This window comes from Macrotis lagotis, chromosome X (assembly GCF_037893015.1).
Source record: "Macrotis lagotis isolate mMagLag1 chromosome X, bilby.v1.9.chrom.fasta, whole genome shotgun sequence".
Lineage (NCBI taxonomy): Eukaryota > Metazoa > Chordata > Mammalia > Peramelemorphia > Peramelidae > Macrotis > Macrotis lagotis.
In genome coordinates this window covers 294084651-294156739 of record NC_133666.1, presented here as the reverse complement: position 1 = coordinate 294156739, position 72089 = coordinate 294084651, and the positions used below count along the sequence as shown (strand labels likewise).

At 36.7% G+C, this 72089-nt stretch overlaps 1 protein-coding gene across 1 annotated transcript; it reads left to right on the top strand.

Annotated features, from left to right (window-relative positions):
• Nucleotides 1–21156: 21156 nt before the first annotated feature.
• Nucleotides 21157–47696, top strand: SEC11C (SEC11 homolog C, signal peptidase complex subunit). Its single transcript, XM_074208023.1, has 6 exons — nucleotides 21157–21394; nucleotides 36964–37073; nucleotides 41267–41416; nucleotides 44537–44656; nucleotides 46993–47050; nucleotides 47503–47696. The coding sequence occupies exons 1-6, from the start codon at nucleotides 21353–21355 to the stop codon at nucleotides 47554–47556; spliced, it is 534 nt and encodes a 177-aa protein (XP_074064124.1). The 5' UTR covers nucleotides 21157–21352; the 3' UTR covers nucleotides 47557–47696.
• The last annotated feature ends 24393 nt before the right edge of the window (nucleotides 47697–72089 follow it).

The following is a 72089-nucleotide window of genomic DNA, read 5'->3' as shown; positions in this document are numbered from 1 at the left end:
CTAGAATTTATTTTACATGGAAATCTTTCTTGAATGTACGATGAAGGGAGTGTTGAAGAAATAACAAGTAATGAATCCATACAGAACTTTAACAAAACAATGACTTTCATGGGATTGATTAAAGGATTTCCTGTGTACTTGCAGAAACAAATGGGAGGAATCTGGTTGAGTACTGAATGGAATTACACTAAAAGTATTGTACCTGCTGATAGATGGTGTACTCAGATTGTGGATGGAAGGATATATTTGTGGGATATTGCTGTAAAAACAAATAAGAATTCTATACAAATTGACACCAGGAAATATCACTTATATACATGGAGATTAAATGGTACTGAGATACCCTTGAATGAAACTAAGCAATATCAAGGAAACAGGTTAAGTTCTTGTAATTCTATTCACTTATGTATCATTATCCTGGTTTCATGCCCTTTAAATATTGTCATACTCATCAGTGCATCAAAGTACCTTTAGACTTTATGAATTATACAGAATATTTAATATCTTGTCATAATACCACAAGAGACATGCAAGATAGAAGAGCAGTAAATGATCTTCAACTGCAATATACATACATATATATATATATATATATGTATATATATATATATATATATATATGTATGTATGGATCTGGAATAGAGGTTAAAGGGATAGAAACATTTATTGCATTGGTTGGGGGACATACTGTGCAAGGAATGCCTGAATTGGTTAATATTGATATAAGGAATAATATAACTAGTAATATTGCTATTAGTGCCAGGGTATGCTTGGGTAAGGAATATGCATTTTTAGTAGAAGGAAAATCTAATATTACATTAACTAAATATTCTGATGGGGTGTTCAATTTAACCTGTATGAATTGTTTAGTAAGAACCTGCATAGGCCCTAAATTTGCTGTAGGTAGAAAAGTTTCAAAGTAACATGACCACATTATGCATTTACTATTGTAAAAACAAAAAAATTGTTATAGAACATATAGTGATCATATTTTTGAGACAATTAATGAGAAAATATTATCCTTTCAACAGAGAAACAGAAGATATATTTTTTTGTGTTATTTTGGGCATTACATTACTGGTAGAAGCCATTGTGGCTTCTACAGCCTTTGCTATGTCAATATCTAATACTTAGAATCAAATAGTTGAAGCACAGGGATTACAAGAATTAATGCAGAATGTTTCAGTGGAAATTAAACGCCAGCTTCAGGTAGATGAGCAATTTTATAAAGCATTATATCAATTGTAGGAAGCCACTATGTTTTTGGGAGAAGAAGTACAATATTTGGAATTACTGAATAAAGGTTACAATGTGATTATAGATATAATCAATATTGTTTGACCAAAGCACAATATAATGAATCTCAAGTAGAATGGAATGTTATTAGAGCCCAGCTGTATGGATTGAGTATGGAAAATGTTACATTAGAATTGTCAAAATTAGCCCAAATAGCAGATTATATTGACCAGGCAGCAGATTCTGATGAGTTCTTTCATGCTCAATCTGGTGGTCTGTTGCATATATTTTTACCTTATATATTGTTTGGTATTGGACTTTTATTATTTTGCTTGTGTGTGCCCCTTGTGATGCAAGTCCTCATCTCATGAATAAGAAAGGTTCTGATTGATGTTTTTGTTGATCCTCCAAGACAACACTTTTCTGGGAATCTATAGGGCGCTTTGCACTTAAACAAGAAAGGGGAATTGTAAGGGGATAATAGATAGGGTATGTGGACATGAGGAGTTCATCCTGAGAGTCATTGAGACCTGGGACAACAGGAATGTCCATACCAGAGTGCACTGAACTCAGGAAGGAGCTCTGGCCCTCCTCTCTCTTTGTTCTCCTGACTTTCATCCTTATCTTGTTGAATATTCTCAGGAAGGACCTTTTGTCCTTATCCCTCTGCCTTTCATCCTCATATTGTTCAGCTGTCCCAGGAAGGAGTTCTGGTACTTATCTCTCTACCTTTCATCTTTATCTTGTTAAAGATTCCACATTTTTCCAGGATACAGACCTTTTGTGGCATGCCCCTTATACTTCCACAGGCCTGGAGATGAGGGATGCTGATACAAGGGGACTAGGCTTATATATACCCTTATTTCAACTATGTAAGTCAGAGATGTAGCATATACCTGCAATAAACTCCTTGCTTATCTCTCACTGGCTGACTGACTTTCATTATTGAACATGCGGGACATGTCCAGCGGAGCTCCCTGAAGAGTTGTGTGAAATAAACTGAGACCCGGCTGCCCAGAGTGGACCGCAACAAGTAATGTGTAAATAAATTAAAGAAAATACAAAAATACAAAAAAGATAATTCAAATCCCATATTTAAAAAAAAAACCCAAAAAACAGTACAGTACAAGTTAACTAAGTGATCATAGAAGTTGGGGGTTGGGAGAATTAGTTCTGGTGTCAGGTCTCTAGTACAATCTTTTCTACTTAATTTGTTCACCTATAAAATGAGTAGTTAAAGTAGATCATTTTCAAGTGGATGAGGTGTCAAGTACCAGCATTCTAAGATTTTATTATCTTTTCAACAGACAAACACACACACACACACACACACACACACACACACACACACAGACATTTCCCTATCCAATCTCTATAAAGGGTGTCCTAGTCATGATGATAGTAATAAAGGGTGATATCCTGGAATGGTTAACAAGAGGTTTTCTACTAGAGTAGGCAAATGGTGAATAGGGAAGACAAAGATGAATTGTTTTCTTCAAAGCAGGCCCTACTACCCAGTTGCTTGCCAAAGAGCAGATGTACAAGGGATTGTTTGTTACAAATTTATTCTTACAGCCATATGTAAAGATAACAGAATTTCAGAGTTGTTAGGAAATTTGTAGGTTCTCTAATCTAAATCTTTAACCTCACATATGAGGGAACAGAGGTCAAGAAAAGTTAAGTGACTATTTTACAGTTAGTAAACCAACCTTAAAATCTTAGGATGATCAAGGCAATGCTAAAACATAATACTACTACTACTAAACACCTTTCATTGCAGAGGTGGAGAGATAATAGGTGTTGAATATTGCAAAGATACAGTTGATGTCTGATTGGTTTTTTTAAAAGTTCAATTTCATTCTATTTTCACTTCCAAGTTCTCTCCTATACCACCCCTCCCTTCCTTTCTTGGGAAAACAAGAAAAACAAAATCCATGACAAACATGTATGTCTAAGCAAAACAAATTATTGCATTAGTCATGTCAAAAAAAAGTCTTAATTTGCACTCTGTCCATCACTTCTGTGTCTGGAAGTAGATAATGTCTGATTGATTTTGTTGAACTGCTTTTTCTCTCTTTTAAAATCTCTATTACAAGGGATGGCTCACTGGGTAGGGGAAGAGAGAAGGATATATCCAGAAATGAGAGTGCCATAAAAATAAAAGACAAAAACAAATAAAAAACACTAATAGCTGGCATTTTATAGCACTCTACAGTTTACAAAGTACTTTACTTCATCTCATCTTATCTTTACAACAACCCCTGTGAGGTAAGCAGGACAAGATTTAACTCCAGAGAAAGACTCTGAGACTTTCAGAGACTAAATGACCTGCCCAAAGTCACACAGCTAATAATAGTCAGAGCTGGGAACCAAACTCAGGTCTTTTCAAAGATGGCACTCTTTCTTCTATGTTACAGCTTCCTGGGAGATAGTGAGCATGCTATAGGCAATTCAGAATTAAAAAGGCATCACAGAGTGAAATCTTTCCATTTCATCACTATGGTCTGAGAAGAAGCATAAAGATCTATGAATAATGGAAACAAAATAGCTTTGGTGAAAAAGACGGGGAAGAAATCACAAATATTTAATGTGTCATGGAATAAGAACAGTCACAAATGAGAGCAGGATGATCAGATGATAGGATTACTGAAGAAATCAAGTGGGGGAAGGGATGAACAATGGAGACCCCTGTCCTCATTGCCTTGAGCCTGGACTGGATATTGATTTTTCCCAAGGTCATTTCATAAAGGTTTACTGACTATTCATTTGCCACTGTCTGAATAATCATGGATTTTAGTTCTTATTTCCCTGGTTTCATCCCTGGTTCTATATATCTTTCTGTAACTTATCTGGTTCTGCTTAGAGGTATTAGTCTTGGTCTCACTGGGGTCTGAATTGGAGTAAATGAGGGAAATCTTATTTTGGAAATGTCAACTACTGCTCCAGTTTGAGTCAGGAGAAAGGCTACTCTAATATCCTTCTCGGGTTGTCCCTACCTCCCCTTCTGTGCATGATACTGACCTTTAAATGTATCAAATCTAAGAGCCTGTAGTTTTCAGCATTGGCTGATAATTTTTGTTTTTTTACTTAAGGCAATGAGGTTAAGTGACTTGCTCAAGGTCACACAGCTAGGTAATTATTAAGTGTCTGAGGTCAAATTTGAACTTGGAACCTCCTGACTTCAGGGCCAGTGCTCTATCCACTGGACCATCTAGCTTCCCCATTAGCTGATAATTTTTTTGAACCCCTTTGCATCCCAGCAACAAAATACAATTCTGCAAAAACACCAATCCAATATTATTCCCCCTCATACTGGATCTCCAATTCCAATAGTCTAATTCTAAACAATTGGTGACTTTTAAATAAGTTTTTTTTTGGTAATTATTTGTATTATTTTCTTTTTTAAAAAAAACCTTTTATTTTACAAAAGTAAAAAAATATTGTCATGTGCACAGCAAAACATGAGAGGATTCATAATATAAAATAATAAATTTTGATTTCAAGAAAGTCTATGTAATAAATACTACACATTGTGTTTTCTTTGCTTCCTTGTAGGTTTTCTTCTCTGCTGTGCCCTGTTTATTTTATTTTTTTCCTCCCCCTTTCCCCCAGAACAGCTATAATTAAGCATGGATATATACATATATATATATATATATATATATATATATGTATATATATATATATATATAAAATATGTAGACTATATATATAATATGTAGACTATATATATATATACACACACTTATACACATATTCACATAAAGATATATATACCCATATAGAGATTTATATATATATATATTTATATATACATACCTATATACATATAAACCTAGATATATAGATGCATATATTCATAGATATATGTATATATTTGAGTTGTGTGTATATCATGTTTTTATAATATTTCCTGAAAGGAACAATCTCTCCTCACTCGACTTCTGCTTGATACCTTGCCTTCCTATTCCTTAATTCAACTCCTTCAAAGAATCCTTTACTTATATACTCTTCTATACCCCTTCCCCACTGCAATACCACCCCCATTAATCTAAGCATCCTTCTATATACATTCTTATCCTATTCCCTTACCTCTAACTCATTACCCTTCAAATCCCCTCCTCTTATTTCTTTCTGAATATAAGTTTGTATATATGTGTGTAAACATGTGCATGTGAGTGTGTGTGTATATATATATATATATATATATATGTATTTTACTTTTAAGAATCCCATTCTACTCAGCTCTACCATCCCCACTCCCACCCCATCTTTCCTTCTAACTACCCAAGTACTAATAACAATCTTTTTTTAAAATTTTTTTAATTTTATTTGGGATTTTTTACAATTTTTTCCCCTAATCTTGCTTCCTTCCCCCCACCCCCTAGAAGGTAGTCTGTTAATCTTTACATTGTTTCCATGGTATACATTGATCTAAGTTGAATGTTATGAGAGAGAAATCATATCCCTAAGGAAGAAAGATAAAGCATTGCACCTGATTGTTGCACTAACAGAATGAGCAAGTCCATCTAGGTTTGTCATCACCCCCATGTTGCTGCTAGGGTGCACAATATTCCTCTGGTTCTGCTCATTTCACTCAGCATTAGTCCATGCAAATCTTTCCAGGCTTCCCTGAATTCCCATCCCTCCTGGCTTCTAATAGAACAATAGTGTTCCGTGACATACATGTACCACAGTTTGCTAAGCCATTCCCTAATTAAAGGGCATTTATGTTAATTTCCAACTCTTTGCCACCACAAACAGAGCTGCTATAAATATTTTTGTACAAGTGTTTTTTTAATACATTGATAAAATGTTAACTTGTTTAATAGTAAACATAATACCCATCCCCCCAAAAATATAGACCCTCATGAGAAATAAAGAGAAAAAAATGTGTTTCAGTCTGTATTCTGATACCATCTGCTGTATTGGGTGGATCACATTTTTTATGATAAGTCCATCACAAAAGTTACTTCTGTATTTTTGCACTGTTGCTGTTGCTGATTGTAAATCCCTCCATCCATTCCTCCCCACTACCATATATTATATTTTCTCTCTCCTTTCACTCTGTCCCTCTTCTAAAATGTGCTGTAGGGTAGATGAGTGGCATAGCAGACTGATCACCAGCCCTGGGGCCAAGAAGCCCTGAACCCACATACCACCCTGAGACCCAGCAACCACCTGGCCTTGTGGTCCTGGACAGGCTACCCAATCCCAGCCCCTTGCAAGAAGTAAAAAAGAAAATGTGTTATATCTGACTATTCTCTCCTATGATCTACCCTATTCCTTATCACCCACATCCCACCTTCCCCCTTTCCCCCTTCTCTTCTTTTATCTCTAGATGTCTATACCTTATTGAGTGTGTATACTGTTTCCTCTCTGAGCCATTTCTGATGAGAGTGAAGGTTCTCTCATTCCCCCTCACCTTCTCCTTTCCCATATCATTGCAAAAGCTCATTGTAAAAAGAAGAAAAAAAATATATTATATGAAATATCTTAGCCTATTCCATCTCTCTTTTCTGTTACTCCCAATACATTTCCCTGTTAGCCATTAATTCCATTTTTACAATATATTATATCTTCAGATTCAGCTCACTCCCTGTGCTTCATCTATAAAAGCTCCTTCTACCTGCTCTATTAAATGAGAGGTTTCATATGAGTATTATCAGTATCATTTTTCTATGCAGGAATACATGTAGTTCATCATTATTAAGTCCCTCATAATTTACCATTCTTCTCTACTCTCTATGCTACACCTGAGTCCTGTATTTGAAGGTCAAACTTTCTGTTCAGCTCTGGTCATTACAACAGGAATATTTGAAATTCCCCTGGTTCATTGAAAGTCCATCTTTTCTGCTGGAAAAGGATGTTCAGTTTTGCTGGGTAGTTGATTCTTGGTTGCATTCCAAGCTCTTTTGCCTTCTGGAATTTTATATTCCAAGCCCTATGAGCCCTTAATGTAGATGCTGATAAGACCTGGGTAATCCTGACTATAGCTCCATGGTATTTGAATTGTTTCCTTCTGGCTGCTTGTAATATTTTCTCTTTGATTTGGGAGTTCTGGAACTTGGCTATAATTTTCCTGGGGGTTTGGGGGTTTTTTTTTTGGATCTCTTTCTGGAGGAGATCTGTGGATTCTCTCAATTTCTATTTTGCCCTCTGCTTCTAGGATATCAGGGTAATTTTTTCTGTAGAAATTATTTAAAAATGATATCAAGGCTCATTTCTTGATCATGACTTTCAGGTAGCCCAATAATTTTTTGAAATGAATCAGCTCACCAACTACCTTGAGTTCTTTGACTAGCTAAGAACTTGTTCACAGCTACAGTGAAAGGAAAAAAGACAGGAGTCTCTTTTTGTATGAACAAAAGACCAAAAGATCACTTTATTGAGTATCTTTAACCTCTATATATCTTATCAATGCCCTTGGACAGCACAAACATATCTCATGAGATAATCAGTGGGAGCCAACCATACAAAAAGATCATAAAGTTATTTGCCCAAATTCTTGTTATACTTCCTTATCTTTACAGTTTTAGTATAATCCTGTTATCTCAGAATGAGCTGCTTCCTGGGCAAACAAAAAAGTAGGAAATGAAGATGTCCAGAGATACTGAGCCATCAGTATTGCAAAACAAGGGAGGGGCAAGAGGGTCTTGGAGACCTTTGTCCCTGTTTTCTCATAGCTGTGGTCCTCAAGGATCACTAAAGTTTCCCCTTCTTTTGTTTTGCCAAATATGTGACTTCATATGATCAATGTTGGAACATATAACAGAAATGGCAAATTGAGCAAGAAATGACAAGCTAATCAAAACCATAATAGTGGCTCTGATAGTTGCTCTGTTTGTATACAGAGTATGCTGTCCCCAAGAAGGAAAGGATAAATGACTAAAATAATCAATAATTTTTGAGTAGTCTTATCAGGCAAAAGATAATTTTTAGAAGCATCATTAATTTTTTTGAGCTAAGTCACATAAATCTTCAATTTGCATAGAAATATTACCATTATCTATAATCTCATTGAGGTGATTCTTAATCCTGTCCCATGAATGATGTGACTCATTATATTGTAATTTCATCAAATAAAAAGAGGAATATCAATAATCACATGCTACACTAGTCTTATATTCTATCATGTCTACTTTATCCCCAACATTTTCGATAGTATCCCTTAGTGCTTTGATAGCCTTATAAAATTCTTCAACTATAATTCACTGTTCTTTAAATCCCAAAGAGACATTCTTAGTTAATTCTTCCAAAAATTGAGCCTGTACTATTTCATTTCTTACAGTACTTACAGACATTGCTAAGGAAATAGATGAAGCAATAAGAGATATTAATACTGATATTCCCAAGATAACACATGAAATACACCTTTTCTCTCTGATGGCTATAGGAGAGTGAGATATTCTCTCTTCTATTTCTGAAGATACTTGATCAGTCTTACTTTGATACCAACCCTGGGCTTTTACAGGTATCATAACGTATCTTGGTTTAGTAACTATGAATATTGTTCCTTTGACTTTTCTACCTATACATTCTGATACAGTACAATTCATGCATGATACATTACAATAATTGTCAATCATAGTTATGTTCACTTGAGATCCATACATAAAAAACAAGCCCTTCCTATCAGTACATCTGTTGAGGTAATCCTGTTGGATGTATCCCTCCATGTGATCTTATTCCATCCCATAATCATAGCTATTTTCCATCCTTCCCACAAAGTCTTTCCACCTTATTCAGGTATAATGGGGCAGGGAATCCATGATAAAGTGTTCCATTAGAAGTGAGTCATTATAGTCCTTGAATCAAGTAGCTTGCTGTGCACTACATTTAACCATGTGTGGATATAACTCCAGTATCTAGATCCCATAGTACAAGGAGAATAAAATCTTTGTCCAGTGACATTACAAAATGTCCCATTGATCCCAAAAGTATCAAATTGTATCTTATAATTCATAATGTTTGGTATTATATGTAGAAATGGGATAGTGTCATTGGGAATTTCTGTTAAGTGATAAGTCACCAGAACTACTGGAACACACTGTCGTCATTCTTGGAAAAGCAAAGAGGGGATTTTGCTGAAAGTCCTGTAAAACTGAATTTAATATGGGGGTTGATACAATTGCCAGAAGTATTCTGTTCAAATTGTGGCTGAATTATTTGAGACAAGTTACCAAATATGACAATTGGAGGAATATTTTTCTCCTTCCTCTATAATCTGAACCCACAGTGGTTGTGGATAAAAGGCCCATCTTTTTGCTTCTTCCTGTTGGGCCTCTGCACCAATGTTTAATTGAAATAACCAGCATCATGATCTTTAATATTTTTTGTATGGTGGGTTTGTATTTTCCTGTTCCCCTTCTATGTGATCGTCTCTTCCATGTTTTGCATCTTTGTCCCTTCAAAGACAGTCTGTGCATTCCTTTGAGGAATCCAGCATTCAGTTCCTTCATCTGTAGAAACACAAAGAAAACCTGGCCCTTTTGTTAGTACCTTGTTGGGCCCTTTCCAAATTCCATCACGATTTTTCCACATAACCTGTTCATTGTGCCTCGGTTGTGCAATTTGTTTATGTCCCTTGGCACAGCTCTTTGTTAAGGGAGAACAGTGGTATTTCATGGCTGGGGTAATATGGTCTTCATTAAAGGTTAGGAAATTGTATGTAAAACATACCATGTTTATTCTTATCTTAGGTTTGCTCCCAAACTCCCCTTTCTTTTGTTTTTGAAGAAAGGCCTTTAGGGTCCTATTGGCATGTTCCACTATAGCCTGGCTATAGGGATTTAAGGAATTTCTTTTATGTGCATCACATGAAATTCCTAACAAAAGGACTTGAAATATGGAGAAACATAGGCTGGACCATTATCAGTCTTAATAGAAGCAGGGATACCATGAACGGAAAAACAAGATATTAAGTGACAAATGACATCGTTAACTGATTCCCCAGACAGTGGTGTGGCCATAATAAATGAAGAAAAGGTGTCCACCGTTACATGACCATACTTCTGTATGCCAAAAGAGGGTTCATGAGTAACATCCATTTGCCATAATTCATTAGGGAAGTACCTCTAGGATTCCTAGGGATCAGGGACCGATCAGGAAGTTGAAAAGGGACACGCTGAACATACCATTTTATAATCTGTCTGGCTTCTTTGGAAATATGATATAAAAGCCTAAGGGACCGTGTAGAGAGGTGAAACTGTTCATGAGCTCCAGAGGCCTCCTCCACTGCACCTACCAACAGTTTATCAGCCATATCATTGCCTTCAACAAGGGGACAAGGCAGCCCTGAGTGCGACCAAATATGCATGCAGAACATAGGATAAGATTGTGCCCTAATTGAAGAGTGTAAATCGTGAAACAATTGTAACATTATATTATCACTTTGTTTAATAAATGCAGTTTCTTTTCTGGCTGTGATACCTGCCACATATTGACTGTCTACAATCAAATTGATGGGATGAGGGATGGAAGTAGTAAAAATAGTAGCATAGAGTTCATTTTTTTGAGTAGAATCAAAAGGAGTTTCTATGTTTTTAACAATTTCAATGTTGAGCAATAAATAGAGGCCCTATGTTTCTTTGTGGCATCAGTATAAACATTATAACCTTGCACAGGTTCTGTTTTCACTATCTTTGATTCATCCCAAGGCCACATCTGAAATAATGACTTTATTAACAATGGGGTCCCAGTTCAAAATTTATTATTAACAACTATTTGCCAAAAAGGATCTTCCATAATAAATCCTTTTATAATATCTAATGAATATGGTGTATAGGTGTTATTAGGTGTTCTTCCACTAATTTGTAATATTTGGGAATTATTTATGCATGAGCTGAGCTACCGTGACCAATGTTTTTCCTTGGTTTAAACCCTTATATACCCATTCAACAATTCCTGTCCCTTGATGAATGACACTAGTAGGGATATAAGGAGTATTAAGTGTAGTAATATCAGGTCGAATACTATGGTCAATCCTTATGGTATAAGTGTTTTTCATGCTTTTGGTGGACTGAGAAATGGCTTGAACAGCCTCAGGAGTCCATTCTCTTGGTGAATTTAGAGCTGGATCACCCTTTAACATTTCATATAAGCGTTTCAAGGTATCATAAGGCAAATAGATTTCTGGTCTTATCCACTGTATTTCTCCTAGTAGTTTTTGTAATGTAATGTAATGTATTTACCTTACTTATATCTAAATGTGGGGGGTGTAATATTTATTTGTGTAGGATTGATCAGTTGTCCCAGATAATTAATGCGTGGATGTCTCTGAATATTTTCATGAGCTACTTTGAAACCTTGACATGCTAAAGCCTTATCTAAATCCTGTAAAGCTGTCTCTAAAAGATTAACATTATGATGAGATGCTAGTATATCATCCATATAATGGAAAATAATAATATCCTTAAAAGTATTTCGGATAGGCTGTAATATCTTGTCCACAAAATATTGACACATTGTAGGGCTGTTCTTCATCCCTTGTGGCAATACCCGCCACTGAAACAGTTTCATGGGTGATTTTAAATTAACAGAGGGTATAGAGAAGGCAAATCTAATAGCATCTTCTGCATGTATGGGTATAGAGTAAAAACAATCTTTAATATCAATTACCCATAAAGGCCAATTTTACAGAATCATGTTGGCACAGGGGAGTCCAGGTTGTAAAGCTCCCATCGATTCCATAGAATTGTTTACAGCCCTGAGATCAGTAAGCATCCTCCATTTTCCTGATTTCTTTTTAATAGCAAAGATTGGGGAATTCCATGGGCTGGTATTTTCCTCAATATGCCCATTCTCAAGCTGTTCTTTAACAATTTGTTCTAGAGTCTGTATTTTTTCTGAACTAAGGGGCTACTGATCTAGCCAAATAGGCTCATCTGACTTCCATTTTATCTTAGGGGGCATCAACTGTTCTTTTTGTTCCTTTTCTACAGTGGCCCCTATGAAAAATCCATGGAGACTGTGAGTCTCGCTTGTGTGAGCAAGTCCCTTCCCCATAAAATCATAGGAAGTCCTTGTACCACATAAGGTCTAATTTTACCTTGCTCAAGTTCCCAATCTAAATAATATTTTGATAGACGAGTGTCCTGTAATTCACCTACACCCAAAAGCTGATTATCTGTAGTCTCCAGAGGCCAGTTATGAGGCCAACTGCTAATAGGAAAAATAGTTTTATCAGCACCAGTGTCTAGCAGCCCTTTAAAATTTCTTTTTCTTACTTTTATAGTAATCATTGGTCTTGAGGCTTGTATCCTTTCAGTAAACATTCCTTAAGGTGTGTGTGACTTACTGATCTTAGTAAGTAATACTCCTTGGGCCACTACCTGATTATCATCCATTTCTATATGATTTTGTAAGGGATTAACAACAGAAATCTCATTTCCTTTTACTATAGCTAGTTGAACATGTAAGCCAATATAGTCTGTATTTGGAGTATTTATTACTAAATATTCGTTATCTTTTCAAATTTCTTGTATGGGTAAAAGAATTGTAGTATTGACCCTGATTAAATAATTCCCTCAGGAACTGAGATCAATTAAAATTGTTCCCTGTGAGAGGTTAACTCCTGATATTTCTGTCTTAATTCCTTTGTCTCTTGATTTACTTCTGCTTCTACCCCCTAACATTCCCTATTTGTTTCCCTGGGCCAATAGGCTGCAGCCCAACATTGAGTTTAAACTGGCTTTTTACATTTAGGACAGGGTGTGGTCAGTCTATTCCCTCCTCCTTTATCCCTGCAGTCTTTCTTCATATACCCAATCCTGCCACACTTGAAACATTTTACGTTACTTTTATTAAAGCCCCTAGCCATAGCTTGAGCCATGATTTTGGCTGCATATGCTACAGAACCTATGCTAGAAAATCTTTGAATCATCTCTTTCCAGTAAGGCATACTGTCTGCTTCATATGAACGGATTTTTACAATCTGTATTACAATTATTTCTTATCAATTGTTTCAATAGAATGTCTGTACCCAGGGTATCACCTCTTAGCTACAGCATCCTGACTTCTGACCACAAAGTCAACAAAAGGTTCATCAGGTTTTTGTATTTTTTAAAATTTATTTATTCTTAATTTGTACAAATAATGCTTTTTATACATTAATAAAATATTCTTGTTTAAGAGTAAACATAATATCCCCCCCAAAAAAAATATAGACCCACATGAGCAATAAAGTAAAGGGGAGAGAAAAAAATTGAAATTAAAATTAAAAAAATAGTAGTAATAATTGTAGGTATGGCCAGGTGGTACAGTGGACGGAGCACCGGCCCTGGAGCCAGGAGTACCCAAGCCCAAATCCATCCCCATACACTCAACAATAACTCAGCTGTGTGACCCCATGCAAGCCACCCCAGCCCCATTGCCCCACAAACCCCCCCCAAAAAAGTCCCAAAATAAAATAAAATAGAATAGTAATAATAATAGTAGGGGTGGCCAGGTGGTGGACAAAGCACTGGCCCTTGAGCCAGGAGCACCCAGGTCCAAATCCGGCCTCAGACACCCAAAAATCACCCAACTATGCAGCCCCAGGCAGGCCACCCAGCCCCATTTGCCCTGCAACCCCCTAAAAATAATAATAATCATAATCATAATAAATAAATATGCTTCAGTCTGTGTGCCAACAACACAAGCTCTGTTGTGGGTGGATCACATTCTTTATGATAAGTCCATCACAAAAGTTACTTCCATATTTTTCCACCATGGCCATTGCTGATCGCAACTCCCTCCATTCATACTTCTCCACTACTATGTACTATATTTTCCCTCTCCTTTCACTCTGTCTCTGCTGTAGGGTAGCTGAGTGGCACAGAAAGATAGAACCCCAGCCCTGGGGCCAAGAGGCCCAGAGCCCACATACCACCCCTTAGGCCCAGCATCCATCTCAGCCTTATGGTCCTGGACAGGCCATCCAATCCCAGCCCCATGCAAGAAGTAAAAAAGAAAATGTGTTATATCTGACCACTCCCCACCCAGCCCGTCCATCCTCTCCTCCATCACTCACAACCCCCCTTCCCCCATCTCCATTCTCTCCTTCTTACTCCCTATGTCTATACCCCATTGAGTATATATGCTGTTTCCTCTCCTAGCCACCTCTGATGAGAATGAAGATTCCCTCATTATTCCCCCTTGCCTTCCCCCTTCTATATCATTGCAATAGCTCATTGTAATAAAGAAAAATCTTATATGAAATATCTTAGCCTATTCCTCCTCTCCTTTTTCTTTCTCCCATTACATTTCCCTTTTATCTATTGACTCCAGTTTTACACCACATTGTATCTTCTAATTCAGCTTTCTCCTGCGCTTCATTTATAAAAGCTCCTTCTACCTGCTCTATTAAATGAGAAGGCTCATATGAGTATTATCAGTATCATTTTTCTATACAGGAATACATGTATTTCATCATCATTAAGACCCTCATATTTTCCCCTTCTCCTCCACTCTCTATGCTTCACCTGAATCCTGTATTTGAAGATCAAATCTTCTGTTCAGCTCTGGCCATTTCAATAGGAACATTTGAAATTCCTCTGGTTCATTGAAAATCCATCTTTTTCCCTGAAAGAGTACATTCAGTTTTGCTGGGTAGTTGATTCTTGGTTGCATTCTAAGCTCTTTTGCATTCTGGAATATTATATTCCAAGCCCTATGAGCTTTTAATGTAGTTGCTGCTAAGTCCTGTGTGATCCTGACTGCAGCTCCACAGTATTTGAATGGTGCCCTTCTGGCTGTTTGTAATATTTTCTCTTTGACTTGGGAGTTCTGGAACTTGGCTATAATATTCCTGGGGGTTAGTTTTTTTTTTGGATCTCTTTCTTGAGGAGATTAATAGATTCTCTCCATTTCTATTTTTCCCTCTGCTTCTAGGATATCTGGGCAATTTTCCTGTAGTAATTCTTTGGAAATGATGTCAAGGCTCTTTTCCTGATCATGATTTTCAGGTATTACAATAATTTTTAAGTTATCTTTCCTAAATCTGTTTTCCATATCAGTTGTTTTTTCAATGAGAAGTTTTACATTTTCTTCTAATTTTTCATCTTTTGGTTTTGAAGCATTGTGTCCTGATTTCTCATAAAATCAGCAACCTCCCTCAGTTCTATTCTTTGTCTGAAGGTTTTGTTTTCCTCAGAGAGCTTTCTTGTCTCTTTTTCCATCTGCTGAATTTTGCTTTTTAAAGCATTCTTCTCCTCAATAACTTTTTGAACTGTTTTATCCATTTGACCTCAGCTGGTTTTTAACATGCTATTTTCTACAGTATTTTTTTGGATCTCCTTGACTAAGCTGCTGACTTCATTTTCATGTTTTTTCTGCATCTCTCTCATTTCTTTTCCCAGTTTTTCTTCTATCTCCCTCAATTGATTTTCAAAGTCTTTTTTGAGCTCTGTCATAGCCTGAGCCCAATTTCTGTTTGTCTTGGAGTCTTTAGATGCAGGAGCTTGTACTTCCTCATCTTCAGACTGAGTAAACTACTTCTAGATATTTCTTAATATCCCTGATTTGTACTGTACAACCCTATTTCTTTAAGGCTTTATATAATAATTTTATGTGCGTGTCTTTATCCGAAATCCCTAATACTTGTCCCATGATAAGAATATTCTTACCTCACCAGTCTGTACACTGGGGTGTAGCCAGAGACCACATGAATCCATGGAGGTTGATCTGCCCTGTGGTTGAAGTCATTCCAGGATCTTCCCCTACCACATTGGACGCCAAGTGAAACGAAATGGTGCACCAACTACCTTGAGTTCTTTGTGCAGCAAAGAACTTGTTCTCAGCTACAGTGAAAGGACGAAAGACAGGAGTCTCTTTTGGTAGGAACAAAAGACCAAAAGACCACTTTATGGAGTATCTTTAACCTCTATATATCTTCCCAATGCCCTTGGACAGCACAAACATATCTTGTGAGATAATCAGTGGCAGCCAACTATACAAAAAGATCATAAAGTGATTTGCCCAAATTCTTGTCATACTTCCTTATCTTTACAGTTTTGTTATACTCCTGTTATCTCAGGATGAGCAGCTTCCTGGGCAAACACAAAAGTAGGAAATGAAGATATCCCAAAATACTGAGCCAGCAGTATTACAAAACAACAGAGGGGCAAGAGGGTCTTGGAGACCTTTGTCCTTATTATCTCACAGCTGTGGTCCTCAAGGATCATTAACAATTTTTTAAATTATCTTTCCTGTTTTTTCAGTGACATGTTTCACATTTTCTTCTATTTTTTCATTCTTTTGGTGTTGAATTATTGTGTCTTGATTTCTCACAAAGTCATCAGCTTCCTTTAGCTCCATTCTATATCTGAAGGATGTTTTCCTCAGAGAGCTTTCTTATCTCCTTTTCCATTTGGCCAATTATGCTTTTTAAAGTGTTTTCCTCAGTAATTTTTTTAACTGTTTTATCCATTAAACTATGCTGGTTTTTAACATGTTATTTTCTTCAGCATTTTTTGGGATCTCCTTGACTAAGCTACTGACTTTGTTTTCATGGTTTTTCCTGCATCTCTCTCATTTCTTTTCCAAATTTTTCCTTCTATCTCCTTTACTTGATTTTCAAAATCTTTTTTGGGGCTCTATCATAAGTCTGAGCCCAACTTCCGTTTTTCTTGGAGTCTTTAGATGCAGGAGCTTGTACTTCCTCACCTTCAGATTGAGTATTTTGATCCTTCTTGAGATCATACACAATGTATTTCTCAATGGTGTTCCTCTTTTTTCTCTGTTTACTCATTTCCCCAGCTGTGCCTGGTTTTGAGGTGCTTCCTGAGTTTTTGAGCCTTATTGGGACACCCACTTTGGGTTTTTTTTTGGGATACCCCACTGGGACCTTTATTCCTCCAGGGTTTTATGTTCTCTTGCCTGGGCTTTGATATATAGATGAGAACAGGCACTCACCTCTGCCCTGTAGCTGGGGGGGCTGCTATCTTAGCATGAAAAGCCAAACTGCATCCTGGATCTGAGTCTGGGCAACCAGCAGGGTCCTGCCCCAGGGAGAGCAGAGAGATTTCTGCTGTCTCCCCTGACCTCCTTATCTTCTGTGGGCTGTGTTCTTTAGGTGCAGACTGGTTTCATCTGATTCTCCCTGCATGTTCTGCAGCCGGTACTCCTCACTCCATACTCATTCTGGTATAGCAGAATTCTCTCACAGCCCCTTCAAGCTCTTGCTGGTGATCCCTGGGTTGGGCTGGGCTGGGCTGGGCTGGGCTGGGCTGCCTGAGGCTGTGGCTTTTTTCCAACCTCCTGGTCCTGGTGAAAAACACCTTTCTCGTGGAACTTCTGAGTTATCTTGGACTGAGAAAATGTATCACTCTATCTCTGGGTTCTGCCCCTCTAAATTTTGGCTAGAGTCATAATTTGTTGGCTTTTGGAGTTTTGGGGGGAAGGAGTTTCTGGGAAATGCTGCCTTCACACCGCCATCTTGGCTCCGCCCCCCTAAACATATGGTTTCTATTTCCACATATAGAAAGTAAACTCTCTGTCCATATTGAGTTTTTTGTAATTAGTCTTTGATATTTACTTTTACATTTCTTTTGGTTCTTGCATGTCAAATTTTCTATTGTCTTTTTCCAGTAAAAACCTAAAATTCATTGAATGTCCATTTTTTTTCATTCAGGATTATGCTTAACTTTGCTGAATATGATATTTTCGACCACAACCCCAATTCTTCTGCTCTTTGTGTGTTCCAAGACAGCAGCCACTGGTAGGTCTTGTGTAATTCTATTTGAGGTTCTATCATATTTGAATTACTTTTTTCTTGTTGCTCTTAATATTTTCTCCTTAATCTGGGGCTTTTAGAATTTAGGTATAATATTCCCTGGCAGTTTTCCTCCTAGGATCCCCTTCAGGTGGTGATCAGTGACATTTTTTTCTATTTTTACTTTCCTCTCTTGTTTTAACACTTCAGGACAATGTTCTTTACTTATTCCCTGTACTATTATATCAAGATTCTTTTCTTGATTGTAGTTTTCAGTTATTTTGATTATTCTTATGTTTTTCTTCTTGATCTGTTCTCCAAATCTGTTGTTTGTCTTGTGATATGCTCTACCTTCTCTTCTATTTTTTTAATCTTTATATTTTGTTTTATCATTTCTTTTTTTAGGTTTTTGCAAGGCTAATGTTGTTAAGTGGCTTGGCCAAGGCCACACAGCTAGGTAATTATTAAGTCTCTGAGACTGGATTTGAACCCAGATACTCCTGACTCCAGGGCCAGTGCTTTATCCACTGCACCACCTAGCCATCCCTTGTTTTATTATTTCTTTGTCTCTTATCACTTCACTGGTTTCCCCTTGATCAATTCTACTTTCTTTTCATAATTTTCTTGTTTTTCTTAAATTGTTCTAATTTTCATTTTTAGTTTTTCCTCATTTTCTTATTTAATTTTTAAAGTCCTTTTGGGGAGTTCCTCCATGAATTCATTTTGAGCAGGTTTAACATTTTAACATTTTTCTTTGGGCTAGGAGAGGCTTTTTTTTTTTTTTTGCTTTAGCATTTTTCTCTGAAGACAAACCCCAGTCTTCTTTATTCCCAATGCAACTATCTATGGTTGGATACTTTCTCCTTTGCCTGCTCATTTAAAAATATTTTTTTAGCTTCTTATTGTTATAGTCACCTCTAGTCCTTCAGGGTGGGGGATAGTGCCTCTAGTCTCAGGATCTTTTCCTGGGTCTAACCTCTGCACTCCTTTCCCCTTGTAAGCCACAGCTAGGGCCCTTAGCACACCATCCTGGAAATGATCCTACTCTCTGAGAACTCTCCAGTGGTTATTAACTTCAGTTTTCCTCTCTGACCTGTAACCAAGACTAAGAACTCATCTCTCCTGTAAGAGTTGACAGCCAACAGTTTCCCAAACCACTGCTTCTGTACTCATCAGGCTTGAGTTGATTCATTCTTGCCCAGGACCATGTTTCACCTGCATAGTTGGGCCTCATAACTCTTATCAGGAGAGGTTTCTTCTCTTTCCCCACTTAGATACCTGATTCTCCAAGGGAGGTGAAAATTCCTGGGGCTGAGATGAAGGCTACCTCCAAGGTGGCTTCTCCAAGGTTTGTTTCAGGAACCAGTCTGCTTGTGTATGCATTTCATTCAGGTATGGAACCTCTGTTCCCATTTCTTTCTTCAGATGTTCTGGATTGTCCCAGAAGGAACACTGAATCTTCTCCAGTTTTCCCAGAAGGACCACTGTTGTCCTGCAAGTTTTGTTTTTGCTACTCTACTTTCACCTTGAAGTGCTTTTTTTGACTTGTTAGTGGAGGAAATCTGTAGAACTTGGAGTTTTCTGACCAACTCTGCCATCTTCTCAGAATCCCTTCCCATTATTTTCTGCATTTAAAAATATTATTTTGAGAAATGGTCTACAACTAGCCTGCCAAAGGGCTCCATATAACACACAAAAAAGATTAAGAATACCTCTTTTAGATGCAAACTGTATGTCCATCCTGCATATTTTATACTACCTTCTTTTCATTTCAACCCCATACCATCTTGGTTGCCTTCTTCTTTGTACTCTCCAGTTTATCAATAACTTTTCTAAAATGTGGTGCCTAGAAGTAAACATAATACTTGAGATGTAATCTGATCATGGCAGTGTACTATAGGACTGTTACCTTTGCAGTCTTGAATACAATGCTTTTGTTATTTGTCTTTCATTTTAAAGAGGACCACTGCTTCTGTTAACATAGGTACATGGCAAGTTGGTTCATTTCTTATGTTGTAGTACTATTTCATTATATTCAGGTAACAAAATTGGATTAAGTATTCCCCGATTCATGGGTTTCTACTTTGTTTCCAGTCATTTGTAACCACAAAGAAATACTGCTATAAATATTTTGTTGTATATAGAGCCTTCCTTTGGGGATGACCTTCATGGAATCAAATTCATAGCAGTGGATTTCTGTATGAAAATTCCAAATAAATGTACAAAGTCACAGTTCTACCACCCTATCTTTTTTTTAAGGTTTTCTTTTTGCAAGGCAATGGGGTTAAATGACTTGCCCAAGGTCAAACAGCTAGGTCATTATGAAGTATCTGAGGCTGGATTTGAACTCAGGTCATCCTGACTCCAGGGCCTGTGTGCTTCTCTTTCTACAACTTCTCCCATTCTTCTTCTTCCTTTTCTTCCTTCCTTCTTTGGGAGCATTTCCCCCCATATGGCCATTAATAGAGTGCATTTCTTTTTTTTTTTTTTTTTAGGTTTTTGCAAGGCAATGGGGTTAAGTGGCTTGCGCAAGGCCACGCAGGCAATTATTAAGTGTCTGAGTCTGGATTTGAACTCAGGTACTGCTGACTCCAGGGCTGGTGCTCTATCCACTGTACCACCTAGCTGCCCCTGCATTCCTTCTTTAAAGAACTGTTTAATGTCTTTTTTTCTAGTAGTTGGAGAGCTGCTTTTGGTGTTCTAAGAAGAACCAAGCCACATCCTGAAGTTCATATTAAAACAAGAGGTTTGCTTAGCGGAGGGCGCTTCACAGCATCCCTCCAGGAGTCTTCCCCTGGGCCACCTGGTACCTAGACTCTCCCCCTCGCCCCGCCCACCCAGGCCACGCCTCCCCACCCCCAGCGCCCAATGGACTAGGAACACGGCGCAGCCCCATTCCAGAGGTTTGTAGTCGTCTTCGAGATGCCTGAAGGAAACGCTGAGAAATGCCAGCGCCCCCGGGAGAGTCTTTATTATACCTCTTCCTCCTGGCGACGTTCGGAACCACACCCTCTCGCCGCAGTGTCCCGGTAACCGCGCCGGAGGCAGCCGGCTGCCCCCTGAGCCCGTTCCGTTTCCTTCCTCCCACCGGCTGGGGTCCTAGCTGGAGGATGGTTGCGTCCCGGAGCATTTCGGGAGTGGTAGTGTCCTGCTCCCTGCAGCCGAGGCAGGGCCCGCGCCAGAGGACTACAACTCCCAGCGGCCCCGGCGGGCCGCCTATCCATGGGTCCCACCTGTCCCGCGGACTCGCCGTAGCGCGGTCCAGACAAGGCTGCGAGGAAGCAGGAAGGGAGGGAGAAGGGGGCGCCAGGCAGGTGTGTCGACGTTGCTTGGGTAACAGCGTCTTGGCCGGAGCCCCCTTACCTGCTCGGGCCCCCTTCTTCCTCCCTGTGGTGCGCCGGGGACCGGCCTCGAGTACCCGCCATGGACATCTTCGGGGACTTAAGGAAGATGAACAAGCGCCAGGTGAGCGGGGCCGGGGCCGGGGCCGGGGCCGCGGGAGCGCCTGGGGAGCTGCCGCGCGGGGTGGCGGGGACAGGCCGTGGAGGGAGCGGCAGGCCCGGCCTGCATGAGCGCCCCCGGGAAGCGGGCGCTCCGCGGTGCCAGAAGGGCACTGCCGCCCGGTGCGGGGCTGACCCGTGTGCCCAGCACCTCGGCGGGCCCGGGGGTGGAGGGGCGCGGGGGCGGCACGGCGGGGGAGCCACCCCGTGCAGGCTGCCCTCCCTGAGGGCTAGGCTGGCGAGGAGGCTCGAAGGGCTGGCCGGTGTTGGGCCCTAAAACGGGCGGCTGTGACGAGCCATCTCACCGTGTCACCCCCTCCTTGTCTGCTTGCTCCGGTGCTTTCTGCCTAATTTCACTGAAATCCCTTCAAACAGCTATTGAAATGTTTTCCTGCTGCCCTTATTCCAACCTGCTCCGTGCGTTGTGCGTTTCAGGAGCCACTCTCACAGGCACTTAGAACTAGAGCATTACAGCTGTGGCATGAGCGAATTTCTTCTCCACCTCCTTGATTCCCTGATTCTTCATTTTTTTGTTTATCAGGGGGTCTCACCATCATCTTTTCCAAAGCTAATTTCTCCAATTTCCTTCACTGGTTTTGTCAAATTACACAAAAATTGTTTCACTACTTATCATGACCGAAAAAAATGAGTCAAGAAGAACCTAGGTTCTTTGGACTCTTCATTTATAGTCTCTGCTTCATTTTCATCTGTTGTAAAATGAGGTAACAATGGCACCCACTTGCTAAGGTGTTTATGAGAATCAAATTAGAGAATATTTGTAAATTTGTTAGCACGGTGTCTGGCACATCTTAAGGGCTGTAAAATGCTAGCTATTTTTGTATCCCACTTTTATGCTGCTTTTGACCTCTACCTCAATTGAAATCATCTCAAATGTTACTAATAATCCAGTAGCTTTTTCTCGCACAGTTGATCATCTCTTTGAAATGCTTGTTCTTTGACTCCTGTTATATTCCACTGTCTCAAAATTTCTTACCTCTGATCCTTTTTTTCCTGTATGCTTTTGATTCCTTTTCCTCGCTCCCCGGGTCCTGATTCTTGATCTTCACCTCTTTATGTAGCTGACTCTAAAGATATATATATATATATATATATATATTTAAGCCCTAACCTTCCTCCCAAGCTCTGGTTCACATTTTAAGAACATTTTGTACTTTTCTACTATGAAGGAGCAGCACTTAAAGAAACAATAATGTTTAACCTAGAAAAGAAAAGATTTGAGGAAAACTATGATTTCAGATTTGAAGACTGTCTTGTGGAAGAGAGATTAGACTTTTGCTAGGCCCAAGAAAAAGACCTAGAAGCAGTGGCTAAAAGGTGTTTTTTATAAATAAACTTTATTTTTTAATTAACAAGCATTTTTTTCTTCCCACTCTCCCCTTACACACACACCCACATCCTCAGAAGACTCAAGAAAAACAAATTCCTTGCAACAGTGCATAATCAAGCAAAATAAATTTACATATTGGCCATGCCCACATATTTCTATTTTTCACTCCTGCAAGGATGTGGATAGTAATCTTCATCAGCCCTTTGGAATATCATGAATGATTATTTTGTTAATCAACATAAGTCTTTCTTTTTTTTTTTTTTTTGCAAGGCAAATGGGGTTAAGTGGCTTGCCCAAGTCCACACAGCTAGGTAATTATTAAGTATCTGAGACCAGATTTGAACCCAGGTACTCCTAACTCCAGGACCAGTGCTCTATCCACTGTGCCACCTAGCCGCCCCAACATAAGTCTTTCAAAAATTTTTTTTTCAATTTTGAGTACATTTTTTTCTCCTGGTCCTGTTCACTTTGCTCTTCATTAGTTCATATAGGTCTTCCCAGGCTTGTCTGAAACTATCTCCATCATTTCGCACAATAAATTTTTTTACATTTATATGTCAAATTTGTTCAGCTATTCCCCCAATTGATGGGTAATCCTTTACTTTATAGTTCTTTGCCAGTATAACAAAAAGAGCTGATGTAAATATTTTCTCATATATAGGACCTTGTTTTCTTCCTTGGATCTCTGGAGATATAGTCCTAGTAGTGGTATTGCTGGGCCACAGAGAAGGCATAGCTTAGTAACTTTTTGGATATATTTCCAAATTGCTTTCCAGAATGGCTGGACCAATTCATAGCTTCAACAACAATAAATCATTATGTTTGTTTTCCCAAAGATCTTCCAACACTTGTCATTTTGTTTTTTTGTCCCCAGTTTGATGGATGTCCCAATTTGATGGATGTGAGCTTAGAGTTGCTTTTATTTTGATTTCTTTAATTGTTAGTGACTTGAGGCATTTTCTCATGTAGTTATATATTGTTAGGTTTTCTTACCTTGAGAACTGCATCTTCATATTCTTTTGACCATTTGTCAATTGGGTATTTTAATTAGTTGCTTCTATATCTTGAAAATGAGAGCTTTAGCAGAGAAACTTAAAGCAAAGATTTTTTTAATCCCAATTAGCCTTCCTTTCTAACTTTAGCTGTAATGGATTTGTTTGTGCAGAAACTTTTAAATTTTGTGTATATATAATTGTTTTTTATTTTTGTGATCCTCTCAATGCCATGCTTGATCACAAACTCTCCCCTTGTCCATAGATCAGAAGTTCGTTTCTTTCTTTTCATCTAATTATGTTGTGAACATTTATATCTAGGTCATATTGACATATAATATGAAATGTTGATATATACTATTCAATTTTCCTGTCTTCCTTGTCATATTGGGAGTAGCTTGAATCTTTGAATATATTGAACACTAGCCTATTAAAGTTTATTTTTGTTCCTAATCTATCCTACTGATCAAGCATTATTTTTTAATCAGTACCAAATTGTTTCTCTGATTACTGCATTGTTATGTATTTTGAGATGTGATGCTGTTAGACCACCTTATATCTGATCTTTCTGTCACTATTCTGTCTTTCCTCCAGTCTGTACTTTACACTGTTGCCCAAATATCTTTCTGATACATTGCTATGATATGTATTAGGTATGAGTCCCATCTTACTTCCTCATGATAATGTTTTAAATATTAAAAGATAGCATAACTGTTATGTTGGCCCTCCCTTCCCATTCCACCTCCTTCAGCCATGTCTTCAACCTAAATGTCAGGCTAACCCTTATTTTACTCTGATTCCCTTCATGCACCATTCCTTCTGTCCTTCTTAACCTTAATCACTGAATGAGTGTTGCCTCAGACAAACTGAGGTCTGGGAAAGACCTTAATACAACATCAGGGCCATCTTTAGTCATCCTGATCTGTATTTTGCCACTGGACTGAGGTGGCTCAGGAGGAGAGAGTTAGAGCACTGCCTCACTTAAAACCAATTCACTTGCAAGACTTGATATCACCTTCCTGATGTCTTTGACTTTCTTTTAGCAGGACAAACAACAAATACTTTCACATTCCCCCTATCTCATTTCTCCTCCTTCCTTCACTTACTTGCTAAGATCATATCATATTTCTGTAATTGGAATATATTTCATCTTCTTACCCACTATAATTTATCTATGAAACTTACTGTCAAACTCCATCTCATCTTTCTTTCATTTTAAAATTGTCCCTTCCTTCCTAAATTCTTTTAAAGTACTTTGTCTGGATTTTTCCTTTGCCTTTATTATATTCTACTTTGTATCATTTTTCTTTGTACATGTCCAATTCCTCCTTTTATGGGGAAATCTTAAGGGCAAGGACTATGAGGTTTCCTCCCCACTATTTCTATCTCCGTTACCTTGGTTGGCAAGGTTTGCATTTTGTACATAAAAGTTGTTTAATAAACATCTGTTCTTTTAGGAGGTCGAATTGATCCTCTTCCTTTGTACTGCCAGCTACCTGGTTTAACTTTGCATGATTTTTAAAATCTGAACTGCTTATAGAAGAGATTTTTGTATTGAAAGGGAAGTTATAACTTTTAAGGTTCCTCTTGCCTTTTAAATTCTATGAACCTGACAATATCCATGATGTGAAAATTAATCATCACTTTGGGGAGCAGCTCAGAAACAAGAATTGTTCTCCTTATTTGTCTTTGTATATTTGCCTATAGTTAGCTTCACATTGTAGCCAGCTTCAGTGATGCGTGAGAACAGCATAGAATCTTCTGAGAATGCCTAAGTTTGTAGACTGAAAGCTCATGTCATGAGCTTGTTAAATCATATTCAATCAAACAATCATTTATTATTTGCCTACTATGTGTACTAGGTGCCGGAGATAAAAATACAAAATGAAAAACAGCTCTTAGCTGGGGAGGGCAAGGAGTGGGGAGGATAGAATATTTAAGTAGTTAAGTATATATATTATATTATATTTATTTATTTTGTGTGTGTGTGTGTGTGTGTGTGTGTGTGTGTGTGTGTGTGTGTGTGTGTAGTGAAATAAAGGGAGATTGGAGCCATTTTATGAAGTGTTTTAAGTACCAAGCTGAGGAGTTTGTATTTTATCTTGCAGACAGTAAGGAGCTACTGGATGTCCTTGTTTAGGAGAACGACATGGTCAGATTTATTTCTAGGGAAGTTTATTTTGGCAACTGTTTAGAAGATGGATTTGTATAGGGGAGAGATTGGAAGTCCTGCAACAAGAGAAGATAATGGCCTGAACTAGTATGGCCATGGAGGAGTGATCCAAGAAAGTTTTGGAAATAGAACTGACTGGATATGGAAAATGAGGGGAGAAGGAGAAGTCAAGGGTGACTCCAAAGTTGAAAACCTAAATGACTAAATAATGGATACTCCCTTCACCAGTAATAAAGAAGTTTGGAGGAGGGTAAGTTTAGGGAGTTCCATTTTAAACACCAGTTCTTTAAACATTAAGTTACTGCTTTACTTATCCTTAAGTACTATTTATAGGATCCTTATAACCACTTTTCCAAGTTATACACACACAAAAATAAGATAGGATCTGTTCTTTCTCTTGATGGGAAAAGGCATATTGATGGTGTTGTTAAATTGTGAGTTTTTGACTATTAGCTCCAGTAAAGAAGTTTGACTTAAATAAAAAATAATAGTCTGTTTGGATCAAAGAAAAAGAAACTCACAGTGATATTAGCTAGAGAAATGAATAATTTATGGATCATAAACAAAGTCTACCTGGCTGATGTGTTTTTCTGTGACATCTCCCCCTACAGTTATAGGGCATACTTAAGCCTATGTAAAGTCTAGCCAAGAGTTGGTGAGTTCTGTCAAAATCATAAATAGCTCTTGAACTTGAGTCTATTATTATTTAAAACTCGAGGACAAATAGAATCAATACCCATTCAAAGGTAGCAATCTAGAGTGAGCAGATAGTTACTAGAATTCTTTGACTATGTGAAAAATGAATAAACTTAGTATGCATAATTCCTTTGGTGTACTTAAGAAATATTCTAGCTGTTTGTGTCTATACCTTCATCTTCACTCCCTTCCTACCATCCCCAAGGGACCTAGTCTTATCAGATTGCTTTCTTCATTCTTTGACTGGTGCAATTGCTTAGACTTCTTTAGTATATTACATAAATACCTTTCATAAATAACAATAAAAATCATAGACAGCTAACAAATCCACATTGAAGTCACAGACCAGAAGTACCAGTAGATTCATAATATTTGTTATATTCCAGGGACCATTAATTAACAAGAAATAATTTGAAGCTAACTAGTTAAATCATCGATGTATTGTCTTGTTGCCCATAGGGTTTTTGCTAAGCTAGACATTCTAGACAACTGGTGGTCTATCTCATCAAAGAATGACTAATTGGACCTTAAGAGCTTGTTCTCATAAGGGCATACAGCTGTTTATGGACACTTGACTAGGGAATTATTTACCACTACCCAACTTTGCAACCTTATAACTGCATTACAGATATGAATTGGACTTCCATATTGCTGGGTGGGTAAGGCAGAATCTATTCTATAGATAAAAACGATCATTGAAGAATTGTAGTTCCCTAGTCAGGTGACACAAATGAACAAAACACTCCCATTCTTTTTCCTGTCTTTTTCTCGAGTTCCTAGTCCCAACAAGCTGCCCTCAGTACATTTAAGGCAGGGATGATGAATAATAGCAGAATATAACTTTTTCTTTGGTGTGTGTGTACTACATTTACTTCATTAATTCAAGAACCTGAATACTCTATACAATCAGTTTTATGTGTAAACAAATTTATCTGTGTATATAGCTATGCAATATATGTAATATAAGTGCGTATAATACTGCATGCATGTAATTATACATGCATACATGCCTTCCTAAATAGTTTAATGCTCTGGTCTCTCCAAATTCATCACTTGGTGACCAAATCTCTGGTGAGAGAACTTATCTCTCAGTGAACTTATCTAGGATGTCCATTGGAAAACTTATCTAGGATGCCCATTGGAAAACAGACTCCTATTTTGTTGCTGGATCTATGTTGTAAATCTTTCCAGTTTGGTAGGTCCAGCTAGAAACTCAAATTTTGCTAGTGCATTTAGGGAACTTGGGGGTCACCTTTACATCATGATGATCATCAGAGAACTTGAATGGAAGCACCACATTTTTCCAAGTAAGAATTGTGTGTAGTCATAGGAAATGTCATATATTTTATGGAATATGTTTTGGCACAGAATTTTTCAAGGTTTGTATAGCTGCTCAACTGCTATGACAGCTGTAACTAAATTTAACAGAGAACATTTTTTAAAAACCGACTGATTATTCTGCTCTTTGATATTATCAACAGAAAAATCTTTTGAGAACTTAAGGTTTCATTGTTAAATATGTCATCCTGGTAATACTGAATAGTTTAAAAAAAATCCTTCAAAAACGAGATGTTGAAAGTTAGTATTGAAAGTTACAGTGTGTCTGACAGGAATGCCTGACCTTCCAAACCCCTGACTTAATCTCCCACTTTTATATGTTAGCCAACTCTGTTGATTGCTCATTGTGCTTCTTTTCCTGACTAAAAATTGTAAAACATTAATTTCTTCAGAATTTCAGCTTCTGTTGTCTGCTGATACTTGTTCTCTGAACACATTCACCTACTTGAGATCCCTTTTTTTTGGCCTTCTAAAATCTACTAAATAGTGTATGTAAAGGGGTCCCTCTTTTCTCTTTGTTTCCACTTTAAGGGAGGAAAGAAAAAGTACATCTGATAATCAGTTGTTAGCACTTTTGTACTGCTCAGTTGACATTATCTATAAACTGAATTTTTCGTTTAAAATTTTCAGACACTTAACAAGTCATCTTTGGTGTTAAGTTTTATTCTACTGAATTCTATTTTGATCGTGGAAGGGCTGTGCACAAAATATTAACCAAAGAAATCACCAAGTAAACAGAATGCTAGGTTTCAGGTCAACATCTTGCTCTCAAATTATTTTGCTAAAAGAAAATAATTTTTAAATTGATTTTCTTTTCTTCAAGATTTCAAGGTAAAAAAAAATCAGGGAAAACAATTAATTCATTGTATGATGATTTTGCCAAATAAGCTAAAAAATAGAATTTGCTTCGAAGCTAGATCTACTATGTCTTGCTTAAAAATTTCCAGTGGCTTCTTGTTGCCTCTTGGATAAAATAAGCAAACTTTGGCCTGACATTTAAAACCTTCCACAGTTTGACTACCACCTACATTCCAGTATTATTTCATATTATTTTCTCCTCAATTAATCTCCATTTCAGCCACTTTTACTTTGAAGTTGCTCCCATATATGACATCCCATCTCCCACCTCCATGAGTTTGAAGCTGTGAGCTTCTTTCTTTACCTTCACCTCATAGAATCCACTGCTTCTTTCCAAGTACCACTTGAGTTCCACTTCCAACATTAAGCCTTTCCTGATTTCTCTCTCTCCCCCCCGCCCAGTTATTAGCCTCCTCCCTCTTGATATTACTTTGTATTTATTTACTTTCATACCCGTTTTTATTCTCCAAGAACAATGCAAATTCCTTGAGGACAAGGACTGTTCCTGTATTTTCATTGTTTAGCATAGTCTCTCACAAGTAGCCATCATAGGAGATACCTGATAAATGTTTGTTGCATTACATTTTATTGAATTAAATCAGTATGGTCACAAAGGACTTGGAAACTTTGCCTCAGAAATAGCAAACTTTGTTTGAAAGTGCCCTAGAGTATTTTCCAATTAAATCTTATATCTGGTTGAGATGGGTACCCCTGCATCAGTTCAGCTGGCAGTCCATCTGTAGACCGCCCCCCACCAGGGCAGATGGCAGTCCAACTATGTCTCCTGCTTTCTTGTCATACTTGTCCATGTTTTTCCATGAATTCTTCAGAGACCTATCTACCAACTCACAGTATGTCTTCCTTTGGAGCTAGCCATCTGTTGTCTCTCATTCTCATCACCTCACCAGTCCACCTCCTTTTCTGATCATACATTCAAGAAATTATATTCCATTCAACATATAATTAAGTATCTGTGTGCAAGACTATGTAGTGATAAAAATGTTAAACAAAACTGTTCCCAGGGAATTTGAAAATCTAGTAGATAAAACCAGATATATGAAAATATAGACAAGTAAAATGAATGAAAAAATAATTATTAACAAGTTGGCTAAGTGCTGTGCCAAATTGTGGGGATACATATAGAAAAAGTAAGACAATTCTTCTTAGCAAGAAATTCCTACTCTAATTGGAGATGACACATAAAAGAACTTTTAGCTGCAGGGCAAACAGAAAGGTCCAGAAGTCTTACAAGTATTGTGGAGGAGCAGGTTGCAAGGCCAGGGGTCTTTAAGGTTGGATCACAGTGCAAGGAATGAATTGCAGGGCATAGAAGCAAGGCAGATGTGATAGGGCACAGATGATAACTGTTGATGAGGTGCAGGTGATAATTGGCAGACTTTACAGCCTGGTGATCTTCCTTATTCCTGGATGAAATAGAGTTGACTGTTATCTCATCCAAGAAGTGTGAGTAGTCAAGAAGCAAGCCAGGAGGGGGTACGTATGTATTTACATATATACATACGTGTACACACACACCCATGAGGATATTCTTACCGCTCAACAAACAAAATTCTTTCATTGATTCATTTGGAATTATGATGCAAATTATGCTATTATAAATGCATAGGAAAGGTCTAAACAGAATGTTGTTATTTAGTTGTTTTTCAGTTATGTTTGACCTTTTGTGACCTTTTGGAGTTTTCTAGGCAAAAATACTGGAGTGGTTTGCCACTTTTTTCTCCAGCCCATTTTATAGATGAGGAACTGAAACAAGCATGGTTAAATGTCTTCTTGCTCAGGAACACAACAGAGTAAGTGTCTCCAGCTAGATTTAAACTTAGGAAATGAGTTTTCTGACTTCAGACCATCGATCTCCTGTGCCACCTAGCTTCCCCCTAAACAGAGTACCAAGACGAATTAAAGAAGACAAAAGAGCTCTTAGAATTAAGGGGGCATCTGGGAAGGCTTCATAGAGGAGTTTTGCCTGGTTTTGAAGAAAGAGGAATTTGACAGTTAGATTTGTGGGAGTAGGCCATTCTATGACTAGGATGTCATGCACAATGGTAGAAAAAGGTAGGACAGGTTAAGGGAATGAGAAACAGTACATTTGGGTGCTGGAATATAGAATAAGCAAAGCAAATTTTAATAGTTCACTTGGACAAAGTCATGTGGTTGAAGAATGCCTTTCATTTGGTCTGATCTATGTTTGGATGCTCATATCTTGGATGGTGAGCTAGGCCCAGAGCTGAATAAGAAGACTAAAGAAGGTAGCAATGCATTTAGAAAATTGCTCAGTGCTTTCACTCACCAATCAAAAACCCATCTTTTTAACACCTAGTATTTTTACATGATAATGTGTGTAATTTATGGAATATATTACACAATGAAAAATTACAATAATAGATTACCCAAGGGCAGTGGGAAAATGTTCAGTAGACATAGATGAGCTGTTGTATATGGTCAGTGATCATTTGGTTACAAGAAGCAGTGTAAAAGAGGAGGCCATCAGGCCTAGCCCAAGGCAGTTCCGTGTATAGAAGGGCAGTTCAAGTACTTGACTGGTGCCTTAGAAATATTAAAATACTTACTGCAAAGGTACTTCACCATTCTAGGATCATAGATTTCTTTGGCAATCTGGTGAAACCCATGGATCCTGTCTTTGTTTAATGTTTTTAAATGCATAAAATAAAACACATAGAATTACAAAGGAAATTAGTTGTACTAGAAATAGTTGTCTAAATCATATTTTTTAAAAGTCTATAAATCCCAGGTTAAGCACCCTTGTCCTAGAAAAAGTCCTATAACACAGTTATGGGACCCTTTATGGAAACTTGGGGGGGGGGGGGGAGAAGGGAAGGTGGGGATTGAAAGGGAAAGTAAATGGTAAGGAGTCCTTCGGTAAGGGGCAGCTAGGTGGTGCAGTGGGTGGAGTCAGTAGGACCTGAGTTCAAATTCAACTTGGACACATAATAATTATCTAGGTGTATGACCTTGGGCAAGTCACTTAACCCCTTTGCCTTGCAAACCCCCTCCCCCCCCCCCAAAGGAATCCTATAGGACTCTGTTTTAAGAAGTTATTCCTGGGGCGGTTAAGTGTCGCAATGGATAGCGTACTGGCCCTGGAGTCAAGAGTACCCGAGTTCAAATCCGGCCTCAGACACTTAATAATTACCTAGCAATGTGACCTTGGGCAAGCTACTTAACCCCAATTGCTTTGCAAAAACCTAAAAAAAAAAAAGTTATCCCTATCAATGAGGTTGTAAAACATTTGAAGTATACCTAATGCAACTAATGTTTGTTAAAGTAAATTAATTCAATCCTTCCCCCCCTTTTTTAAAATAGCTGTGCAAACTTGGGCCCAAAGAGGATTGATTATCTTGCCTCACATCACATAGTTAAGTGACTGAACACATTAACTGCTCTGACTTTAAAGTGCCTTTCAGTATAGTTCATATGTCTGTCTATCTTGTAGATTATTCAAAGGTACTTAGTTATTAAATATTGGCTTTGTTCTGATATGGTGTAACCCACAACATATTATTCATTCCCAAGGACATTATTACTTAGAAACTTTAGTATATTTAAAATATTGTGATTTTCTACATTTATGGAAAAATCACAGCCCAAAATGGAAATATCAACTTGTGATCACAAACATGTCATGACCTAAAGTTATCCTGCAAATGAAATTAAATCATTTTATCCAATGCTAAGGTGATTATTATGATTAGGATCAGAATTATGATTCATAAATGTTTTAAAGTAGACAAAGAGCCAGATCATCAGGATATGCCATTCATTTTTCCCCATTTTTTTATTTTTAAGGTTTTACTTGTCCTGAAAGAAGAGCTGTTTTCTGCAAAAAGTTTTAAGTAAAGCAAATTTCAAATTTATATTGCAAGTACAATGTAAACACCATTGTATTACAGTCAGGTGACCTGACTTCTCCCTGTTCTGCTATTACTTAGTTGGAGGACCTGTAAGCTCTGTAATCTGCTCTTAACTACTTCTTCATATATAAATTAAGGGGATTGAAGTAGATGATCTTTAAGGTCCCTTTTTAGTTCTCAAATTCTGTGATCTATATCTTCCCTATCATCAAGTACAGAGGACATTTAAATAAATTAAGTCCAAATTAATTAAAAGCAAAGTTTAGCACAGAGCTTTATATACAGTACATTTGATGAAACAAAAGTACATACTATTTTCTTTATTTGGATACTCTTTTAATTTTTATTTGTGAGATGATCATACTCTAGAAGAAAGGGCAAAGAGGATGTTGGTGTTCATATTTAATTAAGCATTTTTTCTCCTTTAAACTTAAAGTCAAATCCTATTGAATGTGTCAGTCAAAAGTAGAATGTTTTGTGGAGATTCAAACTTAGATTCTATAAGGAGTCTTTTTTTCTCTCCTATGCCACTCCTTACTAACATCATAAAAATTTGAAAATTTATAGTAATCTTATTATAAATTGCATATGGATAATGAGCTGGGCCTAGAGTTGACTAGGAGGAAAACAGGATAAATCATGTTTGGGAAATTGCTAATTCCAAGACATTCCTTGATGCAGAAACCCAACTTTTAATACTGGAATTTTTCTGATTTTTAATTCTCAGAACTTTTAGGCCTAATGCTTTTTTTTTAAAAAGGGTTTTTTTATTTATTTAAGGCAATGGGGTTAAGTGACTTGCCCAAGGTCACACAGCCAAGCAATTATTAAGTGTCTGAAGCTGGATTTGAACTCAGGTCCTCCTGACTCCAGGGCCCATGCTCTATCCAATGCACCACCTAGCTGCCCCCAAGGTATAACACTTGATACAAAGAAAAGAAAAATGAAACAGCTTTTATCTTGGAGAAGCTTAAATTTACACTGATTAGTCAATAAAAGTGATTTGAAGAGAGGGGCAAGAACTAGGCAGGGAAGGACAGGGAAGGCTTCAAAGAGTACCTGACATGAACTTGAAGCAAGATAAAGATTTTTTAAGAGGCTGAGATAAGGATTAAAGAAAACAATCTGATTTTGAGCAAATGTTTTGAGGTGGAAGGTGTAATGTTGAGTTTCAGAAATAGTTTCACTAGGTTATGCAATGGAGTGTTGGGCTTAGAGTTAGGAAGTCCTGAGTTCAAATTTTACTTTAACAATCACCAGCTGTGTGATCTTGGACAAATCACTTTACTTCTATTTGCTTCAGTTTCATCACCTGTAAGATGCAGAGGATAAAAACACCTCCCTCAAAGGGTTGTTGTGAGGGGGGGAATGAGATAATGTATGTAAAGTGTTTAGCACAGTGCCTAACATACAGTAGGCAGCATATTTTATTGTTTTATCCTCCTTCCTCCCATGCTGTTCATCCTTTCTCCAAAATCTGAGAAAGAGAAGACTATGAATAAGATTGTCTAGGTGAGTCAGATCAGTATTTGTGGCAGGTCTTAAGTGTCCAAAGAGTTTGTATTTTATTTTTATAACGAGGAAAACAGGGAAAGCTTTGATCTAAGACATAGGTCAGATCTATGCTTTTTTTTTTTTGATTCTCATACAAGTTTGTTTATTGAGAACATCTATTCATCATTTTTTATGAGAATAGTATTTCATCTTAATCACATTCTACAATTTGTTCAGCTATTTCCCCAACCAATGGGTATCCCCTCAATTTTCAGTTTCTTGCCATTAGCAGAAAAGAGCTGCTATAAATATCCTTCTACATAAACCTCCCTTTTTCCTTGCCAGTTTTCAATTCCTCTGGAATATATAGACCTGGTAGTGGCATTGCTAGATCAAAGAGTGGGCATACCTTTGGTCATAGTTCCAAATTGCTCTATGGAATTGTTGAATCCTTTGACAACTCTTCCAGCAGTACATTAATGTCTCATTTTTCCTATATCCCCTCCAGCATTTGTATTTTCTCTTTCTGGCCTATTAGTGAATTTAATAGGTATAATAAGGTAGTACCTCAGAATTGTTGCAACCCACATTTCTCCTATCAGTAATGATTTATGCCATTTTTAAAAAGATAACACTGATAACTCATCTAAAAACTGTTCATATCTTTTGATCATTTATCATTTGGAGAATGGCTCTTATCTTTTATAAATTTGACTCAGTTCTCTATGTTTGAGAAATGAAGTCTTTATCAGACAAACTTGTTTCATTAATTTTTCCCCACTATTACTATTACTAACTTTATTTCCCTCCCTCCTATCCCCCCCCATCTATGTCTTAATAAGTTAGTTTGTTAAGTATGTAGAGAATATACTAGAGAGGGAAGGAAGGGAAGCTAATCAGTAGGCTGTTAGAATAGTACAGAGGAGTCCTTAGGCTAGGGGCTGCTAGGGGATGGCAGCTGTTACTGGAGAGGGGAGCATGGATATGGAAGACGATGTCCAGATAGACTTGACACCTGATTGGATATAAGGGGATGAGGGGAGGGAAGACTCGTGGATAGAAGGATGATGGTGTTCTGAGCAAACCCAGAGGTGTGTGGAGGAGGAGGAGGAGGAGGAAGAGCAAGGAGTAAGGTGCTGAGGGGATAGTAGAGAGAGAGAGACCAGCTGGCCATTGATGATGCCAGTATGGTGCTAGCCTGAGATCGGTGTGGACGAGAGGAAAGAAACAGAGTGGAAAGGGAAGGGAGGGGAAGAAGTTAGCATTCACATAGGACCTGCTAAATGCCAGATATTGTGTTAGGCACTTTTTTATACATATCTCATTAGAGCCTCACAACCACCTTGGGAGGTAGATGCCTTAATTATCCCTATTTTACAGTTGAGGAAACTGAGGTGCAGTGGATAGAGCACCAGCCTTGGAGTCAGTAGGACATGAGTTCAAATTTAGCCTCAGACACTTAATTAACTGTGTGTGACCCTGGGCACATCACTTAACCCACATTGCCTCACCGAAAAGGGGGGGAGTGGTGGAAGGGAGAACACTAAAGCAAGCAGATTAAGTGACCTGCTCACGGTTCATACAGCTGATAAATAAAGAATGTCCAGGAGGGAGGAGATGGTCAACATTGCAGTATACTGGACCACTCAGGTGAGAGTGAGAGTGGCTCCAGTATGGTGAACCCTTAGAAACAGGATCCACCTGGCTGTCCAAGTCGGGGCAAACTAGTGCAGGTCAGAATGGAGTCAATGAAAATTCACATGCTGATCAGTAGGGACATCAGTCTTGTGAATAACTGCAGCACTACCGATCTGGGAGAAATGAGGAGATCCAGGCTCTGCCCTTCCAAAAAAGTCTGCAAAAGGTTATGGTAGCATGAGGATTGAGAATAGGCTATCAGCTTTGGCACTAGGTTCATTTGTAGCCTTTAAATTAACAGTTGGGTTCAATAAAGTGATGGTATTGGAAGACAAATTGAAAGGTTTTGAGTAGTAAGTACATGGTGTATAAGCAACAATGAAAGAGTCAAGTGAAGGCTTTTGAGGATAGAATAAATCTGAGTATGTTTCTAGAGTAAGTAGGCTGTTAAGGGGGGAACATTTGAAAATGAATGCTTAATGGGACATGTCCCTCCTAAGGGAGATTGGAGTGGAGGATCAAGGACATAGAAATGAGGAAGCTTTGGCATGGATTGAAAATATATCATTTCCTCTAAGATCGAGTCAGAGGAGAAAACAAGTGAAAACATGCTCTAAGGTTTCTTCTATTTTCGTAAATAGATAGGGTGAAACTTTGGTGTAAAGATTTTGGAAGATAATTAGATGATTGATCCTTGTTGAGTGACCTGGTGGGGATTCTTGGCTTAGAGAAAGCTGCCTTGTAATCCATCCCCCCAGGTACCTTTTTTCTCTGAGCTTTTTTTTCTTTTTGCAAGGCAGTGGGGTTAAGTGACTTGCCCAAGGCCACACAGCTAGGTAATTTTTATGTGTCTGAAGTCACATTTGAATTCAGGTCCTCCTGAATCCAGGGCTGGTGCTCTATTCATTGCACACCTTAGCTGCCCCTCTGAACCCTCTTCTTGGTACAAGGAAGTCTATTCCCTGTAAGTGTTGTTCAGCTTATTGTTAAATGTATATTTAGAAATAGTTCATTATAAGCTCATATATCTCTTTTATTTTATTTGAAAAACTCAAGTATATCCTCAGTAGAATTCTTTTTGTTTTGTTTTTAATTTTTTTTCCACAGCTGTATTACCAAGTTTTAAACTTTGCCATGATTGTATCTTCTGCTCTTATGATATGGAAAGGCTTGATAGTTGTCACTGGGAGTGAAAGCCCTATTGTGGTGGTTCTGAGGTATGTCTTCCATAATAATTTCTTTATTTGGCCACATTAATATGTTGTTAATAGTTTTGTGTTTTATGGTAGCATAAACATAAATACTTTAATAAAGAGTTTTCTAAATTATATCAACTTTATGAATTTCATATCTTTAATTAAATGAAATATTTTAAGTCCTTTGTAATAGGACTACTTGAAATCTATTTGGATAATATTTTGTCTTTTCTTATTTAACCTTCAGTGAAAAGCTTTATAGTTAAGACTAGATATTGATTGATAGAGCTCTTACTATGCTTTCAAATCTTTAGTATTTGCACAGATGTAAAGCAAAGGAACAGGAAAAAAATGCACAGATGTAAAGAGAAAGAATAGGAAAAAATATAGATAGGCTTACAACAGCCTTTGAAAATAACATTAAATTTATTATATATTTAAAAGTCAGCTATATAAAATAAAGCTTCATGGTTTCACCTATAACCCTCTTTCTGTTCTATTTGTATATGGAAAAACTGTCATTTTTGGTGATTTTTTTTTTTAAGTCAGGTAAAAATTGAACTTTTTTTTAATGACCTTTCTAAAAAAAGTTCTGATATTTCCCATCAAGTTTCTTCTGCATTGAGAATGCATTTTTTGGTTTTTTGGTTGTTTTTTTTTTAAGGTTTTTGCAAGGCAAATGGAGTTAAGTGGCTTGCCTGAGGCCACATAACTAGGTAATTAATAGTGCCTTTGACCAGTTTTGAATTTAGGTACTCCTGACTCCGGGGCCAGTGCTCTATCCACTCCACCACCTAGCTGCCCCTGAGAATGCATTTTAATAGCATTCTTTTAAATTTCTTTAAGTAGATTGTACTCTATATTACTCTCAAGTTTTATGGTTTTCTTAAAATACCTTAGATATTAAAAACTTTGTATAAATTAACACTTGAATTGTGTTCATCTAACCATAAAGTCATACTTGACGAAAAGTTAATCATTGAAATTAAATGACTACATTAATATTAACCATGTTTCAGAACCATGAAATGTTGTAGTATCCTATTCTGAATATGTCTGTGATGCTGTTGCTTTATCTCAGACTTTGTAATCAGACTTATTCTAGTTATTTGCAATTCATTGAGGGTATATCTCTCAGATGAAAATAAAAATTATGGGAATTTTGAAACTATGAAAAAAAAACTTATATAATTAAAAGTTGGAAGGATCACCTAAGGCAAAGGTTGTCCAACTATAACTGTAGGACCAAGACCCCAAATCAAATACCAAACAGACTGAGACTAGATTTTATATGTTGAAAATAGACCATAGTTTGCCCACCCCAGATCTATGTTATCATTTTACAAACTGAGACCTGACATCCCCAAGGTTACATGGGTAGTTAAAAGCAAGGCCAAAACTAGAACTCAGGTCTTCTAACTCCTACTCAAGTGAAAAAGGTAAGAGCAGAATAAACACCTGAAATTTAGGGAGAGAATATTATTTTTTAAAAATTGTATCATAGTGTTCTAAAGTTGTTTTACTAGTTTAGCAATATAAATATGTAGGTTTAGAAAGGACTTTCCTCACAATCAACATGTGATAGAATTTGTTATATATAACTTAATTTTCTAATGAAATTATATTTCCTAAGTCACATTTAGAAATATTCAGATTGAAGTATTCAGATGACAGTTACAAATTTTCTCATTGGATTTTCTTATAAATATTTTTTTGTCACTTTGAAAAGATAAATTTGAACAGAAGAAACCAACACTATAGTCAAACACAGAAAAATGTGTTTATTACTGTGATTTCTGAACTTAAATTTTCTCTACAATATCCAGCAGGTCCAGAGAGAACTGATTTTTAAAAAACTGTCCTAAGAAGAAAAGGAAAAAACTTATTGAATTCAGTATCAGTCACATAGTATTAAGTGAAAATTGAGAAAGATTGACAGAAAATTAGCAGTTTTGCCTGCTTTCCTTTCTTGTGAAAATAGAGCCATGAGACAAAAATGTAGTTACTGTAGAGGCACAGAAAGTTTGTCTCCATGTGGTACAAGTATCATAATAGGCTTAAGGTTATATAGCCACTTTAAACTTACATTAAAATTCTAAAAGAAACCGTAATTTCATTTTAAAAAAATTCAAGAAAAAATATTTTCTGGGTCTTTATAATTTGACCTTTTGTTGGACTTAGTTAACTTTAGGCATTTCACATTTTTAAATATGGAAACTGTTATTGCAATGATCATTTCTACTTTTATTTAAGAAAAATGATTTGTGAAGGATACTAATGATTAGTAAGATTTCACTGGGTTGCTTTGTGTTGATGCTTTTCTTTCCTATCCTAGAAGTAGTGTCAGATGTGGGAGAGAAATTCTGCTCAAAAAATTTAATTCGTGGCTTAAAAGAGTGGTATTCAAGCACTACCCACTAATCTGACTTAGGCAAATTTTTTTTCAGCTTTTTTTCCCTTTTATTCCTCTTCACAAATGATTACTCACAGCCCCTCAGGAGAATCTTATTAGTTTTTTACCTTTGTGACTTTATTTCCTTTGTTCCCCCATTTGCCCTAGAATGGTCTCTTTGTTCCTGACCTGGTTTGAGTCCCAATTCTGCCATTTAATAATTACTGTATGACCTTTGGTAAGTCACTTAATCTATCTGAGCCTCCATTTCCCCATCTGCAAAATGAGAATCCTTTGAGGAAAACACTTTGTCAGTATTTGAACATATAAATATGAGTTGTTATAAATATAAGTTGTTATCTGGTAACTAGCTTACCTGTTCATCCAAACCTGGTCCAGGCCTGTATCACCTACCCCTTTGACTGTCATTGTCTTTGTTATCATCCATTTGATACTTTAGTAAGATGGTGCATATAATGCTGCCTTTTTTTGTATATCATGTCTCCTAAATAGATTGTTGACAAGAAGAGTTTGCATTCATTTATATACCCAATAAATATTTGAAAGGAATATACTAGAAAGAGGAGTAAGTTTAATTTGTTTTTAAAGTTTATGATAGTCCTCAAGACAAACTAGTTTGCCAAAACCCAAAATGACTTGTAACACAAATCATTTTTCATGTCCTCACCCAACCCATCAGGCCAATGGAGTGGTCAGCAAGCTTTTATTAAATTCATTGTGCCCGGGGTGGGGTGGGGTGGAAGGGGTAGTAATACATAGACAAGAAGGAAACCGACCTGTCCTCAAGAAGCTTAGGTTCTCTTGAGAGAAGACAAGATGTACATAGATAAATATGTAAAGAATACATTTAAATAAATACAGGTAATTTTGGTTGGGAGGACACCAGGAATGGAAAAGGATCAAGAAAGGCTACTTGTAGAATGTGATCCTTTCATGTCAACTATTTAAGCAAAGTAAGCTATTTTACTTCAGTTGGGGAATCTTGGGGTATAATTTATAGATAAATTTATTTAGTTATATGACTCCAGGGTTTTATAATCATTTTCAATTGTCATCTTAATCAGTTATATTTTGCTTATTATTTACCTACCAAGATAGAGATTTAGAAGGAGAGAATGTAACACAGTAGATTCAGCCCTCTATTGAAATTTTAGAAAATCTGGCCCTTTCAGGCTTGGTGTTAGCAAGAACTCTAGAACTGGGGGAGTCAGGGAACTTGGGCTCTTATTTCAGCTCTGCCATTCTTTGACCTTGAATAAGTCAACCTTTCTGGACTTTTGGAGGGGAAGGACTGTTCTTCATTTTTTTGTCTCTGTAATCCATAGTGGAACATATGGGTGTTTCCTGGAATATAGTGGGTATTTCGTGTTTGTTAATTTATTGACTGGGTCTACTTCCTCATCATCTAATTAAATGGAGGGAATGGTCCCATTCAGCTAAAACATTCTGATTCTACATCTATATTCCTGAACTTGTTCTGCCTTAGAACTAATAGCTTCCTTGGAAGTAAGTAGGACCTACTATCTAAAGTAAGACTTCTCTACAATTCATACCCTGATCTTTTTTATACTCAATTTTAAGAATTCTTTTTTATTTTTATGCCAATATGTTCATGCCATATTTATCACTTTTTTAGGTATTGGGGGTTATACCTCTTCATGAACAGAAACATGTCCTTGATAGCATTATTGAAAGTAATTTCAATTGACACCTTTGTACTATTTTGTGTAGATTTTAAATGTTGCTCATTTTTAGATCATAATTTAAACCCTGTGTTGATTTTGTATTTTTTTTTTTTTAGTGGCAGTATGGAGCCAGCATTTCATAGAGGAGACCTTCTGTTTTTAACAAATTTCCGGGAAGATCCTATTAGAGCTGGTGAAATTGTTGTTTTTAAAGTTGAAGGAAGAGATATTCCTATAGTTCACAGAGTCATCAAAGTCCATGAAAAGTAATGAGAATTTTTATTCTTTTTTTTTTTTTGTATTTCCTTATTTCTTGATTCATAATTGAAGAGTCAGCAAAGCACAGTGGAAAGACTGCTAGAATGGAATTCAAAAATACCTGGTTTATGACCCTGCTCCCTTCTACCAGTTCCTGACTCCTTGACTGTGGGCAAGTAACTAACTGTAGCCTTTGTGAACCTGTTTCCTTATCTTTAAGACTGAGATGACAGTAATACACAGCATTGTTGGAAGAATTAAATGACATTATTCATGAGAAAGCACTTTGAAAACTATTGTGATGTGCAAATATAAAGTTTAATGATATATTATTTCATATATAATATAAAAATATATTAGACATCTCAGTGTCCTAGAATGTTTAGAATTGATTTCCATTTGTAGCACTTACTGGTTTTATGGCACTAGTTGTGAAATTTTTTTCAAATTCTTGTTTTTATTCTATGTTCTTGTGATAAGGGAAGCAGCACACTAATGCATTGTTTAATATTAGAAAAAAAATATACAAACATACATATATTTGTAACTCACACACATACATGTTAAGGTGATACTATATCCCTTTGCAAAATGAATTTTGTTTTGATGTCAAAAGTTATTTCCTATTCTTTTACATTTCATGGAGAAATAATCAACTTACTTTGCTTGCTCAGGAATTATTTAATTTTGTGTCTTTGTAACCCCAAGACCAAAACAATGCTTATAAATAGTAGATAATTAATAAAGGCTTATTGAATGATCAATATACTATGAAGTATCCTTGAAATAAATTGTTTCTTCTCATATCTACTTCATTCCCTTCCTTTGAGTCCCTATTTAGTCAAATAGTTGGAGTTGCCTTATTTTGAAATTCTAATGTCCTTCAGCAAATAAACCTGCTTTCCCTTTAAATACCTCTGATATCATCTCGAAATGGTTTCTAAGAATTGGCAGCATTGATTTCCAATTCACATGTTAATTTCTAATTAGAAATCTCATTTCTGATTAACAATGATAATTTATTTTGATTATTGATTTTTCAGTAGCAAATTAGATTATTTTAATTTGCTTCTTAAAAACTGTGTGATTAGCATAAATCCAGCGTATTATGAAGGCAATGGAGTAAATCCTTCCATATACACTTAAATTTCAAGTTTTAGGTTTCCAGTCTACCCGTTACTCCCAAATATCTTGAATTGTTCATAATGTTTCTGCCCTGAGTGACTGCTCCTTAAAAAGACTGATCTACTCTAAGCCTCCATTTGTAGTTAAAATATACTCTGTGAGGGTTTTGCTAAGTACTTTTTTACTTATTAAAGGAAGAAATTTGCTCACTCTTTATCTGCTAATGGGAGTGATTGATTTTTATTGTAATTTTGTTGTTTAATTACTAGAAAGTGAAAAATTGCTCAGAGTTGAAGCATTAATAATTTCCAATAATTTACATTTGTGTGCTCTATTGCTGTATTTTTTCTTTTGGTTTCTTTTTTACAATGTAGGATCCTATAATTCAAATCAATTTGTGGCTGTTTGATGTGGTTTCATATTCTTGGGGGTATTTTAATGTTATCTAATTGTGGTTGTGCATTTTTTCATATGTTTTATTTTTTAAAAAAACATTTATAGCTATTTAATTAGGCAATTTTGTGTTTTGGGGTCTAGATTGTCTCAATGTTTTTTTAGAATGTTTAGAATTGGTCCCATTTGTATAACCTTTCTCTAAACATACTGGTTCAAAGCATTAGTTGTTACCTCTTTCCCAACAATCTACTTCACTGTATTCTGTGATGAGGGAAGTAGCACATTATACAATGCCAAATAAAAAAGGAGAATGGAAAAGAGACTCAGTATTCAGATCTGTTTGATTTGTCAGTAGCTGTGTACCCCAAATTTGGCAGAGTATATTTCACATTAATGTGATATCAAAATGTAATACAGCTGTGTTCAACCTTCGGGCCACATGCAGCCCTCAAAGCCCTTTCATGAAGCATTAATGCATTTTATTTTTATACTCAATGGTAGTATGGGTTACATAGTCATCATAAATATTTTATTCTGTGGTCCTTGACAAGTTCTTTTTAGGCATTTTGGCCCAAAAGATCTAAAAAGTTGGACACATTGTAAAGCTTTACTGTTCTTTATTTGCTTAGGGGCTTTCTTCTGGATCACTTTGCTCTTCTTTTGTCAAGGATTGCTTAGGTGTTTTAGAACACCGCCAAACTGTCAATTGGATTCTTCTTCAAGTTGAGCCTTATGTAATACTGGTTTGGTAATTTGTCAGTAAAATAAACAAGTTTTAGATGTAAAGGTGTGTGAAAAGGGGGTTGAAGAATTCAGGGTGTGTGGAAGGGGAGCAAAAAGTGTTCAAAGGCCTACATATAATGTTTAGTTAGTTAATGTCTAATGCTAACTGATTTGAATTTTAAGATGTTAGTGTAGAAAATACTAACCATTTTCTGGGATTTAAGCTGCTCTCAGCCTAATCTGAGTGCTCAGTTTCACAAGTCAGTTTCACAAGTATGTTTGCATATATTTGACTTGGAGCATATAAGGAATTCATGGAACTTCATTCATATATGAAAGTGGGTTGAGCATATTAGGTACCTTCATTTTCCTTATTGCAAATATCGTAATATCAGTTAGTTTTAACTAGTAGTTCTTGTTTGCTTAGTTTACAGATCACTTATTTCTTTAAGAGACTTTTTAATTGAATTATTCTTTTGTTGTTAAAGATTCTTGTTCTTTTGTTTTAAAGATTCTTGAAATATTTCTTTAGGTATTTGACTATATTATATTTTCAGTTTAATATTGCTTGGGAGGAGGCTTGAATTCAGTGAAGTCAGATGACCTGACTTTTGAGTCCTGGATGTGCCACTTCATTAACTGGGTGACTTTGGGCAATTCACAACCCTCCTGGGTCTCAGTTTTACTCATTTGTAAAATAAAAAGAATAATGTTTGCATCATTTCCCAGGATTGTAAAGAAAATGCTTTATAAACTATTAAACACACTTTTCGATGTAAGTAGTGCTTATGACAGTTTAATTTTTTTTTTAGTTTTTCATACAATAAGGAAACCAATAATAGGTATGTCTCTTATTTATAAGTTAATGTTCTTTTGTCTTTCAGAGACAATGGTAATGTCAAATTTCTGACTAAAGGAGATAATAATGAAGTTGATGATAGAGGTTTGTACAAAGAAGGTCAAAACTGGCTAGAAAAGAAGGATGTTGTAGGAAGAGCAAGAGGGTAAGGAATTTGTTTTTATATTTTATGGTTTCAGTGTCACAGAAAATAATTTGGCCACAGTGAGATTGAATTTTTGAGTATAACAGATGATCCAGTTTTGTGCCATAATTATAAAGTAAAACTCAGCAGAACTTCCCAGGGACATATGCTAAACCAGACCCAAATCAATTTTCTGTGCCACAGGTTGAAATCTTTTTCAGAAATATTCTTGCACTCCAAAAGTTATTTATTCTTGGTGTTTATAGCCATTTGTCATTATTTTAGGGTAAAGTTTCAGCATCTACTTTGGGTGAAAGGAAACTAGGCAGTACCCTTTTACTTGAAGACAGATTATTGAATTTTCTCTAATCTTTTCTGAAATTCTAATTTCCAGAGAGTCAGTGAATAGAGAGTTGACTTCAGAATTAGGGAGACCAGTTTCAAGTTCCACCCTGACACATGCTAACTGTATGATCCTGTGCTAGTCACTTAACCCACTCAGTGCCCCAGGCAGGTAACTCTCCAAGAGTCTAAGCTGCAGAAGTGCCAGGCTACAGGCTACCTTGGGAGAGGAATTTCCTCGCCAAGAATTTTCTATGCCAATGAAAACATAGATCTAGTCCAAAAGAAAAATTTTCCTCAATCAGGAAAAGACAAATTAATTACAAAGTAGTTGTAGAGACTCAGATGGATGAGTGTTATCTACTTTGATCCCTTTGCCAATAAGCATAGCCACATTTTAGTCATCTCAAGAAGAGAACATATCCTAGGCTAAAAGACCTCCAGAGAAAACTTCCATCGCCTCTTTTAGCAGGCTTTCTATGCTTAAGTCTCACTATCAGAAAATTTTTACATAATGGTGTAGTAAAGTTCTCATTCCTATAGATAGTAACAAATTTTTATTCAATTGAAAAAAGCAAGTAATTATTTTCTATTTTTTTTGTGATTTTTATCTGTTAAACCCTCTGTTCTCCCTGTCTCAGTTATCAGACCCTTGCTTTTTTCCAGGGATTGGTTATCCCAATTGAGACTTCTTTTTCCCCCCCGCACTGATTTTTTTGATTAACTATCCACTAATACTTCTGCTGGAGGATGCACAAGGGGAGTATGTGAGACTCTTAAAAAAAATATTCCCATGTGGTTAAGAGAAAACTAGTTAGAGGCCACAGAGCAATCATAAACCTTAGGTTAAGCTGGTGTTCCTAGAATCCAAGACAACAAACTAGGACCAGGTATTATACACAAAAAGCATTTCACAGAACAGGTGCTGCTGACTGGGTTCCAGTCCTATGATCTTAACTACCTTTGCACAGCCACCTCCACCAGTACTAGCTCCTACAGTTGGGCCTGTTGGCTTAATTGAAATCTAAAGATTATCTATTGGTGGGATAGCTAGGTGGTGCAGTGTATAGAGCACCAATCTTGGAGTCAAGAGGTCTTGAGTTCAAATCCAACCTCAGACACTTAACAGTTACCTGTGTGACCTTGAGCAAGTCACTTTAACACCCCCCCCATTTCCTTGCTAAAAAAAAAAAGATTTATTTATTGGTTTCACTTAAATTTTGTTCCTTATTTGGCCAAATTATTGAGAATTGGGTGATTTCACAGGAATAATGATGATTTGCTAGTTCCTTCTCCCTCTCTTTCCCAAACTATTTTATATTCACTTGTATATTTTCTATTTATCCCTCTTACCCCCATTCACACATGTTTTTGTCATTCTATTCTCAGAACCTAGCAGAGTCCTAGACACAGAGGTACTTAATCTGAATAAGTAAAAAAAGAATGGGAACATGAGTTTTCTATACCCTTCTAAATTGTCAGCTTAGTATAGACTGGTTAGATTTCAAACTTTCAGATTTTGGTTGGTAATTCTTGAACCTTGATCCATATAGCAATCATCTGTACATCTGAAGTGATAAGAATGTGTGTCAAGTTAAACTAAGAAAATGGGGTTTTTTAATCCTAATTCTTTGTCTGCCTCACATACTTTTCTGACAATATTTCTGTAGAAATGTTAACTTTAATTCTCTGTTAAAGATATTGCAAATGGAATTTGTAAAAACTTCTTCATTTGTGCAGAAAATAAATTCTGTGTATCCCTTTTGTGGTAGCAAATGTAGCCATTGAGGATGAGAAAATTGTGAGTTTAAGTTCATGTACACATTTAAGAATTGGCTTTGGTTTTTGAAGCAATTTTTTTAACCCAGTAAACCCCTCTTCAGAGACAAGTTCTTTATTTACATCTGTGCAATCATTGGCATCTTTGCCATCACTTAAAGAATATTTGGTTCTTAAATCTGAATCCAGGGCCTACATTTTATGAGTAATTTTATTGTTTTTATTTTTCAACTTAGGTTTTTGCCATATGTTGGGATGGTTACCATAATCATGAATGATTATCCAAAATTCAAGGTAGGAACACTTTTGGGGAGGGAACATGAGTCAATTGTATAACTTGAATGACCAAAAGACATGGTTTTAGAGAAATGTATGCCTAACAGCTTCTTTCGCAAACTATTTGAAGGTTATGGAGGGAAATTATCATTTGGAATTTTTTCTCTCTTTTCTTTTTCTGTTTTTTGGTTCATAATGTATTTTGAAATTATTCAAAAACAGTTTATTTTCAGCTGTCTTTAAATTCTGGCTATTCAGATTCATATTCCTGCTATATGTTGACTGGTCTTTTACTTTAACATGCATGAAATCTAGTGCTTAATTTGTTGCATAACATAACATGGAGAAGAAGTGACCATTTACTTCTTTTTAGACCATCACTATATAAGGTTTTCCTGAATTTCATAGATTCTAAATTTATTTCCATTCTGTGAAGCAAGTACTATAATTTCCATTGTGTTTCTTTACAGTATGCTCTTTTGGCTGTAATGGGTGCGTATGTGTTACTGAAACGTGAATCCTAAAAATGAGAAGCAATTCCTGAACGAAATGGATTCTATTGAAAAAAGAAAAACTAATATATTTGAAATGTCTCACTTTCTATATAAAAGAAAACAGTGTGAAGATTTTTTTGTCTTGTCCAAATAAACGGTTCATCAGTAAACTTTGTTGTTTTCTTGTGTTCTCAAATTTGAATCCATCCAATTTATATTCCTGTGTCACATAATCACTATAAGCAGAGAATAAGGATCTTTATCTCTTAAAGTATCAAATGGGCCCTTTATGAGACTGGAACATTGGTGGGGGAACATATCGCCTCCATGTGGTTTTGTTTGAAATAAGTGTTTCTTGAAGGAAAACAAAATTTTGATCTTAATGAAAAACATCACTCGAGGAAAAAAAAACAAAAACAAGCATAAACCTGTGAAAATATAGCTTGTTAAATATAAATATATGTTCTGTAATTGACAACTTAAAAACACTAGAAAATGACCTCTGGCAATCTTTGACAGGAAAGGATGTGATCTGTTCCATTGCCTTTGTCATTTGGTATGCTTTTAAACCAGATGTACCATTTTCTTAAGGTCTACCTTACCCTTCCTATAATATGTAATCTGCCCTCCATATCAAAGTTAAACCACTGGCATATTGCACACCTGTGAGGTTACTTTACTTGAGTTAGTTCCCAATTTGATAAAGAGCAGCAGGAGTGATCCATGGGAGTCAGCTTGTCCTTTAGTCCTTTATCTTCCCTGAAATAGGCTGTTGCAATAATAATGGGCCTTATCTTGTTGAAATCAGCAAAACTGAAAGAAAAAATGTACTGAGTACTTTTTAAAAGCATGATTATTCTTCTGTGCCCTTTAATAAATTGTTTTCCCAACAAACTAAAAAAAAATCCATTTTTCTTTCCCTAGCAGTTAAAATTGAAAGTACCGTGTTGGATCATAATTTTAGATTTTATCCAATCTTCCTGGGGTTCTGTGATTGGTTAATAAAATTTTTTGAAAAAGAAAACTCATAGAAATGTCTGTTTATGAACAAAACCTACTCTGGCAGCAGTTCCACTCTGGATCCAGTATGTGACATTATACTTGTCCATCTAGAGGATGGAGCCATTCTCTTCCACCAGCAGTTAGAAGCCATAACTTTCTTCTGTTGACTAGATTTTTAATAGTATAACACATTTCTCACGATCTCATAAAATTAGTTCATTGTGTATCACATAGTCTTGATTGGTTTGAAATTCATGCCTTCTTTGGCTTCTTGGAATCCATTTTCCTTTTGTGAACAGATAATGATAATTAGAACACATAGAGCAACACAACTTCTTGGAACATCATTACCACAATCTTAGCTATCCTTCACACTGACATAAAAGTAAGAAAACAAACAAAAAAAACCCCTAAAGATTCAAAATAGATGTCATGAAATTCATGGTATAGAACTTGTGGGCTTCACACAGCTCAAAATGATAGCTTGATGATTCTCCTATTTGCTTTTATTTTGTATTTAATTTCAAACAGTCTTTAATACCTTGTTTCCTATCAAGGCCACATGAAGCAGTTAGGTAGCTACAAAAGCTTTTTTTTCCCTTCAAGAGCCAAGGAGGAAGCCTGACATGGAAGATAGAAAAATAAAGACAGAAAAAAAACCAAAAACATTATCTGGGGAAAAAAGTACGGACTTAATAGCTCCATATATGTCAATATCCATGAGAGAATCATTACATTATACAGCACAATGTAGTGACAACTTATATTCAAAATAATAACCCAAAATCAAGAATTTAAATTATATTCACTAATCTTTTAGAAAACGGAGAACTAAGTGGTATGTTTTATTTTTCTTCTTTTTTTTGGCATTCATTTTTTTAAATCACCCATATTTTCTCATATGCTCCCTTTTGCCTTTTTAATCTGTCTTCAGCACACACACCCCCATTGAGCAAATTTTTTAAAAAACATTGAAAAATAAAGCTTATTGACTTTCTGTTATTTTTCACTAAATCACTACAAATTGAGTTCTGCTCAGTGGAATCTGTCAAATCAGAGGTCTTCCTAGTTGACCATAATATTCCATCATATTAAAATACCACAGTTTGTTCAGCTGTTGCCTCCCTGACTACCATGAAAAGACCTACAATAAATATTTTTTATGCTTGGAAATCCCTGTTTGTCTCAGTTTCCTCATCTGTAAAATGAACTGGAGAGGAAATGACAAACCACTCGTAAACCTCAAATGGGGTTGCAAAGAGTCAAATGTACCTGAAATAACCTTCACAGCACTGTTTACCTTACACCATTGTGAGAAGTACTTTGTAAACCTTAATATACTCTAGAAATTAGAACTTATTAAATAACCAGGCCTCTGAGCTAACTTTGATGATTTTAAGTGAATTCTCATGGTGAATTTTTTTTTCAGAAAGCGGCTCCAATTTGTGTCCCAGTAGAAAACATCCAAGATAGGCAGATCAAGTTCCTGGAATTGCTGTATAAGTGAAGATAGATGCTTTGGAAAGACTCCACCTTGCACCAATAGAAACTGTTATTTTCCTCACCCTTCCCCATGCAAACACTGCATTGATTACATTTAATTAAATACTAAAATAATAACCACACTTGGCCCCAATAAAAAGCTCTGGAAAAACTTTCTCCTTTGTAGAGGTGAGAAAGTATAGATGAGTCACTTGAATTGCCCCACCCCCCTTAAAAGTTCTTTGTTTTAAGAGATGTCCCTTTGGGAAGGAAGGAGAAGAGATAAACCAGGAAGTGTAGGTTAAAAGTGTAAGGAAAGACAAATCAATAAAATTTTTATTCAAAAATTAAATTTTTGCACATAAGTATTTTTTTCAGGGAGACCAAAGGGGTGATATATTGGATAAATGAATCCTTGGTTCCTTTTGAATCGAAGAATAAGTAATGTAAGGAAAAGGGAAGCAATTTGGTAAAATAAGTATATTGAACAATATCTACTGCTGATCCTCATCTTTTCTACTATTATAAAATGGATTTGGAAAGCCTACTTGTCTTACTCCTAGCATTCGATCCAAACATTTTCTTGGCTCTTTACCTTTCACCTAGACCACTGCAATCGTTTGTTTACTGATCTCCTACTTCTAATCTCCTAGTCCTTTTTGCCTTCATAATAGCTCTATACCCTCTCCTCTTCACATCTACATCCACAAACCTAGTTCAGGTCCTCAACATCTCTTGGCATTATTGCAATAGCCTTCTAGTTGGTCTCCCTGCCTCAAGCCTCTCCTCACTCCAGTCCATCTTGCACACAGATGCCAGTCATCTTTTAAGCCACAGGGGCAGAGAACCTCTGCATTGGTCTGACCTTGTCAATGTAGCTTCAGGTCAAACTTAAAATTCATAAATCTAGTAGCTTTTTAGGGGTAAATTAATTAAATATTTGACCAAATATAGCCTGTGAAGGATGTTGTAATATCCAAATGGCCCTTGGCAGAAAAAGGATGTTGGTCTGCGAATGTTGGCCCACTGCTCTATAAAGTCTGAGTGACTCCACTACCAAATATCAAGTACTCTTTATTATCTGCCCCTTTTTTATATTTCCAATGGTCTTACATATTGCTCTCCTCCAAACCTTCTGGACCCAGCTAAATTGCCCTATGGGTCATTTCTTCACAATAAATGGCTACTAGTAATATTATCCCTTCTCAGTGTTGCTTCTTACCTCTTAATTTTCCTCAATTCCTTCAAGATGAAGGAAAGGGAGGGAAGGAGGGGAGGAAGGAAGGAAGGAGGGAGGAAGGAAGGGAAGGAGGAAGAAGACTGGCATATTGAACCAGGTGGTAGATCTAACCTGGATAATTAACTATATGACTTGATTAATTACTTAAGCATTATAAGATTGAGTTCACTCATCTGAAAGATGGACATAATATTTGCTTTATCTACTTCCCACAGTTGTGAAGTTGGAATGAGATGAAACATACTTATGTTTTGAAAATCATAAAATGGTATAAAGTTATAATGCAATGTACTATTAATCATTGAGATTACAAATAACATTTATATGGTACTTTAAGGTTTGCAAAACATTTTACAGATATTCTCTCTTTTGATTTTCACACCTCAGTGAGCCAGATACTCCAGATATTATTTCTATTTTATAGATGAAGAAAACTGAGACACTCCCTATATTCTTTGGTCTCATCAAGCCTGTCTAATTGTTGCTCCCTAGTCAGCTAGATGGTGTGGTGGATAGAGAGTTGAATCTGGACCTGACTTCAAATCTGACCTAAGACATTTCCTAGCTGTGGGACCCTGGGCAAATTATATAACCTCTGTCTGTCTCAGTTTTTCTCCACTGTGAAACGGGAAGAAATAGTATCTGCCTTCCAGCGCTGCTTGAGAATAAAATGAGATTTTTTTAAAAGTTTGGTTCATAGTAGACACTTAGAAAGTGCTTGTTTCTTTTCTAGAGAACTTTATATATTTTGTCCTGGGGCCTTTACACAAATTGACTTCTTGTCTGGAATGCACTCACTCCTGGCCTCTGACTTCCAAAATTCCCAGCTCTCTCCATATAGATAGAAAATATATATATATACATATATATATATATATATATATATATATATATATATATATATATTTGATTTAAATATTCTATTTATTTTTCCAACCACATACATGGGTTTTGAGTTTTACATTTTTCTTCCGCCTTTCTCTTCCCCTTCCCTCTAACAGAAAGCAATCTAATATAGGATATATATAGAGAGAGATATAGATATAGATAGATATGACCATGCTATACATAGATCCATATTAATCATGATGAGTCATCAATGTTTTTAACCAAATCAGTTACCTCATTTCAAAAGTAGATTGAAAATGGTACACTTCTGAAATTGGTAATGTGGGAGCAGCTTCTTGTTTACTCTTCCACCACTCCCTCTGAGGATGGCAGGATGAAGCTTTCATCCTATTTCTTTCAAAGCAATGAGATGGAAGAAAAAAATGGTATCAGGGAAATTTGACCTTGCATGGGGGGAGGGAATCTTCAGAACTATGAACCAAGTATGTTAGGAAATGTCCTGCTTCTCCTGTGCTTCTAGAAGTTGACTTTTGCTTGAACTAAGTAGGTCAATATTTTCCTTGAGTTATTCAGAGATTTGGAGTTATTTGGAGACCTTAAGTTATTCAGAGATTTTTGTAGGGGAAGTTGCCTTCCCCTACAAAAATCTGAATAACTTAATTGTCTTCCATTTTCCCTGAAATCAGAATAAGAGGTGTTTTGTTGGTCATATTATAAGATAGGATTTAGACTAAATATTTGAAAGAACTTTCTGACAGTAGAGATACAGAGACAGTGTACTGCATTGACAAGAGTTCCTGGAATCTCTGTCACCAGTTAATTTAAAAAAAAATAAGATGGTCATATTCCTTTCTGGGATGGCTTGGGTGTGGTCCTTCCTGGAAATTGGTGGGGGATAGATGACCAGGAGAAGGAGAAGCACCTGCTCAGCAAAGGATGACCTTTCTTTGAGATCCTTCCACCATGGCGTCACATCCCGATGGGAATTGGAGATGGAAGAGTTGTGATCTATCTCTCACAATTTTTGATCACCCCAGGAGCGGAAAGAAGAGAAGGGATTTGTAATGAGGCTAATTAAATAGGCTGCTTGTGTTGTTACTGCCTGGGAGTCTGTCTCCTCCTCCATCTGGTGAATGTCAGCTTAGCCAAGCTTCTAATGAAAGTCGATGAGGGAGGAGAGCAGGGTGGGGGGATTCCTTTAGGGAGGCCTAGGGCTTCTCAATCTTCATATTCTTTTAGTCTCTATCCTAAGATGTGCCTTTTCCCAGAACTGGGAAGAGAGCTTTTTCTTCCCCTTCTCTATCATCAACCTCTTCCTTTCTTTTGTAGCTCCTGCCCTTAGCACCAACCTTCAGAAGTCCAGGTCTTCATGTGATCCCTTGGCTGGCCAGATACTTCCTGTGGTGCCCACACAACTATTCATTCTCTTTGCCCATCCACTCAATACAATAAACCTGTCCCAAATTCCATTTCCTCAGGACTCTACCTTTTAGTAAGGAAATAAAATAATATGTGCTGGTGAATTAGGGATTTTTCCATTCTTCCTACCCTCTCACCCCAAATTTTGCTTCTTTCCATTTCTAGATCTTTGGTCAGGCTATTGTCTTCCTCCTTAGCTAAGAAATGCTTTTATGTTTATTATGTGTCCATCTAAATGGAACCTTTAAATACTTATTCACACTCCAGTTTCATGAAGCCCTCCTTAAATATGTCAGTTTATGGAGGTCTCTCCTTCCTTGCAATTTCATCTTGTATAGTGCCGGTACATAGTAGCCATTTAATAAATATTTGCTGATTGATTGAACTTTGGACAAAAATACTTCCAGGGATATATATCTTGCTTTGTATGGTTGTACATATCTTGTCTCTTGAACTTGAATTTTAGACCCTTGAGAACAAGGACTGTGTCATGGGGGAAAGAACAAAAAAAAAACAAAAAAAATTGGGTGAGGAGGTCATGGGTTTTAGTCCCAGTTTTGTCACTAATTAGTTGTGTGACCTTGGGAAAGTGATTTTTTTTTTTTACTTCAGCGGGCTTAGAATCCACATCCATAAAAATGAAGGATTGTTCCTTTATGAATTTTACAATTTCTTCCAACTTTAAAATCCTATGGTCTTTACTCTTTTATATCTCTTTTTATTCTCTGCCTAGTCTAGAGTAAATGATTCTAGTTGGTTATTGAAAAAATTATTAGTGGATACTGATTGGTTTGCATTTTTTACAGTCCTAGGTTTGCATTTTAACTATGGAAAATTGTATTATAGCAGCTCTTTTTTGTAGTGGCAAAAAATTGGAAATTGAGGGGATGTCCATCAATTGGGGAATGGCTAAACAAATTGTGGTATATGTATGTGATGGAATACTATTGTTCTATTAGAAATCAAGATGGGTGGGATTTCAGAGATGCTTGGAAAGACTTGTATGAATTGATGCTTAGTGAGATTAGCAGAACCAGAAGAAAACTACACCTAACACATTGGGGTGATGATCAACCTTGATGGACTTGCTCATTCCATCAGCACAATAATCAGGGACAATTTTAGGGAATCTGTGATGGAGAATGTCATCTGTATCCAGAGAAGGAACTGTAGAATTTAAACAAAGAACAAAGAATATTATCTTCATTTTTTTAAAAAGTTGTCATATATAATTTTACTATCTCTAATATTTTCTTTCTTCCTTAAGGTTATATTTTTTCTCTCATCACATTCAATTTTGATATATGCATATCATGAAAACAAATGTAAAGATTATCAGCTGCCTTCTATTGGGAGAGGGGGTAGGGGAGAAATTGTAAAATTCAAAACCTTGCAGAACAAATGATTGGTAGAAACTACTATTGTATGTAATTGGAAAACATGTAAAATATTTATATTAGAAAATTATATTTTAACTGAGAGAAATGATTATTTCTCTTATATTAAGAACCATTTACTATTGGAGAGATCCAGAATTTTTACTTTCCTATTTCCTTATGTTCTACTAGGTCAAATCAGCCCCTTATATTCAGTCATACATGATTTTACTGATAATTAAATTGAATTTAACTTTTTCTTCAATATTTTTCAGAGCCCACCCAAGTGAGGAAACCTACTGTATTCTACTTAGGCTTGGGAGCTAAGATATGGATCCTTTGCCTAGATTGCCCAGGGCTGGGGTGGTCTGGGTGGGAAAATGACATAATCAAGGTGACTTCTCCCTCATCTACATTACAATAAGTCCACTTCTCATTATAGATATTTATTTATCTCATGAATCATTAATCAATTAGAATTGATTGCCAGCTATAGGTAACACCTACTCTTTCAAGCACCATAGGTACCATGAATCGTTTGGTTCATGAGAGGCTGCCAAATGATCAATCTTTTTTACTAGTTACTTGCTCACCATAATTAATAAAACAATTATTTTCTCAGAAATTATGTCTCTTGAAATTATTATATGTTCCATAACCCAAAGTTGATTTAAGCAGCAGTTGGTATTGGTAACCAAGATCCCTGGAAGATTCTTGGGCAGAAGGGAAGAGTAAGAGCCTTGTTCTTTATAGTTACCAAAGATAAATGACCCTCTATCCTTTAGTTCTCCCTAACTCTATAGAGCAGTCATTGTCAAGGGTGTGTGGATTTGTGGCTCAATTAGTCTATTATCAAATATTTATTTCATTCTTATTTTTTGCCAGATATTAAGCTGGGCACCAGAAATATAAATACAAAGATGGGTTATTTCCAACCCTCAAGTTGCTAGCTGAGGGAATATGACATTTTTATGAATTAGGAATGACAGGATCTATACAAAATAAATGTATTTTTGAGAGTGTTGCACTAATGAGCACTTCCAGAAAAGGCTTAATAAGTAAAGTGGTACAACAACTGAGCCCCAAAGAGATTTCAAGAGACAGAGGTAAAAACAGAAGACTTGCCGACATGGTATGTAGCTAAGGAGTCAGGGAAGAGAATATTTGCATCTTCAAAACAATAAATAATTTGGTTTGGCTAAAGCATAAAGTGTATAGTATTCTGTAATAAGTCTGGAAAGCTATATTACAGTCAGATATTGAAAGGTTTTAAATACTGAAAAGAGGTAAAAGAAAGTTTTGGAAGTTTATTGAGGAGAATGACATTCTCACAACTTTTCCTTTGTCATTTTGAAAGCTATATAGAAGATGGAGTGGAGAGAGAAGAGACTTGCTACATGGGAGAATGATTAGGAGACTATAAATAGTCCAGCATTAAGGAAATGAATTAAAATAGTGGTTGTGTAAGTAGAGGGGAAATGCTGGAAATGAAATAAGTTTAAAAAAAGATTATTGATAACCTTAAAAAGAGCAATTTTAGTTAAGTAGTAGGGAGAGGAGCCAGATTGCAAGGGGTTGAGAAGTGAGTGGGAAGTGAGAAAGTTGAAACAAGAAGTGAAGGAAGCTTTTTCTTGGAGTTTGGCTGTGAAAAGGAAGAGAGATATATAGGGTGTTAACTTGAGAGAATAGTTGGGTCAAGTGAGAGTTTTTTAAGGATGGGGGAAATCAGAACATATTTGAAAGCAGCAGGCAATGAGCCAGAGGATAAAGGTAAGTTGAAAATGAACAAGGAGTGGTGAGGCTCAAAAGCATAATTTCACAAAGGTTTTGGGGGGATATGTGTACAGAGGTTGCTTTGGGCATCTGGAGCTAAGGATAAGAGGATAGAAATTGATTCTGAAGTAATTTGAAGTATGAAGAAGGGAAGGAAAAAGTATGATGTCAATTGTTTTAGTGAATTATGTGATGTTGTTCTACATGATTAATATGAATCTATGTTTAGCATAATTACACTTGTAGAGTCTATATTAGATTGCTTTCTGTCAGGGGAAGGGAGAGGGAAGGGAGAGAGGAAGAAAAATGTAAATTGTAGCATAAATGTAAATTGTAAATTGATTGGTGAAAACTTCCTTTGTATGTTGATAGAAAAACAAATAAATAATTTTTTTTTAAAGAGAAAAATTTGTTCTGTCATTTCAGTTGTGTCCATCTCTTTGTAGTTCCTTTCGAGATTTTCTTGGCAAAGATACTGGAGTGATTTGCCATTTCCTTCTCTAGCTCATTTTACAGTTGAGGAAACCAAGGCAAACAGGGTTAAATGACTTGCCCAGGGTTAAACAATTAATAAGTGTCAGAAGTCAGATTTAAATTCAGGAGGATGAATCTTCCTGACTTCAAGCCTAGCATTCTCTGCACTGTACCACCTACCTGCCCTGAAGTATGAAGAAGTAAGGCAGCTAGCTTACCATCTATTTTTGTTTTGTTTTTTCAAGGTATGGGGTTAAGTAACTTGCTGAAGATCACACAGCTAGGTAATTATTAGTGTCTGAGGGCACATTTGAACTCAGGTCCTCTTGACTCCAGGACCAGTGCTCTATCCACTGCACCACCCAGCTGCCCCTAGCTTACCATCTGTTGCCTACACTGGTTAGATGTTGGTGGAATGGCTCAAGTTCAGGCAGACTGGATATAGAAGGGTGAGACAAGGTTTGACTCCTTCCAATGAACTTCTAGGACCCCTCTGCCCTGGTGTGAATCCCAGAGAGTCACTCTAATTCTAAATCTCACTTCAGACTTATACTAGCTATGTGATCCTGGGCACGTCCCTTACCTCTCTGAGGACCCAATGGGCTCTGAGGTTCCTTCCAGCTCCAAATTTATGATCCTATGATCTAAGATCATCTAATGGCCTTGGTCCCTCTCCCTCGAACCTCGATTTAACTATCTCTGCTTTTATGTATCCCATTACTTCTTCTCTTACTCTACCCAATCCCCATCACTCCCTACTCACACCCCATATCCCACAACCCCAAACCCCAGAGTATTTTTTGCCAGGATGCTCTTAGACTGGCAGAAAGGAGAAGGAATTTCACTGGAAATTATTAAGCTGATCAAGAGAACTTTAAACTGAAAATGGTGGGAGAGGGAAAAAACATACATAGAACAGCACATATCACCACATAGGAAAATGAATAGCAATAGATAAATCTAATAACCTTAGGAGTCAACACTTAATAGATGATGTGGGGAATAGGACTCTTGGGCCTAGAGTCAGGAAGACAAGATCAAATCCAGTTTCAGACACTTGCTACTTAAGCCCAGTTTGCCTCAGTTTCTTTTCTGCAAAATGTGGATAATAAGAGCATCTACCTCCCAGGGTTGTTGTAATGATCACATGAGACAATAATTGTAGAGTGCTTGGCACATTGTAAATGAATGCTCTATAAATGTTGGCCATCATCATTGTGACTGTCAAATGAGATAATAATCATGAAGCATTTATCAAAGCAAATAGAAATATTAGCTATAGAATCTGAGCACAGGATCAGAGATTTAGAGCTGGGAGGTCATCCAAGATCATGTAATGAAGTTTTATAGATGAAGTGCCTGAAACCCAGAGAGAAGTGATTTGCCCAGTATCACCCAGACATCAAATCCAGGTTGTCTGTCTCCATATTCAAGTTTCTTTCTGTTGCATTTTGTTATTATCATTTATTTGTTTTAGCTGTGTCTAACTCTTCATGACCCCATTTGGGGTTTTCTTGGGAAAGATACTGGAAAAGATCTTGGAAAAGAGAGTGGCTTGCCATTTCATTTTCTAATTCCTTTTACAGAAGAGAAAACTGAGGCAAACAAGGTTAGGTGACTTGCCCAGGGTCACACAGCCATGAATGTCTGAGAAATGATTTAAACTCAGGAAGATGAGTTTTCTTGACTTTAGGCCCTAGTACACTATTCACTGCATCACCTAGCAGCCCTTCTATTGTGTATTTAGAAAGAAATGAACTTATTTATAGAAAGCAAATCATAAAGAATGCACAAAGTAAGCCAGAGTTCTAAGGTAGGTGAATTTGACCACACTGAAACTTGGAAAACTGTGACTCGTGTTGGGAATTTGGCAGTGGTAGACTATGGCTTGTGTAAAAGGAATATAAGAAAGAAAAAAGATAATTGTTAAGTGTCTAGAATGTTCCAGGTTATGTTAAACACTGGGGATACAAAAAGAAGCAAAAAAACAGTCCCTGCCCTCAAGGAATTTATAATCTAATGGGAGTAACAACCATCAAGAACATATATATAAAGGAAGTTTCATACACACACACACACACACACACACACACACAAACACAAAATATAATTAAAAGGGGAGGACATTAGAATTATGAGGAACTTTGGGAGATTTTAGTTGAAACTTAAAGGAAACAAGGGAGATTAGTAGTTAGAGTGGGGGAAAAGAGAGCATTTCAAAAATGAGGGGTAGCCAAAGAAAATACTCAAAACCAAGAGATGGAATAACTTGTTTGTGGAGCAGCCATAAGACAGCATCACTAGATTGAAGGAAGAAAGGAAGACAGATTTAATACATTCCAAAATATTTATAGTAGAATTTTTTCTTTTTTTTTTGGTGGTGGTGGTGATGGCAAGAAATTGGAAAAAATTAGAGGAATGGCTAAGTGAATTGTGGCACATGGATATAACAGAATATTACTGTAATATAAGAAACATGGAATACAATGAAAGCCAAGAAGTATGGAAAAACTTACATGATATGATGCAAAGTGAAGCAGAACCAAAGAAACAATAAACAGAATGCCTACAACAAAGTAAATGGAAAGACCAGCACACAAAATTTGTTTTATATGAATAGTGTAAATTATAAATAATAAGTTTGGCCATAAAGAAAAGACATGAGAGGTCACCTCTATCATTCATTTGCTGAGGTGGGGGTCCATGGGTGTGGATCATAGCATTCAACACCAGACTTTTAGGTATATTGACATATTCTGCAGATTTTTTTTTCTCCTCTTCATCTTTTTCTTTTCTTCTGAAAAATTCTTGGTTAGGAAGTATAGCTCTCTGAAAGGAGAAGGAAGTTTTTTGAGAGGCAATATAAAAACAAAATATATCAATAAAAGAAGAAATCAAGTACTGATCTAAGTCTCACAAGTTGACCAACATTTCTATTGCTTCTCAGGTAAGATTTCATTGAATGTGAAGTGGGAAGAGAAATCTCCACTTCTCTCCTCCCCACTTTGCCTGGAAAGCTAGAGAATTAACAGATCACTACTGTGCTGGAATAAAGGGCTTCTCTTAACACTTAGTTAACTATCATCATCAAGACCACTGCGATTCTACTGCCAGCCACCCCCATTCAATGGGGACCAATTGGACATTGATTCGTCAATCCAAAGACAATGTCCATCAACAAAGGTTCAGAGTGCATGTGAAGTGTCTCAGTTCGGCCAATGAAGACTTTCCTTCCATTACTCTATAAAGGAGAGCTATTCCAAAGTGCACTAGGCTGTCTCAAGATGTAGAATGTCCTTCTTCATTCAAGGCTAGCAAAGACTAGATGATCAGTTTTCAGGTGTGTTGTAGAGGGCCTTTGTTCAGGTATGGCTTGCACTAGATGACCTTCTCGTCTTTTAGAACCCTGAGACTCCATGACGCTGTAATATTCACTACAAATTCATGGAGACTGATTTCATCTGCAGCCTCACTGTTGGTGGTGTGCACTCTGTTCCTTTCATGTTTTTTTTTCCTCTTTATTTCATGAAAATCCTTCCATATTTCTTTATGGACCTCAACCTTGCTTACTCCTCACACTGTTTACCTCACTAAATTCCAGTAGGATGTGATTCAGTAGAATAAAAGAAAAAAAAATGGAAGAAAACACAATCCCATATTGTCTTAGTTTGCTTATTTCATCTGAAAGAAAGGTGTATTGTTACTGTTGCTCAATTGTTCAGGCATATCTCACTCTTCATAGCACACCAACGCTGTTCTTAAAGTTTTCTTGGCAAAGATACTGGAGTAGATGTCATTTCCTTCTCCAGTGGATTAAGGAAATAGAAGTTAAGTGACTTGCCCAAGGTGACATGGCTAATAAAGTGCTTAAGGTCAAATCTGAACTCAGATCCTCCTGATTCCAGTACCAGCACTTTATCCACTGAATTATCTACCTGCCCTTGAAAGAGATGAATTTCTGCACCTGATTTTTACCAATTAGGTAAAAGATGAGAAAGCAGAGCAGGCATGCTATCTTAACTCTTTGTTTTTTGTTAGGTTTTTGCAAGGCAAATGGGGTTAAGTGGCTTGCCCAAGGCCACACAACTAGGTAATTATTAAGTGTCTGAGGTTGGATTTGAACTCAGGTACTCCTGACCTCAGGGCCGGTGCTCTATCCACTGCGCCACCTAGCCGCCCCTCAGGCATGCTATCTTAGAGCCTGACCAGACAAAGAGTGGAATACTAAAGGCAGTCTGACAGATATTTCAGAGTTCAGAGAAGAAATATATAGGATTCCATGGACTGAGACTAAAAGGAAAATCAGATGAAGGGGAATGGATGACTCTCAAGAAACATGATGCACAATAGATTGCACTGAGAAGGCAACCGGGAATAAACAAGGCAATGTGGCAGAAGAAGTCCTTCATTAATGAAGTCATTACTTAAAAGGACAGGTAAAAGAGAAGAAAGAATCACTAGTCAGGTGAGGACAGATGCTGATGACAAAATTTAGAGAGGGCAAAAGTAGCTGTTTTCAACACTGATGGACTTTCGTGTAAGTGAGAAATTAGGGTTTTCCTGTTTGGTCTCAGCAAATGATGACAACCTCTCCTATATATCCCACTTCTCTCTTCTGACGTGCCAACACCCTGGTGTAAACAGTTCATTATCTCACCTTTTACCTATTATAATTGCCTTCTGATTGGTCTCTGCTTCAAGTCTTTTCCCCACTCCAGTACATCTTTCCTGGATATTTCTCCTCAACTCAATAAACTCCAGTAGCTCCCTATCACTTCAAGAATCAAATATAAAATTCCCTGTCAGCATTCCAAATCTGGCGCTTTGCAACATTTCCAGTCTTCTTATACTTTACTCCCTTCCATAAACAACACAATGATACTAATGTCTTTGCTATTCCTCACACACAAAACACTCCAGGCTATCCTGAATCTAGATATTTTCACTGTTTGTTCTTCTGATACCTGGAAGTCTCTCCCTTCTCATCTCTGCTTCCTGGCAGAGCCATTGGGCTTCCTCCCAGTCCCGGCAAAATTCCCACCTTCTATAGAAAACCTCTCCCAATCTCGCTAATGCCTTCCCTCTATTGATTATCTCAATTTATCTTATATGTGTGTGTCTTTATATGTTTGTATATGATAGACATACTTAATATATCATATGAATCATATCAATATAGTCATATATAATATATAGTTATGTACTATATAAAGTACATATTTTTCACAACTATGAATATATTGTTGTTGTATATTTTTGTTATTTCTCCTTCATTCTCAAAGAAAACCCTGACATTAGGGGAGAATGACATGACATGCAAATGAGTTGGATCTGAGTGAGGGGGTACTGTGGAAAGTCACCAGCCTCACTTTCTCCTCTGGAGCCATCTGGGTCCAGTGGCTAGATAGGAATCAGGAGGACTGGAGATGACCTGGATGCACTGGGAGAACTTGGCTTTTTTAATTTAAGGTCTTTAACAGCTTTATGAATATATGTATACATATATATGTTTATATATAATATATATGCTCAATATATCATAGTATTCTGTCAATATATAAGATATACTCAATTGGAAATAGTCAATTATACACACACACACACACACACACACACACACACATATATCGGATGAGTTACTTAACCCTGTTGGCCTCAGTTTCCTCATCTGTAAAATTACTTGGAGAAGGAAATAGCAAACCTCTCCTGTATCTTTGCCAAGAAATCCCTAAACAGGTTATGAAGAATCAAATTAAAAATGACTGAACAACAACAAGTAAATCAAAGGTCATTGCTATCAATATGCCTACCACACACTTTTTAAATGATGACCTTTTAAGTTCCTCATATCAACCTCCAAAGCAATAAGTAAAACTCAACTGCAAAGGTTTGGCTAGGGTGACAAAAAGGATAGAGAGCTGGACTTGGGAGTCAAGAAGACACGAGTTTGAATTCAGCCTCAGACATTTATTAGCTACATGACCTATGCAAGCTATTTAACCTCTGTCTGCAACAGTTCCTTCACCTGTAAAATGGGGATAATAATAGTTTCTACCCTGCCCCCCCCCATGGATCTTGGGAGGATCAAGTGAGATAATATTTACAAAGTACCTAACATAGTACTCGGCACTTCATAAATGTTTATTTCTTTTTTATTTAGTTATGGCAATGGGGTTAAGTGACTTGCTCAAGGTCACACAGCTAGGTAATTAAGAGTCTGAGATCAGATTTATACTCAGGTCCTCCTGACTCCAGGGCTGGTACTCTACCCACTGTGCCACCTAGCTGCCCTAAATGTTTATTTCTTTCCCCTTTCCTTTAGCCCCCATTACTCCCTGTTGGAGAATTTTCCTAGCATTTTTTTTTTCTTCTGGGATGCTTGTCAGGAAAATAAGATTATAGATGTTGAATTAGAAGTGCTTTCAGAGGTCATCTTGTCCAACTCATTTATAGATGAGAAAACTGAGGCCCAGGTAATATAAGTGACTTGCCAAAATTTACAAATCAAAATTTCTGTGGGGAATCAACAGATGAGATGAGATGCAGAATCTCATCTTGTTCTGCTGTTTTCCCAAAGACAGGATAACATAGCAATCAGGATGGAAGAGATTGATATAATTCCCTGGTAGCTACATTTTTATTTTCTGTTCCTGAGTTCTCCTTGCTGCCTGCCCCTCAAGTGTCTGAATTTAATTGTATTTCAATTCCTTTCATATTAAGGAAGTGTCACAGTTGAAATTATCCTTTCCCCAACCTCCATCCCCATCCCCAAGGCTTGGAATCATTTTGACTATCCCAAGGTAACTACCCTGAAGAAAGAAACAGGCTCCCAAAAGCGAGGCATCATTTTCCAATACTCTCCCTTTGCATCCATCCCCAGCCTCGGCTTCCTACAATAGTCACACTCCATGGGATGCTTTTCACAGTTGTGCTCATCTCTAGGTGGTGCTACCCCAGTCTTAGGATAACAAATAAACACATTACAGGGATACTTTGTAGTTAGAAATTCCAGCTTCATCTCTTTTGGGAGATATCTCCCTTCTGCATCTTTGATCCCTTGGTCCTATCCTCCAACTCTGTTCCCTTTCTAGCTTAAATCCTCTGCCTAATTATCTTAGGAGTTGGGTTGTTCTCTTTCTGCCTCCAGAAAAAGCCAGATCTCTCTAATGACCTTGGTTACTGAAGATGCCAATTCCTTCCATTTGTATCTCCAGACTCTGCCCTTGCTCAGGTCATGTATGTAAAGACAGCCCCTCATATTCTGCTTCCCCCCAATGCTCCTGAAGTTGGTATTTCCTTGAACCATTCCATTAACAGTATTCTTGGCCTGCACATTGACCCCTTTGTTCCTTTTCCATGGTCAATGAGGACCTCTTCCACTCTGTACATTTAGGGTCCAAGTTTATCTTTCCAATTATATGTGGAGCTCAGCCAACACCAGTACTCTGCCTTAGCATACATTAACACTTTTGATTAAGCATTAGCTAACATTTGCAAACCTTTACATTTACACTTGCAAATATTTTTTACATCCCTGGTAGAGAGTGATGTTTTGCCCATTTTATAGAAGAAACTGAGGCTCAAAGAGCCTTGTCAGTTCCTTGACAAGTAGAATTTTCTCATTTTTTGTCTTTGTATTGTCAGCATCCAGCATCTGAGAGTATTAATAATAAAATAGATAATGTTTATAATAGGGCCCTAAGGTTTGCAAAAACACTTTATATATTAACTCATTTGAGCCTTTTGACAAACTGTGAAGTAGGTGCTGTTACTATTCCAATTTTGCAGGAAACTGAGACTGAGACAAGTGAAAGGTGACAGATTTTAAACTTAGGTATTATAAACTCTGGTCAAATGTTCCAACTTGGCCTCCCTGGTAAATGATTAATTAATTGTTTGTTGAAGGATTGACTGACATATTGAACATCACAAAGCTTGGCAGGTGTCAGAGCTAGTAAGTAAAATCATTATCTCCTGACTCTAGATCCACTGTTTTTAACATTAAACCCTTCTACCTCTTCATAGTCTTCATGGGGGTTGGCACCTTGTCTACAAAATATTTAGAAGACTGAGGTGGATCATAAACTTTTTAAATACCAGATGGGGATTTGGTCTAAGGATGCCAACTGAGCTCCACTTATTCTATAGAGTCCTAAATGAACTTAGGACACATTAGGAAGGTCCTTTTGTCCTATGGATAGCAAGAAGGAAAGCAAATGGAAAAGATACAATACTGCCACAATGGAGTGCAACTTAGATGTGATCCTTCACAAAAGCAGAGGAATGTCCTAAATGACCTTTCAAGTCTCTTTTCCAACTTCATGATTTCATCCCCCTTCAGAGGACCAACCTGATTGAATCCTTACTCATGCAGGAGATATTTCCTTATTGACAGTGTTCGTTTCTGACCAATGTTCCCTCTAATTGTTTTAAGTTATAAGCAGACAACCACAAAACCCAAGCAACAAACCACGAAGCTTGAACAAATACTTACAGAATTCTGCATTGTAATTAAATCAAACTTTAGAGTTAGTCTGACACACATTTAATGATAGCAGTGGCCTGAGAAGCCGGAAGCCTGTGTTCTCCTCCTGGCTTTTCCACTAACAGGCTCTGTGACTTCAGGCAAGTCATCTCCTTATCTGGGTCTGGGACTCCTCATCTGCAAGGATGGATGAGATGATCTCTGAGGTACCCCAAGCTTGATAGTTATTTGATGCCATAAATGGGCTACATGGTAAATGTGGATAAGTCCATGTTCTTGAGGAAATTATTTGATCTCTCTGGATCTAATTTTCTTTATTTGTAAAATAAATGGGGTCAGATTAGTTGATCTCTCCAACATCTTTTTAAACTCCAATATATAATCCTAAAACCCAAAGACAAACTTTAGCTACTTTATAATTTTACCTTAGATCAGTCCTATTGACAGATCACTTCACTCTACTCTTACTTTAGATCCCCAGATCCAACTCTCCTAAGTAATATTTAGTGGAGTCTTTTATAGTCTATATGAATATTGTTCTCTTAGCCCCACTTTCTTCATTCTGTAACAGTGCATAAATGTTCCCTTGATCCTCTGAATTCTTCATATTTGATTCTAATGGAACCAAAATATTTCATTTTAGAGAACTCTAAGACTCAGGACACAGGTTGTAGTTCCCACCCAACTTCCCTTTCAGTAACTTTCTCCATTTCCAGTCTCCATCCCCAAACAACTCATCCCCAATCATCTTATTCTCAGTCATTTCCTTTATTAAATTTGCTAAGAACTTGCTATCAGATTTATCTCTAATAGATTATTTCTTTTTTCTTTTTTTAATTTTTCCCAATTACATGTAAAAATAGTTTTCAACATTCATTTTCTGTAAACTTGAGTTCCATATTTTTCTGTTTCTCTCCCTCTCCCTTTCCCCTCCCCATGACATCAAGTAATCTGATGTAGATTATACATATATAATCACATTGAATACATTTCCATATTTAATAATAAATTCCCATATTTAATAATAATTTCTAACACCTGATAATGGTAAATGGATTATCCTTCCAAGTTACATGCATTTATATACAAAACTTTTGAAGAATTACAGAAATGAGTCTTTAAGTGGTAGAATTCTAAACACTGTGTCAGTTATATGGGAAAGATATTTTAGGGAGAAGGAAAGCATTTTTGGGGGGGGGTTTCTTAAATCATATCTGAGCACTCAGTTTAAGTATAAGAATAACACTAGACTTGTCTTAGAGAATAAATCCACTTATCTTCTCTATTTAAATAGATCTCTATAATATCTATCATATTTATACACATGTAGATACACATACACATATATACACAAAAGTTTTTTGATGGATAAGTTTATTTAAAAGGTGACCTTTGATTGATCATACTGTCCAAAATTTGCTTCACTAGCTTTCTTGGAATCCTAGATAAAATCCCATCTTCTATGAGAAGCCTTTCTTCATACCCCTTAAGAAGAATGCTAATATGTTCTTTCTACTGATCATCTCCAATCTGTTCTGCATATAGTTTGTTTGTTTGTACTTAATTGATTGCATTTGTCTTCCTGTAGATTGTGAACTCCTTTAGAGTGGGTACTATATTTTGTCTTTTTTTATATCTCCAGGATTTAGCATAGTGTCTGGAATTTAATAAATGATTGATTATTCACTGACTTGGTAAGTAGTCAGGCAACATGAGTATGGCGGGGGGGGATTTTTTTTTTTGGTGAGGCAATGAAGGTTAAGACACTTGTCCAGGGTTTAGTGACAAGTGTCTCAGGACAGATTTGAACTTAGGTCCTCCTGATTCTAGGACCAGTGCTCTATTCACTAGTTGTCCTGAAATCTTTTTAAAAAGCAAAGAAAATGAGAAATGTTCTAATTAACACATTGTAGCAGGTTTAAAATGTAATGTTGATGTTAAGGAATTTAAGAGGAATTTTGACAAAACAAATAATTGATGATAAAAAAGCAGTAAAAGTTCCAAAAAGTAAAAGATAGTCCAAGTTCCCTGGTTAGAAAGGAGAATCTTATCTTTGCAGAATAGTTGTGAATGCAGATGCATCTGCAACTCAGTTAAGGAAAACCTTGAGGATGGCATGGGGAAATGACACCATGTCTGATGGGAATTTACTATTAAAGTTTCCCATCAGAAATACTTTTCAACCATGGTGGGCCCTGCCAAGCAAATACCAAGCTGCCTTGTGAGATGAGTCACATTTCTGTATATATTTAGGTCCAAAACTCTAAATGGAACAATGATGGAGCCTGGAAGCACTTGGGATTTGTCTAGAACTTCATATCCAGATTCTTTGCCGACTTTCTATATTTCCAAATCTTGTCATATATATTGTAAAATGGAAGGTAGTGGTGGGAGCCACTAAGTAGAGGAAGTAGGGAGAACAGCCTTCCAAATGAAAGTCTCCATGTTGGGTCCTGTGCCTAGGTTCAGAATCTTCCCCCTCCAAAAAAAAGGTAACACTGCTAATAGTTTTCAGGGTTGGCACAGGGGGATACAACTCCAACTTGCCTCCTCTCCCTCCTCATAAGAAAATATATATTTTAAATTTCTCCAGTTTGGGGTACCTTTAAAAAAACTTTTCTTTTTCTATTCCAAAAGAGACTACTGTGAATAACTGGGTGAGTATGAAGTCTTTCTATTTTTAACTTCCTTGCAGTATCCTGAGAGTAGGAGATAGAGATTGGTCCTGTGATTTCATTGGTAAGGGGAACTTTTAGGTGAGGAAAGGTCATTTTGCAATGCTGCTCAGCACCTTCTCTGTAAAATACCACCCTGTCACAAGAATTACCTGGTTTTAAATCTAGGGACAATATAAGGGCTTCTAAGGTCCACATGCTTTTCTGTAGCTTTAGTTAGTTTATTTTAGAAGAAAAGTAATGAATTCAAACACAATTTCTCCAAGCCCTCAGGAAACTTTACTAATGCACCTTGGCATTTTTCTGCAACTTATGATCTTGAAGACTTGCCTAGTGTACTGAGAGGTTAAGTGACTTGAGCAAGTATGCAACCATTATGGGGTTTGTTTTTTAGGTTCCTTAGAAAAGCTTTACTTCCATGAGGAATAAAGAGACTAGAGAAGTACCAAATAAATATAAGGGCCATGAATCAAAAAATAAAAGTCATAAAGGAACCATAAATAATGAAGAGAATAAGAGAAAGAAAGAAAAAGTCATAGGCAAAAGTTTATACACAGATAATATTTTATTTTTCCTCATTTACATTAACATTTATTTTTTTCTTTATTTTTTCCAGTTACCATGCAAAGAAAGTTTTCAACAATCAGCCTTTTGCAAGCTTTTGAGTTCCACATTTTCCTACCACCCTCTCTTCCCTCCCTCCTCCCCATGGCAGCAAGCAATCTGTTATATGTACATATATAATGGGGTTTAAACTATTTCTTTATTAGGCATGTTAGCCATCATGTTTTAAAAGTGACACTTCCAGAATGTTCATGTTTCAAGGCCAGTTCTTTATATATTATGCATGCCATGCTTCTTCTGGCAAGAGGGGAATTTTTAAGCCCAGGAGGATAAGAGTGAAGAGGTGATTTTTGATGCCTGCATCACTTGGGGTAGAGTAGAACTGGATGGGGTGTCAATTTAAGGGGATCTGGACAGTAGGAAGGTAGTATGAAAATGTTTCTAAGAAAGAGGGAGATTAAAAAGTACTTAATACATAGTAGTTATTTAATAAACATTTTTATTTTTAAATAAATGAGTGACTGAATGAATGAATATACTTACTCCATATAAATAAGATGAACCATATATCATTTACAAAATTGATACCCTAATACAACTCATTTGTCCATGGTGGCAGAGGTGATAGAGCAAACTAATCCTTAAGGGGATGACCTAGGATATTCTGTTCAGGTTGTGGGCAAGTACTTGGTTACCCTTTGAGACTTTCCCCTGCCTCAGTGGTAGAATTTTGTTCTCCATTTCTCTCTCCATCTCTCTAAATATAATGTCCATTTGAAAACAGAAGAGAATGATGGATCAAGGAAGCAAGGATTATAGCCTCAAATGCTCCACTCCTAATATCTTTAGCCCCTTCTCCCCATGCACTATCTGCAATATTCTTTGGGATAATCCGATCCTACTCCTTACTCACAATTAGTTTTCTTCTTTTTAAATCTTTTACTTTTTCAAACACATGCAAAGATGGTTTTTCAGCATTTATCTTTTTGTAAGCTTTTGAGTTCCATACTTTTCTACTTCCCTCCTTTTCCTTCCCCCTTCTTCATGACAGTGAGAAATTATATTTAAGTTATATACATATAATCAGGTTTAACATATTTCCATATTAATCATGTTGTCTCAACTAGTTCTTTAAGGGGTTTGATTGCATGATCCTAAGAAGAATCATTCACTTTGCTAGCTACTTAAGATATACCAGAATTCCTGTGTTTGGGAAAGCCATTATAGATTCTCTTACTTTAGTCAAAGGTTCTCTTCCTAAATCACACAACAAGAGATTGTCTCTGAATTTCATTGCTGGTTGCTTTCTCTATCATCCTTTGTCCCAAATAAATTCTTTCTTTCACAGAAAAACTTTCCCAACCATATATATATATATTTGTTTATTTGTTGATTAGCTTGCAAATTCCTTGAGGTTAGGGAATGTTTCCAACCTCTTTTTCTTTTAATCTTTTTGTTTTGCACTATCAAGCCTCTTGGAGGAGTAATGGAACCTTGGTCAATACTGGGGTACCTGTACAGGTTATGGGTCATTTCTAATACTCAAATATACACCAATAAATAATTAACTATCAAAAAAGATCACATGGCACACTTTTAAGGTCAAACTGTATTGTTCACATACTTTCTTAAGTCTAGACAATCGACAAATAATCAAGTCCTGATTTATAATGTTTTCAAATTTCTGGGGTATAAATTCTCATGTTCAGGATGATTCCATCACATTCTTACTTGCCACTCAATGGAATATTTGACCACAAATGTTTTGTTTACTTACTAAATAATAACAACAATAATAATGTCTTATAGTTATGATGCATTTTTGCATGCATAAACTTATAGAAAATCAAAGAAATTTTAGAGATCATTCAGTACAAACACCTCATTTAACAAATGGAGAAATTGAGCTATGTTCCCCATAAAGACAATGCAATAAGCATCTTGAAATGAACAGCCCCCATTTTATTCTCACCTCACACCAAGAAAGGTTGATGACTTGCTCAAGGTGAAGCAGGTAGAATGGTAAATCCAAACTTCAAACTCAGGTCCTATCATCCTGAGTAAGTTTTGGTTTTTTTTCCTGTATATTAATGAGTATAACATTCAATAAATATCTGTTGAATGAATGAATGAGATATATTTAAACATTCATGAAAAAAGTTTGAATGACTAGCACAAAAATCTTCTTATCTTGTAAAGGAATACTATCTTATAATTAGCCTATACTGAAGTAAAAGAGCTACCATCTGTTGAGGGAAGACCCAAGATGTACCAGGATGCAAGGATTTCGCAGTTTGCACTTGAAGGAGAAGAGAGATATAAAAAAGAAAAATTGTTAGCATTTTCCAATACACTTAGTAAATAAACATTTATTAAATGCCAGAAAATGTTCTATGGATTTATTAATGAGGTGAAAGGGACTCTGCCCTCAAGAAGTTTACAGTTTATTTGGGTACACAATGTGCAAGCAAATATATACAAAGTGATACAGGATAAATAAGAAATAAACAATGAAAGGAGGGTAATAGAATGAAGAGAGCTTGAGAAAGTCTTCCCATAGAAGGTGGGATTTTACTGGAACTTAAAGAAAAATGGAGAAAGTAGCCATTAATGAAACTGAGAGAGGAACAATCTCTTGTTGTGTGACTTAGGAAGAGGACTTTCGGCAAGGCCAAAAAGAGAGTCTACAATGGCTTTCCCAAACACAAGAATTCTGGCAGATTTCTTAGGACTTTACAGCTAGTAAGGAAAATGGCTATGCCCCAGAGGCACTGGCACATCTCCAAGCAACTGAGTCCAATATGAGAGAAGATAAGGGACAACTGATTCTTCCCTTGCCCTGTCTATCCACATTTGGTGCAGTGAATAGAGCACCAGACCTGAGTTCAAATTCAGCCTTAGACCCTTGACACTAACTGTTGTATGACCCTGGGTAAGTCACTCAACACTGATTGCCTGGAATCTAGGACCATTTCCAGTTTTCCTGACTCCTATTTGATCACTGGACCCAGATGGCTCTGGGGGAGAAAGTGAGGCTGGGGATTTTACACAGCCTACCTCACAAGTCCAAATCACCTGCATGTCATGGCCTTCTTCAAGAATGAACGACAAACAAGAAGAAATAATACCTTTTTTCACTCTTGTGAGTTGTTTACTCATGAAGTTGTCAATCCCATCAGCATCTGTATGAAGCTACACCCATTTTTGAGTAATAGAGATAGGGG

Excerpts from the sequence above, each read along its gene's own strand:
- SEC11C (XM_074208023.1), top strand. The coding sequence starts at position 21,353 with ATGGACATCTTCGGGGACTTAAGGAAGATGAACAAGCGCCAG. Across the intron at positions 44,657-46,992 it reads GTTGTAGGAAGAGCAAGAGG|GTTTTTGCCATATGTTGGGA; the intron begins GTAAGGAATTTG and ends TTTTCAACTTAG. Across the intron at positions 47,051-47,502 it reads ATGATTATCCAAAATTCAAG|TATGCTCTTTTGGCTGTAAT; the intron begins GTAGGAACACTT and ends GTTTCTTTACAG.